At 38.1% G+C, this 72089-nt stretch overlaps 2 protein-coding genes across 2 annotated transcripts; both read left to right on the top strand.

The window, feature by feature from the left end:
- The first annotated feature begins 21650 nt into the window (after nucleotides 1-21650).
- On the top strand, nucleotides 21651-26769 carry LOC143547380 (uncharacterized). The gene is made up of 13 exons (XM_077038819.1): nucleotides 21651-21734; nucleotides 21880-22065; nucleotides 22156-22267; nucleotides 22337-22379; nucleotides 22462-22517; nucleotides 22597-22646; nucleotides 22770-22922; nucleotides 23012-23187; nucleotides 23321-24531; nucleotides 24640-25374; nucleotides 26054-26312; nucleotides 26379-26426; nucleotides 26537-26769. The coding sequence occupies exons 1-13, from the start codon at nucleotides 21676-21678 to the stop codon at nucleotides 26599-26601; spliced, it is 3153 nt and encodes a 1050-aa protein (XP_076894934.1). The 5' UTR covers nucleotides 21651-21675; the 3' UTR covers nucleotides 26602-26769.
- A 1420-nt stretch (nucleotides 26770-28189) lies between these two features.
- LOC143547375 (putative ubiquitin-conjugating enzyme E2 39) lies at nucleotides 28190-29713 on the top strand. The gene is made up of 6 exons (XM_077038818.1): nucleotides 28190-28228; nucleotides 28317-28658; nucleotides 28780-28870; nucleotides 28971-29110; nucleotides 29243-29550; nucleotides 29635-29713. The coding sequence occupies exons 2-5, from the start codon at nucleotides 28323-28325 to the stop codon at nucleotides 29501-29503; spliced, it is 828 nt and encodes a 275-aa protein (XP_076894933.1). The 5' UTR covers nucleotides 28190-28228; nucleotides 28317-28322; the 3' UTR covers nucleotides 29504-29550; nucleotides 29635-29713.
- Nucleotides 29714-72089: the final 42376 nt, after the last annotated feature.

Genomic DNA, 72089 nt, shown 5'->3' with positions numbered 1-72089 from the left:
GTAGACTTTAATCGAAGTATGATTCTTGTTTGCTCGGTCGATTGGGTGTTTATAGTTTCGGAGTTTCTATACTCTGGTTCACCTAATTCATTTTTTGGTCTTGATCCTCAATCTCAATATCATGTGTTTAATTATGTGTGTCCGAGTTCAATACATCTAAGGTTTCAGTTATTTGACGATAGTTATGGATTAGTTGAAGCTGGGTTTATGTGTTGACTGTTGGGGTTTCATATTAACTTTGACTTTGACTGTATGGGTCAAAGATCAAGTCTAAATTCTTGACCATTCGTTAACCTTAACGAACTGAAACTGCCACGTGCCCAATTCGTTAAGGAAATACACGAACTAGCTCAGCGAATCACTTTCTCAACGAATCAACATACGGATTCGCCAAATGTATAACGAACTAGACTTTAGTTCGCTAATATTTATAGTTAATTCGCTACAGCTAATTCCTTATTGTATTTACTTGATAGCGAATCACTTGATTCGATACTGGATAGTAACGGATCAGAGTGATAATCACACGAATGACATTTAATTTTAATTATTTAATTAAATTTAAATTACCTTTTAAATTCAATAAATTAGTTCAACCGTTTAAACGCGTAAATACATTAATTACACATGACATTTTATTTATTTATATTACTAATACCTGTTCTAAATTCTATTCAGTAATCATGGCTGATCAAGTACATCAAGATCCACCGGTTGCTAATCAAGGGCAACAAGAACTACCACCACAAGAGCAACCACCTCAAGAACAGCAAGAAGATGTTGTTTTATTACCTTATGATCCAAAACACAATATCTGTGCTTATATTGATCAAGATATTGCTGACATTGATGTGTTTGGAGATATGTTAGCATTCTTAAGACGCTCTGTGATACGTTATGCAATCACTGCTCGACCTAAAGTGTATCTGAGTATTATTAGGAAGTTTTGGGATACTGCTGAGTTTGTTGAGGTGGAGAATCACATTAGAGCCACGATTAATCAAACTGTTATTACCATTGATGTGGGAGTGGTTCGCCGTGTGCTTCAATTTGGAGACAATGATAGCAACCCGAGTGAATTTTACAAGCAGTTGATCAAGGGTTTGTTTACTCGTCTGAGATATGGTGGGAGTATTGATGACTCTATGCTGAACAAGAATGGCTTATGTCTACCATACAAATATCTTCTCCATGTATTAATTCATTGTATGAGTGTTCGTCGTGGTGGTTTTGATCAATGCAGAAGTAGTATACAGTCAGCTTTCGTTGCTCTTATTCTCAACAAGCAATTTAACTATTCCGAGCTAGTATTCGATCATCTGAAAGAACAGGTTCAGCAAACACTTCAAACGAAGAAATTTTTAATGTATCCTCGCTTCCTACAGCTGGTCATTCAAGACTTAATTCCCAATTTAGCTATTGATCAAACTCAGGTGAATGATGTGCTTCCTATGGAACACATGAAAGCTAATACCGTTCATAGAATGTTAATTTATAGAAAGGGGAAGCCAGCGGATAAACGACTGATTGGTCATATCATTAATCCTAATTATGTATGTCCTTCCTAGGATCGCTGGATTCATGATGATTCAGATTCCGAGCGTGAGGAAGGAGAAGGTGGGAACGATGGTGATGATGGTGATGATGGAGATGATGGTGGTAATGAAGGTGGCAATGGTGGTAATGGTGATGCAGCTCTTAGAGAGCAACATGCCGCGGTTGAAGCTGCATTCGTTGCCACTATTGCAGCTCAACGAGAAAGAAAAAGAAAAGGCAAGGAAGTGGCAACTGGTGAGCCATCAAAGAAGAGACGTGTATCTGTTGGGGTTGGAGTAATCATTGGTGTGCCTCAGCCTCGTCAAACAACACCTCAACGCCCGGTAGTGACAATTACAACTAGTACTCCGGAGATGACTTTGAAGACAACGATGGTTCCACATGAGTTGTTGGGTATGATTCACCAATCAGCGTTAACTGAATTACCTTTGCCGACTACTACAATGGCTACAGCTCCTCCAACAACATCTATGAGGCCTCCTCCTCTTAGTGATATCTCATTCATGAGAATTACAAGGCCTCAGGGACCAATCCAACCAGTTCATCCATCCTTGTATGCTTTGCCAACAAATCTTCAGACAGACATGCTTTTAAATCTTTTACATTTGTATGAGAACCAGATGTCTGCTGATCGGTTGAATCAAGAACGCTTAATGGAGAATCAGAAGAAACTAATCAGTTATGTTTCTTTCTGTCAAAAAGAAACTAAGGCCCTACATGAGATTGTTGAGTCTCAGGGGGTGAAACTTAAAGAACAAGAAGAAATGATCTTGTAATTGACTTGCAAAGATGATGCTTTAAAGAAGATCAAGAATGATGAGGAAGATCCTGATGATGATGAGTCTGGTGCTGGTGGTGAGCCTAAACAAACTCAAGACCCAGCTTCTGGTGCGGGTACGAGTTTTGTTGATGATTCTGACAAACAGATTGTTGTTTATCGTGATTATTCGGCTGCTAAACCAATTGAGATGATTGAAGCTGACACGGTAATATTTATGGATAGAAAGGGGGTGATTAGGAGCATGGTGAATGCTAATGAGATTGAAGTTGGTGAGTTCGTTGATAGGTCCCTAACACGAGAGCAGATTTCCATAGTGCTAGGGTTAAATGATGAACAATTAACCGTGTTAGAGACAGAGCCAGACGTTGAGGTGGTGAATGAGGAAGGTTTAACAGATGACCCGTCTATTCAAATTAATACGGAGTTTATTTATGAAGATGAGGATGTTGAGATGGAAGACGTCACTAGTGAGGAGTATACTGACTTGTATCAACACACAAACGTTGATCAAGGTGCTCCAGTATCTAATGAGCAGACTTTTAGAGCAGCAGAGGATGATCTGGAGAAGATAACTAAGGGAAAGAAGGTGGTCGATACTCGCTTTGACTCAATTGTGAACCCAACTGATGCTGATATTGCTAAATGGTTCAGACATAAAGTTGTGGGTAAGATTATCAAGGCGTATCGATATGTTGATCAAGAACGGAAAGACAAAGCAGCTGCATGGGTCAAAGAAAACCAAGTGACTTCCTTCAAGACTGTATCCAAGGTTCATGGTGATATCGTCTCATGGCTATATGATTCCGAGCTTAAGGTATGTATAGTTAAATGGGAAAAGGAAGTTCAGTACTACGAGAAGATAATGGACGTTCTTACACTACCGCGTTGGGATGTTTGTACCCTCGCGAGGCGTCCATTTATCAATCGTGGTGGCATCCGGACAGCTGAGTGGTTTCATCAACACTTGCTGTTCTAAGTCAATCATGGGTTCAATTTCTTCAAGCCCCAGGTCCCGAGACGTAAACGTATTGACGAGATTGATCCAAGGACTGGCTAGAAGAAACTTGTCCTTAAAGTAAAGCCGCTGAAGATGATGAAACGAGTGCCGGTGAAGACGATGCCCCAACACATGCATCACTCGTTCAACCGCTCGTACTATGACAATCGTACGGGCGAGGCCGTCATTGTACTTGGTAAAGGACTGAAGACTGAGCTTATCAAGATAATCGACCCGATGTGGTTGGTTAATTTATCTTAAACAGACAATGACGTGCTACACAGGAAACAGATTCTGATCGAGCACAATGAAGACTACGACCTGGCTATGCAATTCCAACGCGTTGTGCGTGTTTGTTATGAAAATGGAATTCATAGTTGCAGAGACTGGCAGTCCAAGCGCTTCAAGTAACTTAAAGACAAAGAGCTCAAGACGAGGGGGTGTCTGTTAGTGCACAGTTTTGCGTCTTGAGTCTTTGTAATTATCGTTAACGTATTTGTTTTATGTTTAATTTAATAAACAATTTAAGTTATTCACTAGTTCTCTAAATGTAATGTCTAGTTCGTTATTGTCATTTAGCGAACTATGACTTAAGATTATTCCCTCCTGATTCGTTAGGGGATGTTAATGAATCAGGAGGTGATTCGTCAGTTTATTTTGTTATTTATGTATGTAACGAAGTAGTGTCTGGTTCGCTAGGGAATGTTAGCGAACCAGGCCTATCTTCTATATATAGTGAACCCATGTTCACATAAGTTAAGTTTTGAGATAATTAACGAAGTGTTGTCCAATTACTCTCTCTCTCAATCTTCAACTTAATTTTATACTACTAATATATACTGATAATACATATATATACACATATAACACTTAATCATACGTAATTATGAGCTAGATCTATCTTAAAAGTATTAATCTATTATATACAGATATGAGATCTGTTATTGTTATTATTATTGGATTGATACACCTGGTTACAACAAAACTTACATTTTAAAGGACTATTGTTACAATTTATTAAATATTTACATTTTTAAACCTTGAACTTTAATTGTTTGCATTTCTCAACATTTATTTCATTTAAAGACCTTCAAGACAACCCTTTTAATTCAAGACTCTCTTTCACCTATGTTAAGGCACATAAATTTGACACTGTGGATACGTTATTCAGGCATATGTCTGGATCAGTTATCCTTAGCATGTATTCCAAATCATATCAGGATCAAGGACCCTCAGAATTTATTATTAATTAACGGTTGTTCTCATGTGTAGTCTTGTATTTAGCAGGTGTAACGGTTAGAAGACTCAGTCTATCCACAAACTCGCAGTCAAGAATATATGGCACGTGGTCAAATGGCTGTAACACGTTTAGTGGGGATAATGGCAGATTTATAGGACTTCTTGTTGAGTCACAAATAATTGAGTACTGAGGATATGTTATTCTTGATGACGTGTCTAGATCAATTATCCTTCTGAAGAGTTCCAGAGCTATGTTAGGATCAAGGATCCTCGGTAATTGGTATTGTTAACGATAGTTTCTTATGTGCAGATTAATATTTGATAGATATAACGGCTCAAGAACCTGGTCTACCATATATTTAGCTACAAGGCTCCTTTATGCACATGGTCAAAGTGATGGGAGCAGCTAGTGGGAGTAATGCCATGAAAATAGGAGTTAGTTAGTTGTTATTTTTATTTATAAACTGAGTTGATGATCAAAATTAGGGCAGACACAACACAATATACACGTTCATCATCAACCTCAGATCTCTCTCTGTACTCACACACACATATAGAATTATTGTATTCGTTGATCATAAACTCCATCCATTGTCACCCGATTTTTTACATTAATAAAGACGATTTTGTCATCACCCGGGGTTTTTTTTCCTTTGATCTAAAAAAGATTAAGGGGTTTTTCCTCGCAACAAATCATAGTGTTCTTCCTTATTTCGTTCATATAATCATTACTATTATCGTAGCACTAAACCTCACAATTACAGATTTGGATACATTATCCTTAGCAGATTTTTGTCCAAAACAATTTGGCGCCCACCGTGGGGAAATTGGTGCTATAATCCATATTATTCCTATCAATTTTCAATTTTTCATACCCATATCACTTTCAATAGCCTCTCAATCAACCTCTGCTTCATCAACCATGCCATCTTCGGTTCCTCTCTCATCAAGAACCTTGCCAACGATGCATCCGCCAATCACGGGGGCACCACGGGCTACTGCTGCTGGAAACAAGATACAACTACCAGCCTTCCAGAGCTCGAAAACCACCGCTGCCGCTCCGGTGGCTAATACTAACAATGATGTTTCCTCTATGTTTTCGCAGGTTAAGGCTTACATGGAGTAGCAGAATAAGACTAACCAGAGGATCATTCGGGAGATAGAAGATCTCAAGAGGACTAAGAGGCCGGCAGAGGATCAGACTCCTCTAGTGCCTAGGATGCTGGATTTCACTACTCAAGGATCCTTGGCTCAACATGTGCAAGGATCATCCATCCTTCAACCGAGGTCCATGGGTCAGCAAGCTCAAGGATCCTTAACTTTTCAGCAAGGATCATCCATCCTTCAACCGGGGTCCATGGGTCAATTAGCTCAAGGATCCTCAACTTTTCAACAAGGATCATCCATCCTTCAACCGGGGTCCATGGGTCAGTTAACTCAAGGATCATCCATCCTTAAACCGGGGTCCATGGGTTAGTTAACACAAAGATCCTCAACTTTCCAACAAGGATCATCCATCCTTCAAACGGGGTCCCACGGGTCATATCTTCAAGGATCCCTCAACTCTCAACCAGTTAGATCCTTTGTCCACAATCAAGGATCCTTCTTCCTGGATCAAGGATCCTCAGGGGTTCAACATCAACGATCCTCAAAGGTCCAAGAAGGAGATATAATCCCTATGCAGACCATAGCTTCGGGTGGACCAAATCCTGTAGCAGACGCTTCTTACCTCAGTCACTCTTCTAGAATGCCGACCTTTACACAACAAATATGTGACACGTATAATCCTATACCCTTAAATGCTAACCATGGTTCCATGTAGGACGCAGGTATCAACCAAGCTATGGCTAAGGAAATGCAGAAACTCAAGGATATGATATCCAACGTACCAGGGGTGATCCGTCCAATTCCTGAGATACCGGAGGGAAGCCACAAATTTTCTAGATTTGCTCCACCAATCTGTGACGCATAGATCCCAAAACCTTTCAAACCCCCAACATGAAAGTGTATGACGGGACCACTGATTCTGAAGAGCACGTAGCTCAATACAGGGAAAGGATGGAAATTAATCCAATCCCTGAGAGGCTCAAGGATGCTTGTCTATGCAAAGGTTTTGGAGCCACACTATCAGGATCTGCTTTGAAATGATTTCTAAGTCTTCCTCCCTTTTATGTTACTTTTTTCTCACACTTAGTTAACTTGTTCAACAGTCAATTTTCCGGTAGCAGGAAATTTGAGAGGTTAACTAGTGATTTATACCCCGTTATCCAACCCAGTGATGAATCCCTTAGGGATTTTGTTACAAGGTTTGGCAGGGAAGCTCTAGAAATCCCTAATCTTGGCATGGCTACTGCTGTTGAAGCATTCAAGATGGGAATTCAGACTGGCTCCCTCTTTTATGATGATCTTGTGATGACTCCTTGCAGTACTTTAGATGAAGTAAGGAATAGAGCATTGAGGTTCATACGACTGGAAGATGACAAAAGGATTCAGGAACAGTTAGGGGCTCAAACGAAGCAATAATCCCCTGACAAGAATAAAGGATCCTCATATAGAAACAACAATTAGAAGCCATACTCCAAATTTAACAATCAAAACGTTCGAGCTGTTAAAAAAGGAGATGATGATGAGGATTACCCCAGCATCTCAAAATATTGCTTCTCCATAGATACCCATGGCTTAATTTGTGCCATGAAAGATCTAGGGGTGATGGCAAGGTGGCCCCGAAAGAACCAGAAGTCAACCACCTTCAGAGACAAATCCAAATGGTGCGTTTTCCATGAGGATTTTGGCCACATGATGGACGATTGCATCGGTTTGAGGAGGGAAATCGGATACCTCCAAGGCAAGGGCCATTTTAAGGAACTGTTGGGAAGAAAGAAGTCCAGGATCCAGGATCCTAAAGAGGCTCCTCAAAAAGCAACTCTGCCCCCACCGGATGCTCAAGTGATCAACTTCATTTCAGGTGGCTCAGACATATGTGGAACTTCCTTCTCCGCAGCTAAGAGGCTAGCCAAGGAAACCAAGTTGGATAACGGGGAACGACCGGTTATATCCACCACCTTGACAACAGACAAAAGGATCTTCTTTGATGAAGAAGATAAATCAAGAATCCAGGATCCCCATCATGACGGTTTGATTGTTATTTTGTTTATTGCTAACCATTATGTACGTCGAATCCTTGTCGATGGTGGAAGCTCGGTCAACATCATTCAACATGATGTCCTTCAGAAGATGAACATCCCGGATTCAGAGATCATCCCGAGGACGTCGGTGTTAGTCGGCTTCAGTGGAGAGACAAGAAGACATTAGGGGACATCAAACTCCCAATATACATCGAAGGACTAAATTCTTACCAAAAATTTTGTGTTATAGATAACCTTTCTTGTTGCAATGTTATTTTAGGCAGGCCTTGGCTACATGGGATGAAGGCAGTGGCGTCTACTTACCATCAATGCATCAAACTACCAACTCCATGGGGAGTAGCAACGATAGATGGTGACCAAGTCGAAGCCAAGAATTACTATTCTTCATCAATGAAGCCAACAGCTAAACAGACGATAGCATAGAAACCACAACAACATCCTAGGGACGTGCTGGAAGCTCGGGAAAAGGACATAAAGGAAGCATCCTTTGATCCCGAGGATCCAGATGTGAAGGTGTTCCTATGATCCAGTATCCCTAGTGAGATTGAGGAGGATATAATATTCTTCCTAAAACGAAGAAAGTCCACGTTTGCCTTCAAACATTCAGACATGACAGGTATTTCTAAGGAGGTAATTACTGACAAGTTAGGCCTTGATTTATCTGCTAAACCCGTCCATCAGACGCGAAGGAAATTCGCTCCTAAGAGGAACACGATCATACAAGAAGAAGTTGAAAAACTTATTAAGGACGATATGATTAGAGATGTTAAGTATCCTCGATGGTTAACTAATGCGGTTGTTGTTTCTAAAAAGAATGGAAAGTGGAGGGTGTGTGTCGATTTTACTGATTTAAACAAGGCATGCACCAAGGATCATTTCCCGTTACCAAATATAGATTCCATGGTGGATGCAACGGTAGGACATGAGATGCTCACCTTTATGGATGTTTCCTCTGGATTTCAACGAATTCAGATGGAACCACCTGATCAAGAGGATACAGCATTCATGACTCCCACCGGCATATATTGTTATATTGCTATGCCATTCGGACTAAGAAATTCACGGGCAACATATCAAAGATTAGTCAACATGGTTTTCAAGGGTCAGTTAGGCAAGACTATGGAGGTCTACATAGACGACATGGTGGTGAAGTCAAAGAGGGCTGAGGATCATCTTAGAGATCTTGAAGAAGCATTCAATATCCTCGACCAGTATAACATAAACTGAACCCGTCAAAATGCCATTTTGGTGTTAAGGCTGGGAAGTTCCTAGGATACATGATGACCAAAAGAGAGATAGAGGCGAGCCCCGAGCTAATAGAAGCCATCATCAACTTGAAGTCTCCTATGAATGCTGAGGATGTTCAGAGGTTGACAGGAAGAATAGCTGCTCTCAACAGATTTATTTCCAGATCTTAGGAGAAGTGCAAAGACTTCTATGACATCCTCAGAAGAATAAGAAGTTCGAATGAACAGAGAAGCATGAAGTCTCCCTAAAAGCCTTAAAGGATTACTTATCCTTAGCACCAGCTTTGATGAAGCCTATGGATGGAGAATCCTTATATCTATACCTAGCTGTTTCGCGAAATGCAGTCCTCATTAAGGATCCTGAAGGTTAAAAGCATCCCGTTTATTATGTAAGTAAAAGCCTCTTAGACGCTAAGGTCAGATATTCTCACCTTGAAAAATTAATTATTGCTTTGATTATGGCTTCCACTAAATTGAGAAACTAATTTGAAACACATACTATTATTTTGAGAACTAATTATCCTGTTAAGAATGTGCTTAGAAAACCGGAATTGTTAGAAAGGATGGCCAAGTGGGTTGTGAATCTAAGTGCATATGACATTCATTATGAGCCCAGAACAGCTATCAAATCGCAAGCACTAGCAGACTTTATGGCTGATTTCAGTAGTGACATCCAAAAGGAAGCTGATTTAGAAGTCCAACAACTAGAAGAAACCAAGGATCCTTGGATCCTCTTCACAGATGGAGCATCCAATGTAAGAGAAACGAGATTGGACATACTACTGAAATCGCCACAGGGGGACATAATACCCCAGTCCATTGCATGTGCATTTCAAGCCACCAACAATGAGGCAGAATACGAAGCACTTATTGCAGGTTTACTTTTAGCTAAACAGATGAGGATCAGGTATCTTCAAGTTTATATAGATTTTTTACTTATAACTAACCACTTTAACGGCTCTTATACCGTGAAAGGTGATAATATGATCAAATATCTAGATGTTGTGAAGGAATCAACAAAATCGTTCTAATTGTTTAGTATTGTACAGGTGCCAAGGGAAGAAAATGCTGGGGCAGATGCTTTGGCAAATTTAGCATCATCTTTGAAGATCCCAGAAAATACAAAGATCCCAATCATCCATATTCTCTCGCCAGCAATAGGAGGACAAGAAATTGGGGAGATAACAACTGACAAACAAATTGTATTTTGGGATCCATCATCCTTAAATATTCAAGGATTCTGGATCCGCCCAATCAAAAAATACATTCAAGATGGAGAAATCCCAGCTACGGAGAATCCGAAATCCTTTAAACTCAAGGTATCACAATGCATTTTATTACATGATATTCTGTATAGGAAATCTCTTTCAGGTCCCTATTTGAGATGCAATACAAGAGGTACTCCAAGACTTCCACGAGGGCGATTGCGGCAACAACACAGGAGGAAGAGCATTATTCTCCAGGATAATTAGGACTGGGTACTTCTGGCCGACGATGATGAAGGATGCATTGGAGTATTCAAAAAAGTGTGATGCTTGTCAAAGGCATGCAAACATCCTTCATCAGCCAGCAGAACCAATATATCATATATCCACTTCATGGCCTTTCATGGAATGGGGAATGGATATTGTTGGCAAGCTACCAAATGCACCAGGGTGGAAAGGTCTTTATGCTTTCTATGACAGACTACTTCTCTAAATGGATTGAAGCAGAAGCATTCGTGCAAGTCCGACAAAGGGAAGTCATATCCTTCATAAACAGAAATATAATAACTAGATTTGGTATACCATCTGAAATTTTTTGTGATAATGGATCCCAGTTTAATAGGAAAAGAACTACTAACTTTTGTGACAGTTGGCATCAAGATGATTACCTCCACTCCAGTACATCCTCAAGCTAATGGTCAGGCGGAATCAAGTAATAAGATAATCATCAACAATTTGAAGAAGAAACTAGGATTCAAGATAGGCAAGTGGGCCGAAGAGCTACCTTATGTTCTCTGGGCTAACAGGACAACACCCAAGAATGCAAAAGGCCAAACACTCTTCTCATTGGTATTTGGATCAGAAGCAGTAATCCCCACACAGATGGTGGTTCCTACAGCCAGAACAAGTATCCGTGATCCTGAACCCAATAAAGAAATCCTTCTCGAAGACTTGGATACTGTTGAAGAACTCAGAGACCCATCCATGATCAGAAAGGTGGCATATCAACAAAGGGTATCTGGGGCACACAACAAAAGTATAAGGATCAGAATATTTCAAGAAGAAGATTTGTTCTTAAGGAAAGCATTCCAGAATACAACCAATCCGGCTGATGGAAAGCTAGCACCTACGTGGGAAGGCCCTTATCTTATCGAGTCAGAAGCAGGAAAGGGGACATATCATTTGCTTACTATGGAAGGCAAAAGGTTACCAAGAGCATATAATTCTATCCACCTCAAGAAGTACATTTTCAGACCAGGATCAAGTATCCTTTGAGGATCGAGTATCCTTATAGGATCAAGGATCTTAAAATTGGTAATATCTATCTGATCACTTATTCATTTAAGATTTTTATTTGTTTAAGGATAACATATTCTTAACATTTGTTTTTTCCAAGTACTAAGTAACTATGCAGGATTCTAGTTTGAGGATTAATGTCTAAGAGGTTGGCCACCTCTCTTTTACATTTAAGGTACTAAACTATTTCCCTAGGCCTAGCCCACGATTGAGTATTACCCCCGATGGTCATATCCTCCAAGGTTTTAAGGTTTTCACCTTTCTTACGAATTATAGTTTCTACACTCTCGCCTGTAGCGCACGCTATCCAACGTATAGTTCATGGCAGCGGGACCAGTACACGCTTAGTGGCTGACAATTTCGTTGTCTTCGGCTATATGGAGGATCCTACGATTTCTGGTAGATGTACCATACCGCCGATTTATAACATTTTCATGTTATCTCACGTTTGGGCTAAATCCCGGTTTGGGCGAGTCCCCAGTTAACATCCGTATATTGGGCCAGTCCCCAGTTTGGGCTTGTACCCAGTTTTTGGGCTTGTCCCCAGTTTGGGTTTGTCCCCAGTTTGGGCTTGTCCCCAATTTTGGGCTTATCCCCAGTTTGGGCTTGTCTCCAGTTCATGTGCTTGTCCCCAATTGCACGGCCTTGTCCCCAGTTTATTATTTGGGCTTGTCCCCAGCTTAACGGATTTAACCCCGATTAATATTATAAGTTCTTTGCAACAGATGTTCTTAGTTCAATAACAAGAATCGAGACTCATTGATTCAAAATCCTTAGCCTATTTCTACAATGATCATCGAAGGTTTTGTACTTATGGTAACTTAGGTCTACTTAGACCTTATGGTATGATTTTTATTTGGCCATTTACATTTGTTTAAGTAAGATCATTATAAATCTTTTTGTTTAAAGATTTAAAATCTTTGAATTATTTTTATAAGGAAAAATCCTAAAATTTTTATAATTACTTTTCTTAAGGATATTCTATCCTAAAATTTTTTACTCAAGATTATTTCTTAAAACTCTCAATAAAACTAAGACTATATCAAACAAATTTTCAAAATAATAAATAACAAGCAAATAGTCAAAAGTTTTAGATTATTATTAAACATAAGTCACCTGGACTTATCCAAAATCCTTAACCTGGATTTCACCATACAAAGGACAGACCATCCACCAGGGTTAAACAGGGGTTATTTGATGTTCTTGATTTGCAGGGAGACTAAGAGGAGTTAGATATATAGCCGGAAGGGAAGTTCCCAAGGAAACTCTATAGATATATGATAATTATATCTAGCTTGTCAAATCTCATATGTTTTTGCAGGAAGTTTGAATTCAAAGGCAAAATGACAGTTGTGATCTTATCACAACCGCCATTTTGGGGGCAGTTGTTAGGGCACAGAAATTTGACACTGTGGAGACGTTATCCTAGCATATGTCTGAATCAGTTATCCTTAGCATGTATTCCAGATCATATCAGGATCAAGGATCCTCAGTATTTATTATTAATTAACGGTTGTTCTCATGTGTAGTCTTGTATTTATCAGGTGTAACGGTTAGAAGACTCAGTCTATCTACTAACTCGTAGTCAAGAAGATATGGCACGTGGTCAAATGGCTGTAACACGTTTAGTGGTGATAATGGCGGATTTATAGGACTTCTTGTTGAGTCACAAATAATTGAGTATTGAGGATATGTTATTCTTGAAGACATGTCTGGATTAATTATCCTTGTGAAGAGTTCCAGAGCTATGTCAGGATCAAGGATCCTTATTAATTGGTATTGTTAACGATTGTTTCTTATGTGCAGATTAATATTTGATAGATATAACGGCTCAAGGACATGGTCTATATATTTCGCTACAAGGCTCCTATATGCACGTGGTCAAACTGATGGGAACAGCTAGTGGGAGTAGTGCCATGAAAATAGGAGTTAGGTAATTGTTATTTTTATTTATAAACTGAGTTTATGATCAAAATTAAGGCAGACACAACACAATATACACGTTCATCATCAACCTCAGATCTCTCTCTAAACTCACACACACACATAGCATTATTTTATTTGTTGATCATAAACTCCACCCATTGAAACCCGATTTTTGACATTAATAAAGTGGTGATAGATGATTTGTCATCACCCGGGGTTTTTTTCCTTTGATCTAAATAAGATCAAGGGGTTTTTCCTATCAACAAATCACAGTGTTCATCCTTATTTCGTTCATATAATCATTACTATTATCATAGCACTAAATGTTACAATTACAGTTTTGGATACATTATTCTTAGCAGATTTTTGTCCAAAACAACCTAGACTTCGCATGTTTAACCTCATCCTTCCGGTTACTCGCCATTTTTACCAAATCAAGTTTATAGTTTGAATGTGAGTACTTTCATACCCTGTTTTCTATCTTTTGTTTTGGAGGTGACATTTCATACTTATTCAAACTAAATGCTTTATTCTTGATTCTTAAACCACAAACATTATTGTATACTTTACTTAAATAATTGCTCGATTTGGTGTTCATAATTCTATGCCTATGTGTTTATCGCTTTTGGTTGGTTGATCTATAAATCCTAGACTACTTGGCATCCCCTTGTAGCAAGGTGTCGTAAACGTAATGCAATTAATGATAACTATAAAATCCTAGACTATTTGGTATCCCCTTATAGCTAGGTGTCGCTAACGTAATTCTATTAGCGATATCTATTTATCCAAGTTATTTCTTTTATTTATTGTTTCGTATACAAGTTTTGTGGCTTTTTATTACTATATACTTATATGCTCAAACTTATGAATTGCTCACCAACCTTTGTGTGGATAAACTTTATTTTATGAAATGTTATAGGTTTGACTTGTGTTGACTCGAGGACTTGACGAAAAATATTACCAAGACTATTAGGATATTAGTAAAAATGTTACCAAGACTATTAGATGTGTTGTTTATTGATTTATGAAATAAAATGAGTTGATTAAATATTGTAACTTTAAATAGTGTCTTGTGTATTTGTCCAATCACGTTGCACCACGGCATGTTCCGTCGCCTTTGGTTGGGGTGTGACAGATTGGTATCAGAGCCACAAGACTATAGGATAGGTGGTTAGACGTAACCACCTAGTATATTCTTTGCTTTAGGGTCCTTATACGTGTTGCCTATACGTGTTTACCCTACTTGATTGTTCATTGCACTTGTTTATTTATATACTTATTTCTTTTATCAAATCGTAAATATACACAAACACTCGAAACATACTAGGGTATCCTTACCTTACTTTTTTTAAAATTTTATTTACACATACATGCATTCTCATAATAATCTAAGGTATCCTTATTGCAAAAACATTAGTTTTTATTGTGTTTTACGGATCACGAGCTTAACTTGGATCCCGTTGTTTCAAATCTCCTTAAATATTGTCTCATATGTGATGACCACTTTAATTTGTCGAATGCGAACGTTCCGGTCGTCATCCAAATTTTCGGTGTTGAAACAATAGAACCACGGTGGTTCGTAGAATAGTGTTTTGACATGACGTTGTATTTCGATTTATTATTTTTTGTTACACTCATTATTTGAGTCGAAAACATGAACAAGACGTGGTGGTACGTGCACATATTTAGACTCAAACAAAGTACTTTTTGTAAAAAGGTTTTAGTGTCGGAAAATCAAGTTACGGTGGTTCATGCACGATTTTTCCGCCTTTAAATCTTAAGACATTTTTTACAAATTTTAAAGATTTAAATAAATATCCTTTTTACTTTGCCAAATAAATTCTCGTCACAAAATTCCCATTTATATAATTATATTTGACCGTTATGATTCATTTTAATATGTTTTGATTTCACACAATAAAGTTTTTATACAAAATTCCTCATTTTGATTTCACACCACGATTTTGTTACAAAAATTCATTTATTACGATCTCTTCAATGTAATTTAAAAAAAGTAGTAATAATAATATATATATATTTTGAACTATTTATAGTGATTTTCAATATGCCATCTTTGTTCATTAAGACTATTTATAAACCCAATTTTTATCATATGAATTTCATCATATTAAAAAAAAGTTTTATGATAAATTTTACCTTAAATTTTCTAGTAAATTCTCATTATATAGATTTTAAAATTGTCTTTAAAGTTTCCATACAAAATTTCATAAAATTTTGTTTCATAACAATTCCGTTTATTTTGAAACTATCATCTCACGAAAATCGATTATTTAAATTCTCACGACGTTTTAAGTTTCACTATATTATATAATACACATGGTAGAATTTTCATTACCCAAATCTATTTTCATAAGAATTTTCATTATGAAATTCTTGATTCATTATAAATTTTCACCAATAAAATTTTGCATCATACGATTTCCCTCGTTTTAAATTTCTTATGGTAGTTTTGCTTTGATTTTCCAAAAAAATCACAAACTTATAGCTTGTAATTTTCTTAAAATTCTCATGAAAAACTGTAAGGCCCCGTTCCCGGAGCCTCACTTTAACGTTGAATTTACTCATAAACACAGTTCTAAATATCAGAGTTGATTCAAAACTTTCGCGGAAACGTTAACTTTAATCATTCGGTATAAAACATTAATCTTTTCTTTTAAACCATAGCACAAAACATTATATTTAAAACATCATTTCTTTCATCTTCAGATGCCAGTCGTTCAATCCATACCACCTGTTATCCTCATGCTAACTCTTCAGCTTGATCACCTGCGTGCATACTAAAAGTCAGCTACGCTGAGTGAGTTCTAGTTAATCGGGCGACATACAACACATACGTATATCATACATACATATCCGAAGATACGTGCCCATAATTAATCAATTACCCTACTACCATACATAAATACATATCTACAATCACTAACCTCAGTCTACCGAGAGTACGTTCATAGTCCGCCGTCTATACTTGTACTCAAGGTCGTGAACACGTAAAAGGTCCGCAGTCCTTCCCTATACCATACTATATTAACAACACGTACAAGGTCCTCAGTCCTTCCCTATGTTGCAACCTAAACCATAGCACGTACGAAGTCCGCAATCCTCCCCTATGCTACCACAACACATATACAGCGCGTATAAGGTCCACAGTCCTTTCTATGCTGGGGCCTATCTACAATACGTATAAGGTCCACAGTCCTTATCTACGTTAACGTCTATTATCTATAATACGTATAAGGCCCACCATCCTTATCTACGTTCACATCTATCATCAATATCACGTATAGGCCCGCAGTCCTTAACTATATTCCCATCTAACACCTATAACACGTATAAGGCCCGCAGTCCTTAATTACGCCACCACATGGCAAGTCTATGTCTAACGAAAGTTAGAGGGATTTTTCGTCTTAACTTACTAAGTCGGACGTAGAACCTTCATACCATTCATGTACCTGTATACATGTACAATAAGTACACTGTAGCATAAGAGCACGCTAGGCGTTCTTCACATCCTTCGTTTAACAATCATACCCCTTGTTGGTACGTGCAATATCCGAAGATCGTTCACGCCCCGACAAGTGTTCATTTATAATGTTCATACATCATCCATATATAACATATGACATTTATATCTTCATTTATAAACTGACAGTAGGCGCAGTATCCTAAGATCGTTCACGTACGACAATCAATCATTCATATATCAAATTTATTTTTATAGTCATATATCTGACTATCACTTGGCAGTACATGCAATATCCGAAGATCGTTCATGTACTAACATCATCATACATAAATCGTACAACGCATACCTTACCACTTAAGGTAAGTGTATTAACTATCACATCGAGTATGCACACAGCCCCGAAAACATAACAAGGAAGTGGGGCTAGAACTCACCTAAACTCGGTTATTTCTTCCATTAATGGTTACTCCTTTCATTGGCTGTGCACGGCTAACTGTATAACAATTACACGCATTGAGTACTATCACTCTCCATATCACGTTCTAGTTTAATTACAACCCTCGACGAACAGGGGGTCGGGGGGCAGCGCCCCTGGCAGCGGGGTTCTAGGGGCGGCAGCTCCTAGCGGGGTCCAAGGGGCAGAGCCCCTGGCTGGGGTTAAGCTGTCTTAACACATTTTTCATTAGAGTTTTAAATTATTATTTTATTCACCATTACATTTTCTATAACGAATTAAGCCTAATTTGCTACCAGATCACAGTCTAATTCGTTCTAGCACCTGATTTGATTCGTTAGCTGATTCGTTATCTTTCCTTAGTTGATTCGTTATTCTAGTTCGTCATCTTTCATAACGAATTGGACATTTAACGAACTGAACCCTTAACGAACTGGGAGTTCATTCGTCAGTTCTTCCTTAACTAACTACTTAACGAATTGGGGTTAGTTCGTCATCTTTCTCCTTAAAAAATTGGATACGAACTAAGGCTAGTTCGTTAAGCTTTTGTTAGCGAATCACCTTGACGAATTACTTCTAACTCGTTAACTCTCCGTTAATGAATTAACTCTAGTTCGTCAACTTCCCGTTAGTGAACTAGGGTTAGGTCAGAATGTTAGACTATTCTGGCATCCTCGTACAAACATTCTCCGGCGCCGCCGTTGACGTTATAACGGGATCTCGCCGGAAAACGAGATCTCGCTTTTTTCACCACCGTTTTCACCGTTTTTCGTCCCGTTCAATCCAGATCTGAGCTAGGGTGATCCCTAAGCTCATGTTAGGTTCGGTTTACACCCGAGTCCACCCAGATTTGTTGACTTCAACGGTTTAACGGTGTCGGCTCGTCGTTTCGTGGCTAAATCAAACGAGTTTATGTGTAGATCTTCACACTTGCTTCTGAGAAAGCCTTCCTATAAATATAATCATGTTCATTCCTTTAGCTATATATCCACCTGTTCATGTTATATATAAAAGAACTATTAAATTCTTAATATAATAAATTATAAAAATAAATAGTAACCATATGTGGCAACAAACAACTGAACATACTTCCATAAACAAATTAAAATTGTCGGTTAAAAAGCAATTCTCATATCACATTGAAGCAAAAGGCAATAAACTTTTGGACCAAAGATTATTGTCACTTACAAGTATTTGTGCTTTTTAAAATTGAGAGACCTATGTCTCATCTCATTGAATGAATCACCGAGTTCGTTTATTAACTTTGGTAAGGTATATTTGGTGTCTTAAACTTTATGTGAGGCTTTTTATCTTGGAAGGAAAATTGATTATGTACATTTGAGGTGGATAGATTATGTTAGAACAAATGAAAAACATAATATTATTCTCAGTAATTGAAGGATAACGTATAACAAAATAGACATGCTTATTTCTGGTGCTAAATCATCAAATAATCAAATCAGAAACTTGCGATATACAAATCAAGTGGTTATTTACTTATTTCAGTTATATCAGATTATTCATTAGAGGTTCGTATTTAGGCTACAAACAATTCAAAATTATCTTAATTATACATTAGTTAAGAAACAATCAAAAACACAATCTCAAGGTATATTGTGAAATATCACAATGAGAATTCAAGAAAACAATGACACCTCTGCAAATCTAAACACACTCTAAGAACCAATAACCGGATAAAATAAACTTGTGCAAGAGCTTAATCTCGATAAAAATCGTCTTTCCGGAAAAACAATTGACAGTTTCCATGTTCATTTTTGACAAATTGATGGAACGAAGCAAAAAAATTAGGGTTAGAAAATAACCAGCCTAAATGGAGGAAAGAAACCAGAATAAGGGGCCTGTGCGGGAAAACCAACAACATCAAACAGCAGGAAGTTCATTAGCTTCCTCCATTCCATTTCGAAAAGAAAAATGGTAGGCGAGAGGATACTTGATGCCTGCCACGTCAGCATCATTACTCTTTCCAACGCTGTTATTTATTCGGTGAGAACACGGTGTTCTTCTTGCTAGAGAATAACTGTCGAAATTAAAATCAATTTGAATTGGACGAAACTAGACATGAAAAGTGAGATCTATTTGAATTGTGCGTGAGAGACAGAAGCTCAATTGTGATTTGAAACATGATTCATTGCTTACTTAGCCTTCTCAGTTTAGCATTCTACCAAAAAATCTTCTTTCTCAGGGTCAATCTAGTCCTCTTTGAATTTCTCTCGTACTCTAGATAAATGGAAGCCTTTTTATAGAAAAGAGGAAGACAGGGAATCGGAACTAAATCATTCTTTCTTCGTCGACTATGGACTTTGACGACTCTAGCTTCATCTTAGGGAAAGTAAAAAGAAAAACATCATTCACATCTTACAGTAATTTCTTAGGGACTCTAGATCATAGACTGGGATCACTCGAGATCGATGGCTATGCACTCGCCCGAATGGACGAAACTGGACATGAAAAGTGAGATCTATTTGAATTGTGCGTGAGAGACAGAAGCTCAATTGTGATTTGAAACATGGAAATAAAGGTATGGTTGGGTAAATTTACCTGTGTAACAGACGAAGAAAGTGTAAAGGCAGCCATGGATGCATGGGGGTGTAGTCGGAGCTCTGGTCACCGATCTGGAGATAAAAAGTGAGTATCCATTATGAAAAGGTCGAGCTTAGGGTTTATCTATGATTCAAATTTTGAATTACAAATTCGCTCCAGTTTTAGATTCTCTCAGGTTTCAATGTGTGCTCTATGACTTGTACTGTATGCTGTAACTGTTGTAAAACTCTTATTTTTAAGAGTTTTGGTGAAGTTACTTTCTTGTACCTCTTATATGTATTTTAATATAGTATATATATATATATATATATATATATATATAACAAAATTGACTTGACACTTATGCAACTCATATAAATTACAAAGGAGAAAATCTAACCAAAAAATTCCATTGCAAAGAAGAGTCGAACATACACAAGGGCTACCTATAAAGCTTTTAGAAAACCACCATTAACCATCACACCACATGAGAACATTGTATAATTTGTGAAACAGTTTACTAAATCCTTATAAAATCTTTCATGAAAAAACTTTGTGGCACCAAAATTTGATATTTATCCATAGTTATAATATCCAAATATTGGCGCAATGGGTAATTAGGTAATCGAATGGAATAATTGGGTCCTAAGCAAGGTTGGCATTCACGCTTGGAGAGTAGAGATGGAGCGTATTCCAGTTTGGGTTGAATTATTGAAAAGAGGTATTGCGGTGTCATCGATGGTGTGTCCAATTAGTGAAGAGGAGGTAGAGCCGGCTGAACATTTAATGATTTCATGTCGTTTCGCTCAACTTGTTTGGAGTGTTATTTCTACTTGGTGTAAGGTCCCATCTATATATGTCTTCGCAATTAGAGACCTGTTGGAGATGCATCAATATTATCTTTTGTCAAAGCGGAAAGTGAAGGCCTTTAATGCGGTTTGTTTGACCACGATATGGTGTGTTTGGCGTGCTCAGAATGCTCTTGTGTATGAGGGTAACCCGATAATTCTTAATAACGTGGTTGGCGAAATTAAGGCGCTTGGCTACTTGTGGATTAAACATCGGGGAAAAAACACGAGTCTTACTTGGGAAATGTGGCGGGGTTTTATTTAAGCTTTGATGTAGTAAGTGGTTTTGTTTTTGTCTCGTTGGTCTTTTGATTTGTATTGCTATGTGGCTTAGTGGTTGCTAGTATCTTGCTTGTAACACGGTCTTCTGTTTGTTTATATTTAAAGTTCTAGTTGGCCGTTTAAAGAAAAACAGTTAATAATAATTTTAGATGATGTTACTGTTGTTGTTTGCAAAATGATACCGTTAGAAATATAACCCCACTACATCGATCGATGTGGATAATTGCCTTTCCTATCTTCTATGATTGTTGTTATTATTTTGTTGTTGTTGTTGTTGTTGTTGTCAGATACATTGATTAAAACAAAATAATAAAATCTATTAGAAAAGAGACACTTAGTTTTATTAAATAAAAGAAGAAGTAACTTTCCCTTAAAAAAGTGACTTTGTTGGATACTAAATAATAATAACTAGTTTCTTTTCTTTCATTCATTTTGATTCTCTCTCTCTCTCCTCCTCAATGCCAATGGTTTGCTGCTGCAGCCATTAAAGCAAGCAAACATCTGCTGAGTCTTTGATATCTTCAATTAAGTTTTTGTTTCAACCGATCAAAAAGTAACAACAAGTTATTGATCTCACACTCATTCAGTTCTTGTATTATAACTAACCTGTGTTGTATTTGTATTTGTATTTGTATTTGTATTTGTATTTGTATTTGAGTGAAGGAAAGGAATATGAAATCAAAGACTCGTTTGGATTCCGCCGTATTCCAACTGACGCCTACGCGTACACGGTACTAGTAATTACTCAATTTCGAATGAATTCACTAGTTACTTACTTACTTAGGGGTTCCTTTTATTTATTGTTATTTGAAAACCTAGAAAACAAACAAACAAACAAACAGATGCCAAACTCTTCTGTTGTTAACTAATTACTAGGTGTGATTTATACATCATTGCAAATGGGGGGAATCAAAAAGAGAAAATAGCTTCTGGTTTGCTCAACCCATTTATTGCACACCTCAAGACCGCTCAAGACCAGATTGCAGCAGGTGGATATTCGGTATTCCTTAAGCCACAACCAGCAACTAACCCAACATGGTTTACAAAGTCTACTCTCCAAAGGTCTTTCTTTTCTTTGCTTCTCTAATATGAAAATTACTATTACTATTGTGTTTCTTTCTTACTTATAAAACCTTTATTTGTTGCATTTAGTTTTGTTCGCTTTGTCAGCACTCCCGATATTCTAGAACGTGTCTACACTATAGAATCTGAAATCCTACAGATACAAGAAGCAATTGCCATTCAAGGAAACCATAATATTTCGGTGAGCTTTATAAAATAATCTAATGTTAAGAGTAGACTTTTATCTTAATCCAAGTGTTGGTCATTGCAGATAAAACAAGACCAATACGTAAAGCCTGTGGCAAGCAATGAAGGTAGATGACTTTGTACCATGTGGCGTTTGACATTTCCAATAATCTTAGTTTTTAATATCTTGGTATTCAATTCATTCCACAGACAACAAACCTGCAGGTGATGTTGATGGGGAGGACAAGGCAATTGTTCTATACAAGGTAACCAAGTTGATATTCTCGTTGTCTAGTGTAATAATCCATTATTAATTTTAATTCTAGTTTTCTTTTCTTCTGTCAGCCTGGAGCCCATGAGCTTCCCAGCCCGAGTGCTAAAGAGAGAAATTCAAAGTATTGTTTCTTCCTTCTTACTTCCCATTGTTTCAGAATGTGGCCCTAATTTGATTTTCACTGCAAAATCCAAAATTCTAGTATTATTTTCATGTTTCTAACACGGCCGTTTTCACGTTTCAGAGTCCAGCTGATAAACGTTCTTGAGACACGTAAAACAGTTCTGAAAAAAGAACAAGGGATGGCGTTTGCACGCGCTGTGGCTGCTGGATTTGAAATTGAGCAGGTGGCAAATTTGTTATCATTTGCTGAATGCTTTGGTGCATCACGTCTAATGTAAGCAAAAACCTCTCTTGTCTTGCTGTTTATATCCATCTTATCTATCAACTTGTTTTTATTTATTATTTTGGTGCACGTACATTTAGGAATGGTTGCTTGAGGTTCATGTATTTGTGGAAGCAGAAACATGAGTCCGGACAATGGATTGAAATAGAAGCAGAAGAGACATTGTCAGATTGTTCTGCATCAGGAATTGTGCTTTCAAGCATGACCAGTGAACCTAGGGCTTCAGAAACAGCAGGCAGCAATACAATTACTGCTGGTAAAAAACTTACTTGACTGTGGATCCTTGTATTAGTTTCTCTACTGTTTACATCGCCACTTTCTAATGCATAACACATGTTATATACATATTCCATTAACAAACTGCTAACTGTTTTCATTTTATGTCGCAGGCGGTGAACAACTATATCATCCCGGTTTCCCGCCGTGGAGTGTGCATTCTTCACCCCAGGGTCAGGGTGGTGTACCTGTGTATCAAGCATATCCGATGCCCTACTATCCTGGATTTTATCCTCCACCACCACCTTATCCATCATCGTCGCCCAATGAAGATCCTTCTTATTTTCATAAGAGACAATCCATGGATAATTATAATATTAATAGATCTGAAGAAGAGAGCCCAGAACACCGTAAAAGTTCTGGTAAAAAGAAATCAGGCAGGGTGGTTATTCGTAACATCAACTTTATTAACTCGAAAAACGAGACTTCCTCAGAATCAGCTTCTTCTGACACCGACACGGGGGATCACACACAACAACGAAAGAGAAACTTAAGATCCCCAAAGAGAAAAGGTAACCGTAAAGACTCGGAATCTGAGACTCTTAATGGAAAGGAAGCAGACGGCGGCCACTGGGACGCATTTCAAACTTATTTACTCAAAAGCGCCGAAGAAGGTGACCATGAAGATATGTTTGCAATGGAAAGGGATTCTAAAGCAAAAAGACGGCAAAAGACCATGTCTGATGATGATCCATTATTAGCTCATGGTAAAGACAATGATGAAGGTGAAGGGCGATACATGCAATCCTATGATGCAAGTGGAAGAAAGATTGTCCACAGGAGTTCAACCGGTGATGATTTTATGATGGTAGGTAGGAGAGAAGAAATGAATATGAGGGACGCTAACGGGTTTGAGGAGGTCAATTTGGACAAAAGTAACGGGTTGCAGTACGATGAAGCGGCTATGGTTTCGTTGCGTTCAACTTCAGGTGTAAACGACTACAATATTAAAAAAGGGTTGAAAATGTTTGACCTTTCAGAAAACAAATCCAATAAGCCCGCACATGTTGTTAAATACGAGCCCGATCCGTTAAGCTTGATGCCTGAACGAGATGTTGAAAATAGTGGGTATGATCCTGCTATAGACTACGAAATGCAGTTGGCTGCAAATGCTTCAAATGAGAGAACGAGCAAGCAAGATAAGAAAGGATCTAAAAGTGCTGCAGAAAAACACCAACTCTCCAAACCTAACCAGAGTGTGGCGAGGAAAGGAAGACCATTGAAGGTGAACAATAATAATAAAAGTACCCTAGAGGATGCACGTGCACGCGCTGACAAACTAAGATCCTATAAAGCTGAACTCCAGAAAATGAAGAAAGAACAGGTACGCTGCTGTTGCTCATTTCTCTATAGATCATTTTTAGTTATTATTAGTTATCACTTATCAATCACGGTGTAAGTACTATAATATATATATATTTTTTTTTTGTAGCAAGATGCAGAGCAAAAAAGACTTGAAGCTTTAAAGATGGAGAGGCAAAAGAGAATATTAGCGAGGACCACTACTCCCAGCAGAAAACAGTTACCATCACCCACATCATCATCATCTAAACCTTTACCCATATCCCACATCCGTGGGTCCACCAAGTTTACGGATTCAGAGCCCGGATCGTCATCTCTTCTCCAAAGGTCCAAAATAAGACCTTCCATCAACGGATCAAAAAAACCGTCAACAAGCAGCAAGTTAACTGATAGGATGACTAGATCCTTGTCATCCATGTCGGATACAAAGAAAGATTTAAGTTCTGTTGCTGATTCACACAAGGCTTCTTCATCTATGACTCGCGTTAGAAGGCTATCCGAGCCTAAAAAGATCAACACCACTCATACTACTAAGACAAGGAGTGCAGAGTCTGTTTCAAAACCAAAATCGTCCACCGGGCCAACTGAGACCAAAAAGAATGAACCAAATACAATAAGTCAAAAGGTGAAGGTGATGGTGGATACTAGTTCTGAAGTTGGTAAAGTGAATTTAAACAGCAGATTGAGTGAGGGTAAAGACAGCCCTGTTATTGACATGACTGTTATGGTTGAAGATAATAAGCAGCCGACTACCAAGGAAGTCAACAGTAATCATAGAACAGAGGTGAATATTCAAGAAGCGCCAACTGTTGATAAGGGGACCATTTCAGTCCACCCACAGAAGCATCCTACTACATCTTCCGAGGTTAGTTTTTTCTTTTTTCTTCTTTTTTTAAATGGATTAATTTCTGATAAGATGAGATCAAGAATTCAGAGAAGAAGGGTTCCTAACAAATCAAGCGTATCCATTGCATTCGTTAATACGATTATAAGTATCCATACCGACTAACTAACAACCAAACTACCCCAATTACAAACAAACCCCCAACTTCCTAACTATTACAATATTAGTCCCCGCACTTATTACATCTATCACTATATTACCATTTCAGTCCCTGTAATCCAAACAACAATACAGAAAACCTAAAAAGAATAAAAGGACACCTTTCAAGGGCATGCGCATACTTAGGGAAAAGAAGTCTCCTGTTTACAAAATAAAGAAAGAATAAAAAGGGACTGCTGCTACATATGTTAGGCGCCAATATTCATAGTTTATTCTCTGTAATATTTTCCGTCTTGTAAATCCTTAAACACACAAAAGGGTGATCAACGAAATCAGAAACGATTCACTCATATATAAGCATGAATAATCCTATTTGTCTCTATGTACATACAACAAAATACACTCTACGCACGCTCGAAAAAATTCATTAACTTTTATTGTTTTAAGCGTCTGTCTTTTCACTTTGGAAGTAAAGTACCAAAAAAGCTGCAACACTATATGTGCATTATGTTTATCTGTTTGATTACTTTGAAACTCTCAGGATGAAGTTGGAAGGAAGTACGAAGCTCCGTATGCACGCATATCATCTTTTGAAGACCAATCTACTAGGAATTCAGAATATGCAAAAGCAGTACCTCATCATCAGGCGTTTAGTGGGAATGGAACAACTGCAGCATATGTTGTTAGCAACCTCAAGATGGAAAAGATCCCTGAAAAGCCACAATCGAAAGGAGGCTTTAGACGACTTATTAAACTTGGAAAGAAAACTCACACCGCTTCAGTTCAACCTCCTCCTCAAGGTATATCCATCATGTTTTATCACTTTTACTAATAAATATTAATAATATCATCTTATGTTCTTACAGTTGATACCTTAAAGTCCTTAATCTCTGAAGATGACCATGCTCAAAAGGGTGAGTCACTCTACACTTTCTACTTTTAATAAATAAACATTTGTTTTAAAATATTTTTGCATTACATTTATGTTTTATTAATTTGTTAACTTGTTGTACTTGATTGACAGCTTCAAAACGCTTATTCTCGTTCCCGTTTCGTGGTGAAAAGAAGCCAACTGGTTTTGGATCCTAAAGGCACAGGGGGATTCAAAATCTATCTACATGGGTTTGGGTTTGGGTTTGTAGCTACAATTCTGTTGTAAACTTTTGTTCTAAAACTTAATATTTTGGCTAATCATTTTCATCCTCAACTATATCACTATGATCTTTCATGCATAAGCCATGTTAAAAAACGCTCTATTTTACCCTTACTAATCAATCGTTACGTTTATGTAGGGGGGCAGTTGTTGACACGACCCGAAACACACCTCAAACCTGAGTAAAAAAAAAGAAGGTTTTGGGTCAACTAACACGACCCCTTTACGAAAACGGGCCGGGTTCGGGTTGACGAGTTTAAGTTTTTAAAAAAACTATAATTATATTTTATTTGTGTTTTTTCCATTTTTATGAAGATAAACTTGTAGTTTCAATACATTTTCAAGATTTTTTAATAATTGTTAAAAAATCACCTGTTACTAATTTACTCTATGAATAATAATATAATAATATGGGTTGGGTTTGGGTTGCACATTTCAAGATTTTAAAAATGGGTTAAACGGATTGTGTTCGAGTTGACCCGAACTTATGTGTGTCCAGGTTAGGGTATGGGTCAAAATCTTTGAAACGAATAATAATATGGGTTAGGTTTGAGTTGCAAATTTTAACCCGTAAATATGCCAAATTGCAACCCAATAGGATTGAGTTGACACCCCTACTTTTATGGTTCTAACAACACATCTCATTTTAATTCTCTTTTATCCAAAATCTTGAATTTCAAAATAATATCCAATTTTGAATGCTACTTGTACAAAACTTGTGTTTTAGTTGTATTTTTTTGAATTAAAGTCTTACGAACGACTAATTCAACTTGTATAACCAAAGAATTATTTTCATCTTTTGCTTGTACAAAAACAAAATTACCACAAGCTCATGCTTTACAATTGGTTAAAATATATTGATTATTAAACACCAATATTTTCATAAAAGGATGTCTACAAATTTTGCTTCATGTTTACAAATTTTAGAGTAAACTAGGCTTCTGCCGTGCGCGTTACGCCGGGGCTGTTATGTGTTTGGTAAAACACGGACGTTGTTGGCGTGAGTCAAAGTGCATTCACTCGGTATCGGCTATGTTCATTACGGTATCAAAACGAAACCCAAAAATTTGTTTAATCAAGTTAACAAATTAAAAACGAAACAAAAATACGTGTGTTACGACAGGGAATCAACATAGGTTCGTTTCGATAACAGCAAAAAAAAAAAAAAAACAACAAAATCAGTTGTAACATAAAAATTGATCTAGTTAGTAGTTATAAAATAATGTAGTCAAATTACAAAACAAGAGAACAAAGCAAAAATAATATAAATAAAAGAATACATATATAACCGATCGAGGACAATAAGAATTGAAAAAAAAAACCAAAAGTTGTATTACTTATAAACATACAAAGTTTTTCAACCAATAAAAGATAAGATAAACTAACAGGGATCCTGTTAGGGTTTTTGTGTTCAACGCACAGCGTGTATATATGGATGCGAAAGGAAAGGAGGTATGTAAATATATATCTATCTGCTGCGATGTGTAAGGTATTAAAATCACTGCGCGCATGCAGGTCCATGATCATGAAGACCTCAACGATGCAGTGGACAACGTGTGTAAGGTATTAATTAATTATTAGTATGTATATATCTATTCTTCTTCTTCTTCTTCTTCAGAAGGAATGATATATATATATATGTTTCTCGTAGGCTATCATGGCACACACTTTCCCTACTAGAGAGCAGGCTTACAGGTTTGAAGCATCTGTTAATGTTTTCTATATGAAGATATCCCATCTTCCTCAAGGCAGCCGCTCGAGCTCTTCGTTTCTCGAATTTTGCAAAAACTATAGATCAAAGTTTGACAAGTGTATGGAGAGCTATTCAAGAGTTGGTAGATACCCTATAGATGATGTCTTGTTGCGTCGTCCTGCTAAATCTTGCCCAACTCATCATTATGACCGTGTTCTCCAAAGGTATGAAAATTTCGACAGGTATGCTATCGTCGACGACTATTCAGATCATCTTTTTGCCACTGAACCTTTTGTGGAGGTACGTACCATTCGATTGTTAAGTTTAATAGCTAGGAATAATAATTAATAATAATATTATGTTCTTTTTTGTTGATTACTTTGATACATATATATGCGCGCGTGGTATATGTTTGCTTCAGAGTTCAAAAAATTGGGGTGCTACTAAGACTTCAAAATTATGGCTTGCTGCTATATCCAAGGATAGGGAGTCGTTTGAAAACGGCTTTCCTGGTATGTATGTATGTATGTATGTATGTATGTATGTATGTATGTCGAACTCATTATAAGGAGTACGTAGTAATAATCTTTAAACATTTTCTTTTTGATACAGAGACTATATATGTAAGGGCTTATAGTTCGAGGATGGATCTTTTAAGAGTTTTGATCGTTGGACCAAAAGGGACTCCATATCAGGATGGTCTATTCTTCTTTGATATGTATTTCTCTGAAACGTATCCTTGGGATGGACCTGTATGTTCTTGATCTTTCTATATTATTTTTATGGTCACTGGTGTGTTATATTATTATTATTATTATTATTATTATTATTATTATTATTATTATTATTATTATTATTATTATTATTATTTTCTTGTGTTTAAGCTTGTACGCGTTCACTGTGCTAGTTATGCTATCCATCCACATATGATGAAGTGTGGTCAATTTCACTTATGTATTTGCAGAAAACCTGTGTTTCGGAAGCAAGTATTATGGGTGCCTCTTCGGACCACTCTCCACGGCTTTCTAATCAAATTAAATGATTTCATTTTGAACGCCGAACCTTTGTTCCACGAACCTGGATTTCAAGGCTGTGCGCCTTGGTCACAGATTACTTTTCTTTGTTATACAACGAGAACATCCTGATAAAATCCCTCAAAATAATGATTCATATCATGAATAATCCACCCAATGTAAGATGATGTTGTTTCTTCTGCTATTAAGTATATACATATGTTGATCGATTAACTAACAAATTAATTAATGAGATGTTGTAGCACTTTGAGGCTTTTGTAGTTGGGCATTTTCGCAAGCGTGTGCTTGATATTCTTGGGAGGTGTAAAGATTATATCAAGGCAATGGCTGCTACTCAGAGGAGTTCCGGAATGATGTTGTTGCATACTTCCCAGACCTTGTAGATGCTTTTATCAATATTGGAGCAACTGAAGCTAACAATTTCAAGGCACCAAGCCCTGTGAGTCTATCTTTGCTGCCTGCAACTTGTGTTATTGAAATCTTTTTAGTTGATCCAAATAAACAACAATAAAAGTTAGGTTTATATTAATTTGGTATTGAATTCTGTTTCATATGCAGTCATCTTTTGAAACTCAGATTGTGGTCGTCGAACCAAAGCCTCTGAAGTTGTTTGTTAATTCAGCAACCCCAACAGCTATAATATATCACCTCTATCTATCTATCTATCTATCTATCTATCTATCTATCCTTATGCATGTGGCATTGATAATTCTATGTGTTTGTGCTAATTGTGTTTTGTGTGGACAAGGTTTAAGAGTACGAATCGTGCCTCAAGGCGTTTCCCCCTAGGTTAGATAGATAGATAGAGAGGTATTTTTTATATACCTTAAAAAAATATAAAATACTAAACATCAAACAAAAAAATTTTATAACTAAATATAACAAATAATAACATAAAACAAAACTTTACACTTCTATGTATAAATTTATAATGTTAATTTTGTAGTTTTTATGTATAAATTTATAAAATTGAGGAAAATGCATAATTTTTGTCTACTATTGAAAATTTAAAATTTTATTTATCTAATGCTTTTTAATTTATATCTTTAATATGTTGCTTATTAATGTTATACACATAAAGCTAATAAACTGTCAAAATTGTTGTACCCGTGCTGTGGTCACTTTAGCCATTTCCGTTCAAATTTTTTTTTTGATAATTTCCGTCATCATCATAGTTTCATTTTCTTGTCATTTCAGTCCAATTCACTAACTTCGTTAGTTGACTTATGTTGAGTGAGGGCCATTTCTTGTCTTTCTGTAATCACCTCTATTTATCTGTCTGCCTACATGCATGTGGCATATATCTAATGGTGTTTTGTGTGGTTAACTAGGATAGCAAACCGTATTCTTTTCAAAGAACAGAAAGAGTGTTGAACTCTCCGGTCATTTCTTCGAGACCTTGACTTTCAACAACCTCCCGTCCATGGTCCATCAGGTAGGGATCTCGAGTTTTTCAATAAATCTTATGCTATCTTCTAATCATTTTGTCTATTTTTTGCAGGGCCTTGAGCAAATAATAAAGATCCACAACTGCACTGTCCAGGTTCGTGAAGAACACAAGGTGAAGGTGGCCGATCTCAACAAGATAATTGAGGCCAAATCTCTATATTGAGAACAAGGCTAAGGAATTTGAGCGGCTAAATCGGGATCACGAAGACCTCAAGGCCACCCATGCTAAAGAGCTAAGTGACTTCAAGACTCATCTTCAGGTGTCTGCTGCTCACTCTGTCTGCCGTGCTAGGATCAAGTTGATGGAGGAGGCTAGGAAACCTAACTTTGACATTGATTCCTGGGATATTGAAGGTTTGAAGATCAGAGAAGCGGAGCTTAGGGTCGAGATAGGCTTGGATCCCAAAAAGGATCCCGCTGAGGCAACTAGGGTTGCTGAATATAAGGCCGGGTATGCTGAGGTCGAGACTGGTTATGGTGAGAAGGTGGTGCAGGCTGGGATGGATGCAGGATTTTAGAGGGGCAATGAAGGATATTGGAGATAAGGCTTGAACCCCTCCTTGTCTGATGTTTTTTTGGTTATTCGATATGGTTGAAAAACAATTTACTTTTCTATCATGTGGTGATCTTTTGAACAATTTGTCTTTATGTTTATAAGACAATGAATGGCTTAAGGTGGAGGGATTTTGAGTTTCAGGACGAAAGGAAAAACATTTTAATCTCTGATGGAATGGAGGGTTCCTGGGTTCTAGGAGGAAACCAGGAATATTACTTTTGATTAATATAATGATAACATTTCGGCTTTACACATGTCTATTTTGATTTAATATTAAAAGACTTTGATGAAAACCCATGTTGAAATCGAATTAGTGAAATTGGCTAAAAATGTAAGTTTGAAAATAACTTTTCACCAGATACTTAAACAAATAATCAAACCTGCTTAGTTAGTATTGGGTTTATATTGATGGGCACTAGGAGTCTTTGAAATTTGAAGAAGATCCATAATAACTTTTTGAGTTCATCTTAGAAGTCCTGCAACATATCTATCTACTTGTATATTAAAAGAGTGGATTTTTTTAACATCTCATATTACTTTTCACTCGGATTCTTTAATTTTTCTCAACATTTTATTTGACCATTTCCTAATTTTCCTTTTCAGAATCGTAACTTCGCTCTCTGCACAATCATAATCATAATCATAATCATAATCATCTTCAGCCCCTTCAACATTCCCTTGACAATCCATTCGATTTGAAATCGATCCCTATCTATCCTTCAGCCTCAAATGGTTTTTCTATTAGAATGGTTACTTTCATAGACATCCATTACTTGGTAGTGCATTGAAGTTGAGAAAACCTTACCGATCATACAATTAGGCTACCTTCTTTGTTTTTCATTTTTTGTGATAGGGATGTTTTTAAAGCAATCCGGAACCCTACTTCTATTTATCATTTAGGTCATGATTTTTCCATTAGTGCGTTTACCAAGTAGATGATGTCTTCTTCAAAGCGTATTATTACTTCGTCTCAAGATACAACTGCCAAGCCTTATATAGATTCTTCAATCAACATTGGTTGTTCATTTCAAATACTGGGTTATATAGATTTTAAATAACCTTATTATTAATCATTTATTTTAACTAGAACATTTATTTTTGTTCATGTTAACCTAACATTTTTATAATCTTATTTTTTTTTTGTTTTTTTATCATTCTTTAATAGTTTCACGAATAAAAATGTTTGGATATGCAATGTTAACGAGGATTTAACGGATATGATACCCTCTAACTTCGTAGCAGAGATAGAAGACAATTAGGTTTCTTTTCTTTTTTTTTTTTGGATTTATTTTCGAAGATTCATGTTTAATTTCTACTATATACGCATATGTCAGTACCTTTGTATTAACTTTTTATTTTTTTAAGGATATGACGTCCTTCAACTGCAAGAATATGATGACATCTACATTTATCAAATCTACGTTGCGAATACAACTATCTAATGTTATTAATGGTATATTTCTGTAAACTATTTTACTTTTGACCAACCTTTTTATTGCTTACAATATTATTCCATTTATTCAGTTAAAATATTATGTCTTTTATGTAGGTAAGATGTTGCTTCACATCTGAATCTTGGTTATGTGTCGTATTGAATTTATACATGGAATAGATTTTAGTTAATGTATAATACGAGCCCTAAATCTTATTTTATTTATTCAGAATTGTATAATCTATTTGAATTTTATATGAACTGAATAGTAATATTATTATTTGCAGGTCATTATATAAATGTATATCCTTTTGCAAGCGGTGATCTTTGGGATTTTATGTATATGCATATGTATGGGTCTTGCAATTAAGGTTATGATCTTCCTCCAATTTACGAACCATAAATCTTATTTTATTTATTCATAATTGTATAATCTATTTGAATTTTATGTTAATTGAATAGTAATATTATTATTTGCAGGCTGTAACATCATGAAAATTTCGGACCAAAATTGCCAAGTTTCAAAGTAAGAGGACTAAAAGAAAAATTCTGATTTCTTAGCCGATTGCGATACATGACGGTTTTAGAACCAACTCCATAGCGTATCGCGATACCGCTGTCTGACGACAAGACACGTGTCTCGTCACGTGGCGCCACGTGGTAAGCCTACTGCTTACTCATGCTACCTATGTAGCGAAACGCGATGGCTGTCCTAGGAACCATCGCGTATCGCGATGGGTCCCTGGGATCAGCCTATAAATATGGGCTCCAGCACTTTCGTTCATCACATCATTCACAGCTCTCTCTCTCTAAAAACATCCCTCTAGAAATCACCTCGTAAAACGTGCCCCGACTCATCGTAATTCGTGTCAATAAACCGACGATACCCCGAAGTACCGACGACATTATCTTGAAGTTTGTGCCACCAAGGAGACGAACCGACACCCTGCCTCGAAGTACGTGCCGACGATTCGTAAAGAACGACGTGCCTTGATTCGCGTGCCAAGGGTGTGTTGATCAAGAAGCTCAAGAAACAAAGAGTCGTTGAAGTGCTGCCAAGTAACTAGGGTTTGATAAGCAAAACAAAGGTAGGCATAATGCTCGAATAAAATAATAATAAAATTGTTTCGGTCAAAAATTAACAAAGTAATTTTGTGATCAAATTCGTATATGAGGTAGAGTGCTTGATCAAAAATATGGTGAACACAATGATTTGATTTCGAGGGAAAAATCCCTTGATCTTGAGGATCGCCGGCACAAAAAACCTCGGACGGTGAAAACTATCACCGTCTATTTAATAATAACAAAAAAGGTTGATTACAAGTGTTGGAGCTGATAATCGATCAATTGCTAAGTGTTACAATAAGTTTCAGTAGCTATGAGTGCGAGGTGTGTGTTCTAAATGACCAATTCAGCTCGTTTAAATAAATAAAAGATTACAACTGAGATTTCGAGAAATCCGGGATAAACCCTAGACTAAGTCTTCCACTATTCGTTGCTTCACATGTTCGAATTGACGGAGCCTCATAAGTAACCATTGCAAACCCACGTCTCTTAGTAACACATTAAACACGTGGTTATATCTGCAAAACAAACAGAACAATAAAGGACAGTTGGATTAGCGAAATATAATCCTCTGAATACTTGCATCGGCATGATAAGTTGAAATCCTTAAAACATGATCAATCCTGAGGATAAAAATCTGCTCCCAACAATTGCCCCCAATTTTTACAGTTATTGCGAGACAGTTGTAAAAAGTTTAAATTTTAAACTCGAAAATATCTCTGCGATTTGAAAGGACAGGCTCGCGAATTGAGGAAACCGTATAACCATTCACTTGTAGATTATAATCAGCCCATTTCGAAATCTCAAAACCACAATAATCTCTTCGTCGCTTCATAACCAGGCCAGTCTCTCTCTCTCTTCCTCTCCCATCTTTTAATTTTTTGATCCTTCACGTTTAATTCAAAATAAAAATGAGGAAGAAAACCCCTCGATCGCTCAACCCTTATACCTTTACAACCTCCGAGGATTTCATCGATCAGGGTCATATCCTTGCTACTGATGAGGATCAGTGTCTCTTTAACGATGACGACATCAAATCTCTAAAAAATTCTGGTTTGTTACCCGCTAAGGCCGTTATCAGGCCGTTATCTCGTCCAAAACCTGGCTTTGTTTTTTTTTACTATCCTTTTTCAATCGGTCTCTCCTACCCATTTTCCCCGCCCATTAAGGAATTTTTTGATATTACCGGCTTCTCCTACTCTCAGGTTATGCTAGTGGTGTAGAGAATCTTATCTACAATAGATCGTTTGAATAAAACCCACGAACCGACCATAGGTATCCCTGAGATAGCCGCAACCTATAACCTTCGCACACACGGATCTTACCGTTATTGCCTCCAATCCAAAACCAGTCGCCTCTACATTGTCCCCAAAGTGTCTGCTAATGACTACGATTGGAAGAAGAAATTCTACTTTGTACGCCGCGACTCAATTCCTGATGGAGAAAACTTGCCTGTTGAATGGGTTCATAAGGGTAGGAAATCCTTAGGATAGAATTTCTTTCTGTAAACAGTTTGTATTAACACATCTTCTCTTTTGCAGTTGTTTTGACGATTTGGTAAGGTATAGAAGTAATACGAATCAAAGACTTAAACTTCTGTTCAAAATTCCAGCAAAAGAAAGAGAATTCTTATTTGAAGGAGAAACAAGCGACACCAGCACAACTGCAGCGAGGTCTTCTGAAACTATGTCTTCTGGTAAGTATCCTAGGTATTTCATAAAACCCTTAGGATTCCGCTATCCTGAAAATAACTTGACAAATTGTTGCACATAAATGCCGTAATCAAAATCTTCCTTCAGCTTGATCGACTTGGATGACCTCATCGAGGACAAAGCCGTGGTGAAACAGGAACACTCCAAAACTCTCTCCCCAAAGCCGAGGATTCCAACCACTCGCCAGAAGAGTGCTGCCCAGAAGAAAAGGAAGGCTACTAACTCAGCCAAGACTGAATCTTTTGCTGATATGAGCAATGCCAAAGCCGGAGAGAAATTACAAGCTCTTGCCAGTCTTCTTTGAATAGTAAGTATCCTTATTTATCTTGAGAATAATAATCTGCAGAAAATTTATGTTAACCTGAGGATAACAGGGATTTGAAAATTACCAACAAAGGCTCCAAGATACTGAATTGGCTCTGAGAGAAGCTCAAAGCAAGATTGTAGATCTCCAACACGCAGCAGACACAAGGATCAAGCTTTACAGAAAGAAGGAGAAAGAAATTGTGGAGCTTAGAGCCACATTTGAGTTGGAGAAAGCTGAACTTATTGAGGATACCAAGAGGTCTGCAGCTACAAGTATTCTAGAGTCAATGCTCAAGATGTCAGGGGAGGTGCAGACAAATGGCTATGTGATGGATACCTAGAATTCTGAAGCTTGGGCAAAGAAGCTGAAGAAGTTGAAGGGTGAAGAGGCCGAAGAGGTCGAGGCTGCAGGTACTTCTGAGGTGATAAAGGAGACAGGTTTTGATGAGGTGGCGGAAGTGGAAACGAAGGCGGGTGACGAGGGTGACGATGACAAGGCTTGATCCCGGTTTTTAGGTTGTTTGATGTGTTTATGTTGGTTATTTGTTTGAACAATTTCTATTTTGGTTGTGTATGAACAATTTATTATGCTTAGGATACCGGTTTGGGTGAAGGGATCCTTGTTCAGGACGAAGCCCAAACTATCTTTTATTTCATGTTTTGAACAATAAGATGGTTTAGGTGGATGGGCTCTGTTTTGAGTGAAACCTGAATCATCTTATCCTGCACTTTAATATTAGTATAACAACTTTTTATGATTTATCTTGGTATTTTATCCCTGTTTTTGTTATTAAATCCTTAGAATGAAATTGATTTTATTAGGATTTAAAAATTTAAATGAAGTTCCTTAATAAAAGTTTAAGTTTCAATTCAATAAACCAACACCAAGTCATAAACTTCATCTTATAAATAAGACAAATAATATGAAATATAGAATATTCACAAATAGGAAATCATATCAGAATCATATAGCAACTAACTCTGAAAATGCCTAGACCATTTTATCCTTGTAATAAGATCATTTTTCATAATGTTCCTTCGAGTCTGGGGATATACTGACAGATCTGCAATGTTAAAATTATCCTAAACCAAATAAACTGGCAACAAGGCCTAAATAAACTGGCGACAAGGCCTAAATAAACTGGGGACAAGACCCTTAGAAGAGGTGAAAACCCCTTAAACCTTAGGAATCGCCTACCATTAACTTGGGATTCAAACCAATAGCCGAGGATAACGAGGTAACAAGTCACTATATTTCATGTGTTGGCCCCGCCTCTCGAACTACGGCTGAATAAACGTGCGCTACAGGCGATCTTAAGAAGAGGTGAAAACTCCTTAAACCTTAGAAGGCATTAAATAATACCTTAACTGGCGACAAGGCCCAAATAAACTGGCGACAAGGCACAAATAAACTTCATTCCATGTGGGAATACTACATATCTTCAGGCTACAAAAAAGTCAAATCTAGGTGAGGGATGGGTGTTAGCCTTGCTAACACCACTCCGATGCCTAAGTCAGTATCATGATAATAGAATAACAATATTTAATATGAATAAAAATATAAATTCGAATACATACCTTAGTTGTTTAATATCACTGTTAAATTTCTCAGGATATCAATTATCCTCGGTATAGCAGTCTTACATAAAATATTTTTTGAGATGGATAGCATTCCAAGCTCTTGGTAACAAGTCACCATCCAAAGTAGACAATCTGTATGCCCCCTTTCCTGCTTCTGACTCAATCAAGTAAGGACCTTCCCACTTTGGTGCAAGCTTTCCATCCGCAGGATTTGTAGTATTCTAAAAAGCTTTTCGGAGAACTAAATATCCTTCTTGAAATCTAGGAATCCTGATATTCTTGTTGTAGTACTTTGCTATCTTCTGCTGATAAGATGCCATTCTGATCTATGCTAAATCCCCGAGTTCTTCTACTGCATCCAGATCTTCAAGTAGACTTTGAATATTATCCTCGGGATTCTGATGACTGACTCTAGCTGTAGGGATAACCATCTCTGTAGGGATAACTGCTTCAGCTCCAAATACCAATGAGAAAGGAGTCTGACCAGTAGCATTCTTTGAAGTGGTCCTATCTGCCCAAAGAACAAAAGGTAGTTCCTCGGCCCACTTTCCTTTCTTAGATCCCAACTTTTTCTTCAGGTTATTGATAATGATTTTGTTGCTTTATTCGGCCTAACCATTAGCCTGAGGATGGACATGTGTTGAAGTGATCATCTTGATTCCCCAACTAACATAGAAGTTAGTTGTTCTCTTGCCAATGATCTGTGAGCCATTGTCACACACTATCTCTGCTAGAATTCCAAATCTTGTCAGGATATTGTGCTTGATGAATGAGATAACCTCTTTCTCTCTGACTTGAACAAAAGCTTCTTCTTTAATCCACTTAGAGAAATAATCAGTCATAGCCAGCATAAAGACTTTTCCTCCTGGAGCTCTGGGTAGCTTTCCAACAATATCCATTCCCCACTTCGTGAAAGGCCAAGAGGATATAATTTGATACAAAGGTTCTGCTGGCTGGTGCAAAATGTTGCTATGTCTTTGGCATGCATCACATTTATGAGAATAATTCATAGCATCCCTCTTCATCGTTGGCCAAAAGTATCCTGTCCTCAGGATTTTGGAGAATAGTGCTCTACCCCAAGTGTGATTTCCACAATCTCTTCATGGATATCCTGAAGAACTTCTTGAGCTTCTAACTTCTCCAAGCACCTAAGATATGGTCTTGCAAGAGATTTCCTGTATAATATATCATTCATTATAGTATATGGGACTACCTTTGTGCGAAAAGCTCTTGGGTTTTCATCCTTGGGGATAACTCCATCCTGAATATTTCCTGATCGGGATAATCCAAGAATTTTCATTATCCTCAGGATTCTTGACTCCCATATCTTCATCATCGTCTGATATTTCATTGACACCTTGCTCTCCTATTGCTGGGCTCAGGATATGTATGATAGGAATCTTGACACCTTCCGGTATCCTGAAGGATGAAGCTAAATATGCTAGGGCATCTGCTTCAACATTCTCTTCTCTAGGTACCTGTCAAATATCAAACATTTCGAAACACTTTGCTAGTTTTTTGACTAGCTCTAAATATTTCATTAGTTTTTCTCCTCTAACAGCATATGAACCATTAAAATGATTAGTTAATAATAATGAATCAACATGTACTTGAATAAACCTGATTTTCATGTCGATTGCTAATTGTTATCCTGCTATCAAAGCTTCATATTCCGCCTCATTATTTGTGGCTTGAAATCCGTAGGATATGGATTGAGGTATAATGTCCCCCTATGGCGATTTCAGCAGGATCCCGAGACCTGTTCCTCTAACATTTGAAGCACCATCAGTGTATAGAGTCCACTTATCTTTGGTTTCCTCAAGTTGTTGGACTTCCAAGTCTGCCTCTTCTTTAAGTTCACTGGTGAAATCAGCCACAAAGACTGCTAATGCTTGGGATTTGATGGCAATACCTAGGTTCATATGCTATATCATATGCACTCAGCTTCACAGCCCATTTGCCATCCTACCTGATATTTCTGGTTTTCTCAAAACAGACTTAATAGGGTAATTAGTTTTAACACATATAGGGTGAGTTTCAAAATAGTGTCTAAGTTTAGTAGATGCCATAATAAGTGCTAAAATTAATTTCTCAAGATAAGAATACCTGGTTTCAGCATCCAAAAGACTTTTACATAATAGATGGGATGCTGTTGACCTTCGTGATCTTTGGCTAAAACTGCACTTACAACATTATTTGATACAACTAGATATAGGGATAGAGGTTCACCTTCCTCGGGTTTTAATAGCAGAGGAGCAGAAGAAAGATAAGCTTTCAAGGATATTAAATCTTCCTCATGCTTACTGGTCCACTCGAACTTCTTATTTTTCCTCAGGATATCATAAAATTCTTTGCACTTTTCTGAGGATCTGGATATGAATCTGTTGAGCGCTGCTATCCTGCCAGTTAGCCTTTGAACATCCTTGACTAATGCTGGGATTTCAGATTCAGGATAGCTTGTATCTGCTCTAGACTCGCCTCAATCCCCCTTTTGGTGACCATGTATCCCAAGAATTTCCAGCCTTCACTCCAAAATGGCACTTTGATGGATTCAGCTTCATGTTATATTTGTCGAGGATATCAAATGCAGTCTTGAGATCCTGGAGGTGATCCTCAGCTTTCTTGGACTTCACCACCATATCATCAATATAAACTTCCATCGTGTCCCCAATTGTTCTTTGAACATCATGTTAACTAACCTCTGATAGGTTGCACCTGCATTTCTAAGTCCAAAGGGCATAGCAATATAACAATAAATACATGTGGGAGTCATGAAGGCTGTATCTTCTTGATCTGAAGGTTCCATTTGGATTTGCTGGAATCCTGAGGATGCGTCCATAAATGTCAGCATTTCGTGGCCAGATGTAGCGTCTACCATTGAATCTATGTGAGGTGGAGGGAATTGATCCTTAGGGCAGGCTTTATTCAAGTATGTGAAATCTACACAAACTCTCCATTTGCCATTCTTTTTCAGTACAACCATCACATTTGCTAACCATCGGGGATATTGAACTTCCCTAATCATATTTGCTTTCAAGAGTCTTTCAACTTCTTCTTGGATGATTATGTTTCTCTCAGGTGCAAATTTTCTTCTTTTTTGATGGATTGGTCTGAAAGAATTAACAATTCCAAGTTTATGTGTTATAATATCTTTGGAAATATCTGTCATATCTTCATGTTTCCATGCAAATGTTGACAGTCTTGTCTTGAGGAAATCGAGCAACTCTGACTCAATATCGTCAGGAATGCTCGTTCCTATCAGTACTTTGACTTCAGGATCCTCGAAATAAGGGAGTATTTCTCTAATTTCTTGTTCCCTGGCCTCCAGTACGTCACATGCTGGCTTCTGTAATTGCTACGCTTGCTGGGATTTGGCAGTACACTTCATAGAAGAGGTGTAGCAATTCTTTGCATCTTGTTGATCACTGATGATTTTGATAACTCCCCACGGACTTGGGAGCTTCACACATTGGTGATAAGTTGAGGGGACTACTTCCATGTCGTGTATCTAGGGTCTGCCTAATATGATATTGCAACAAGACAAACAGTCAATAACACAAATTTTTGCATTTTGTTTACCCCTTCAACATATACTAGGAGCTTTATATCCACAATAGTGTTCTTAGTCTCTCCACTGTATCCAACCAATACTGAGGACCTGGGGATAATCTCATCCTCAGGAATATTCATCTTTTTCAGCACATCTAGTTGGATAATGTTGACAGAGCTTCCACCATCAATGAGGATGTAGGTTCCGAGCCGGGTCACACAGGAATATCTCGTAACACGAGGGTGCAGAATCCCCACGTAATACGATACGAGCGTAAGATAGATAATACGTTGAACCAATAAAACAAACACACGGCACAATGCTAATAAACTCGATTGTATTGCAACATTTCAACACGTGATATCGATAATCACTAACACACGTTCGGAAAAAAAACTTGTTTCAATAAGCTGAAGTAGAGGTATAAATAGACCTCGACAACTTCGCCTAACATACTAGGCGAAGTTGTCATAACTTCGCTTATCCTCCAAGTTCGCCTACATCACAGGCGAACTTATGCAAAACAATATTCAAAACCAAAACAAACAATCTAAAACGATTACAGACACATACAAAACACAAGATACTGAACTACTGACATTATGCACCAACAGACTCCCCCTTGGCAGTAGCTTCATATCTCTATCTTCATTCTTGTGTCTAGTAATCCCAAAAATCTCGTGTCACCCGTCTTCAAGCATGAACGCCCTGTCTTACACAGACAGAGACCACCCTCTGGTACTTCTTGGATTCATCCTTCCACGCAGGAATGTAGAATATCTTCTTATCGTTTAGTACCTGCAAATCAGCTTGAGACAAATTTACCAAGTGCATGGGATCATACACTCTCAGAATCTCCTGTTCGTCCTCATCTTCCATAATAGCTTCAGCTGATTGACTATCAATGTACCACCACTTGAGACTCTTTAAAACATCCTTGGGCATTATCTTCATCGGCACTTCTTTCAAACACCGAATCGGCTTATATTTCATCACAATCCAAGGTTTGCCATCAGCTCGCATGCCCCTTCCCTTATCTTCAACTAACTTCCCTTTCTGAGGCTTTAACAACTCAAACTTCTTCTCTTTCACGCTTTCTTTCCACACGATCTTCCCAATTATTCTAGCCATATTGTCATCACTCCTATTAATCAATCCCAATTTAGCCAAATCCTTCACCTCACACTCAGGCAAGGTATTGAGTGATCTCAAAGTCCTCTTAAAATACTGAATCCCATCAAAGCGTTTAATAACGAATAACTTTAACTGCTCATCATACAACCAGCAAGTAATACCTTTCTTCGACTCAGCATACCCCTTGATATTGTAACTCTTTTTGAACATTGTTGGAACCGCTGGCTTCTTTTTCTTAACAAACCACTAATCATAGCCTTCTTTCCATCTCGGCTGTTCTTCCCACTCAGACTCATCTGACACATCCATATCTAGACTCACATTCACCTTGTCAATATCTGGAATATCATGTTCTACACTATCATCCACAATCTCACCTTCTTCTATCTCACTATCAATCACAATCTGTTCTTCTATCTTTTCAATCTCATCAACAGTTAACACATCATCTGTTAAATCATCATCATCAACCAACATTTCCTCATCATCAACAACGACATTCTCACCACCTGATCCACCTGATGTACCAGTTAACTCCCCCTGAGATGTGGAAGTCCCAAGAGTTTGTTCAGTTCTTGGAAACTCACCACCTGCACCTTTCGATGCATTGGGATCATCGTCTCTATCTTGTCTCTTCTTGGTTCTCAACTCGTCGCCCTTGCAGCTCGTCTCCCCCTGAGATGCTAAGAACTCTTTAAGGGCATCAAATAATTTATCGTGTTCAACAAGGAGGGATGACTATAACTGGTTCTCTGCCACAAGTCTCTGGATGGCATGAGTTTGGATGAGATTAATTCTTGATTGTTCAGCAACCACCCGTTCAAGAGCTGTTATCCTCTCGGTATCTAATAAAGTAGCATCAAAATCAAACCTTATGTGAGAAATGTCTTGAGCATACGGTGGAGGAATGCCCAAGCTAGCTGGAATATCAGAAGTAGTCTGAAAAGTAACTGCGGGTGGTATTGAAACAGGCATCCCCGCAGTAGCAACCAACATTGACTCAACAAATCTTGCAACAACCTCCGATGAAGTGACAGTAGAAGGTGGCAAGGAGACTATCTCCGGTGCTGTAAATTGAAACGTGGTCGGAGGAACACCAAAGGATGACGATGTGGTCACCACGGGAACACTTGAGGTAATCGGTACTGTCATAGTCATAGAAGCAGGATCCATAGTCATACCAAATAACGAGGGTGGAGAGAAACGAACCACCCTTGAGCTTTCACCAACTCCTGAACTTTCACCAGCTCTGACCTTCTTCGATATTCGTACCAACTTGTCTAACTCCTCCTCATAGTCAGATTCACTGTCATCTGAGTCTTTCTTTCTCTTGCCATGTATTCTTTCTTGTCTGACCAGAATCTGTTGTGCTTCAGCAATATCATCAGTGGAGGAGTCAGAGTCGGTTCTCTCAGAATCCGCCACAGACGTAGCGACCATAGAAATATTCACACCAGATGCCTCAGCTACTGGGGCTCGAACCTCAGCAGCTGGATCAATTTGTTCCATGTCAAAGAACCCTTGTCCTCCAAAGGCGACTTCAAGATCGACCTGTTCTACCGGAGCTGCAACAGGATCAGCAGGGAGTGCTTGCTGTACCACAGGTGGTGGTTGAACCACAGGAGGTGGTTGAGGAACATTAGCCTGTTGCGGTGCTGGGTCACGAAATTCATCTCCTGGAGGAGCAATATAAGCAGGATTCACCAAATAACCAAACAAAGCAGTGTGCCGCGGACGAAGTTCTGGTTTGCTACGAGCACTTGATGACCTATATTGCGCAAAAATTCTCTTACTTACAATTTCAACATAACCGATAGGACGTCGTTGAGGCAGCGTAGGGGCTACGTGATTCAGAATCATCTGTAGGAATCTCGGGTACATCAAAAATCTTTCCCTGGCGACCGCGCGTCTCTGACGATCAATTTCATAAAACATCATCTGACAAAAGCTATAGGGCTTGTTGTAAGTCAGGGCAGTCATTGCAGATTGCATCGTTGCCCGCATACCATCTGTACCAACTTTACGACCCGACATGCACACTATCATCACGTGCATCAGAAACCGCCACTGATCTAATAAAAATCCCTTTCTCCGTTGAGTGTCACCTAACGGACCCGAATAACCCATACGCATAAACGCACCATCTCTGAATGGAGCCGGAAAATCTGTTGGATCATCTATAGTTTCAGCCCCGAACTGTAAAGTGACCCTTATTTGATCTGCCGAGAACTGTACCATCTGATTGTTCACTGTAGCGCGCATAACCGGAGGATCAACTCTACAGTCATATTCTACCGTTCGCCAAAAGTCTTCGATATTTGGTAGTGAAATGGGGAGAGTAGTCGTGATGGCGTGAAAAATACGTGAGCGAACGAGGAATGAAATGATCTCACGATAATCGTCTATACCACTAGCATCCGGATCCAAAGTGATATACATGTTGTGACCCAGAAAGAACCGTCGGTTGTTGTCACCACCTTCGTCACCACCAGCACCACCAGCCCCTGCCACAGCAGCCATATCTGCACAACAAACGGTCTAAGCTTGAACATTGACGTAGCAGATAATAACTTCGCCAGTTACTATGAGCGAAATTATGATATCTTTTACGTTTAACTTCGCAGAACCCAATTTCGCTTGAGTAAACAGATGAGAACACTTAAATATTATAATCTTGAGCAGGCGAAGTTAAACATATGGCGAAGTTGAGTACAACTTCGCCTAAACTCTAACTTCGCCTGAGAACAAACCAGAACACTTAAGTAAAATAAGCCTGAGCAGGCGAAGATAAACATATGGCGAAGTTGAGTACAACTTCGCCTAAACCCTAACTTCGCCTGAATCTGAAACGGCGTAGCACTTGATCCTTTCATGGTTTTGTTTGGTAGTTTTTTTCAGAATGAAAACATGAAAAGATTGTTCAATTGAGATCTCGAAGACCAAATGAGTTACAAACACAGTAAAAACAGATAGTTTATCGAGTGTTTAAAGGGTTGCACAAACTATGTCACAAATCGGATCAGCAAGGCTTCTGATTATCACCATTAATATAAATTACATGTTAAACCGATCCTACACACCTTTATCACGGACAAGAAACAGATAATAATGAGGTTCGATTCAAGGTATAAGTTTGTCGAGGGTTAGAAGTGTGTGGGTTTAAGTTCGCCGAGGAATAAGAGTTTGGAAAATATATGACCAAGACCAGCCTTTTCACCTTATATAGTTTTGAAAATCCATGGGTGAAGTTAAGGTTAACTTCACCCCTTTGACAACTTCGCCCCTAAGTCAAACAGCTGGTCAACTTCGCTGTAGTTATAACCGCCTGATCCAACTTCGCTTTAAGTGAGATTAAAGAAAAAGGAATCAAAACTAGTAACCAAGAGTTTATTAAAACGTACCAAGGTATAAAACATAAATCAAAGTAAAGATAATTAATTAAACGGGATCAAATTTCAGTCTTGACGAGAACCCGCATGTTTTAGAAAAGATCCGAACAGGAATCATACTAATTAAGTGGCTGTCACATAGATCCATGTTCAGCGGTATTATGACATAAAGAAACAGGTTGTAAGCAGGTATAAAACTTAGTATGGTTTTCATCGCTTCAGTGATACGGATAAGGTTCAATTAAGCTCAAACTTTAGATGGACATCACATGAGAGATTGTGATGCCTCCTATCTATTCTCAAAGCGTATTTGGCTTTCCCCATGTCACCCCGAGTTGACTTCGACCCGTAGTGTCTGATTAGTCAATGTGCATACACCTATCTTTGGAGTCTTCTTCCCGTTCACTCTCATGCTTGAAATATTCTTTCTTGCCTCTTTCTTGATATTTGACACAACATAAGCTTCAGAAAGCTTAACAATATACACGTTTTTTTTTTTTTTAATAAAGACATTAATACAGCTTCAAATTGTAGACAACCGCAAGTCCCGAATCTGGATCACTGCAGGTACTTGACGCTATCTTCTCGGGAATCAGAACACTCACGGGCTCGTGTATGACTGGGTAATCACTTTTCTGCCTATCATTCGGAAAGATGTAAATGGAAACATGCACAACTCAGAATGATTCTCCACATTAAATCGAGGAGATTTAATTTGTATCACTTCTACTTTTACGCACCATAGAAAGCTACCATAACATACAATGACTGTTCTTGAGTCTTTTAGGCCTAATAACTTCACCAGTTAAGCACACAAAAACAGTTTTCTATCACTTTCCAAGGTTGGATCAATTTTCTTTTAAACATTGTATTGAAACTTCTTTCGAAGTTATAGACTTGAAAATTATATCATCTCCAAAAAAAAAATTTAAATTCTATCGCCCCGATCAAGTCAAAGTCTTTAGGTAAACGGCTATCCTGAAGATCCAATGGATCAGGTGGACCGACCACATACGAGTATGTGTCCTTCTAACTAAGTATGAACGACTATTTTTCAGCGAAAGAATAGAAACCCATCATAAACCGCCCCGGTCACTTTCAGTCATCTGGTTAATGGCTATCCTCATAATCTACTAGTAGAAGTAAGGACCAAACATATCCGAAGATGTGTCCTTCAAACTTAAGCAACCGACATAATTTTAAGCGATAGTGATGTTTTTTTTAATAAAACGGAAAACAAGGTTACTCGGGATTGATCATCCCATTAAGCTCAACAAGATTTTGAAAACGGGATCGATCAAACGCTTTAGTAAAAAGGTCGGCAAAATTATCCAAAGAATCAACCTTTTCAAGCACAATTAATTTCTTCTCAGCACAATCCCGTATAAAGTGATGACGAATGTCAATATATTTAGTTTTGCTGTGTTTGACGGGATTGTTAGTTACTGAGATTGCAGCAGTGTTATCAATGCAAATAGGAGTTTGAGTGAAATTCAGACCATAATCAAGCAATTGCTGTTGTATCCATAGAACCTGGGAGCATCAGTTTGATGCTGCCATGTACTCTTCTTCGCAGGTTGAAATGGCTACTGAGGTCTGCTTCTTGCACTGCCACGAAACCAATCTTCCTCCGAGAAACTGACACCCACCCGTTGTTGACTTCCTGTTCTGATTGCAACCTCCATAGTCAGAATCTGTGTAAGCTACCAAATCTAGTTCTCCCCATTTCGTGTACCACAATCCCAACTTAGGCTTGCCTTTGAGATACCGCAAGATTCTCTTCACTCCCTTCATGTGAGATTCCTTCGGGCTTGCCTGAAAACGAGCACAAAGACAAACTGCAAACATAATGTCATGTCTAGATGCAGTTAGATACATTAAAGAACCTATGATTGCTCGATATTGGGTGGGATCAACGTCTCCATCACTGTCAGAATCAGCACCCAGTTTGTGGTTGACGCAAACTGGAGTGTCAAATGGGGTGCTATCGTCCATCTTGAAGCGTTTGAGCACATCATAGACATATTTTGTTTGATGAATAAACATCCCATCTTTCTTCTGATCTACCTGCAATCCCAAAAAGAAAGTTAATTCGCCCATGGTGCTCATTTCAAACCTCTTCTTCATGACTGCTTCAAATTCCTGACACATGGTGACTTTTGATGCAGCAAAAATGATGTCGTCCACATAAACTTGAACGAGTAGAAAATCTCCCCCTTTTCTCTTGATAAACAACGTGCTATCGATCTTTCCTCTTTCGAACCCATTCTCAAGCAAGTAATCGGACAAGGTTGCGTACCAGGCACGAGGGGCCTGATGTAGCCCATATAAGGCTTTACTCAGTTTGTACACATGATCAGGAAAATCTGGGTCAGGGAAACCCGGAGGTTGTTCAACATACACCACCTCATCGACTTTACCATTAAGAAAGGCATTTTTCACATCTAATTGGAACACTTTTATCTCTTTGTGTGCAGCAAATGCCAAAAATAGTCGAATTGCCTCCAATCTTGCCACAGGAGCAAACACTTCGTTGTAATCGATTCCTTCTTGCTGATTAAACCCTTTTACTACCAGTCTTGCCTTGTTCCGTATGATTATCCCTTTCTCATCTTTTACATTTAAAAACCCACTTTGTACCGATGGCATTTACGTTCTATGGTTTTTCAAGTAATTTCCATACTTCCATCTTCTCAAACTGTGCTAATTCTTCTTGCATGGCTTCAACCCACGAGCTATCCTTTAGAGCCAGTTGATAATTCTTCGGTTCAATCTGGCTGATGAAGCAGGTGTACAAGCATTCATTTATGATACCCGTGTCTTTAATGCTTGCGTAAACACATGTGTGTTCATCCAAACTTCTTCTTGTTTGAACACTGTCAGACAGATTACCTATCACGTTCTCCAAAGGGTGATTTTTGTGAATTCCAGTAGTCTGAACCGGACCGACTTCCAGATTGTTTTCTAAATTTGAAGAGAGTTCATCAGTGTGTGATTGATGTTGAGAGTGAAATGGATTGTAGAATTCTTCTTCAGTGGAGGAAGCAGGAGTATCAACGGCACTTGACGAGGTTGTTTGACATTCATCGTATTGCGGACGTTGCACAATATTTTCCTCCTCGTCATACAGAATCTGTGAAGCAATTTTCTCCTCAACTTCTGCAAGATCCAAGTAGGGCACATTAAAATATTTGAATAGTTTATCATAGTCGAAAGCTTCAGCAGGTCCCGTGCTAGGCCCTGGTGATTTGTAACTCGTTATGTCAGTGTTACAGACCACCTCAACCTTGCTGTTCGATAAATTAAAGACTCTTCTGTTGGGAGTCCCAACAACATATCCGACTAAAATACCTTCGTCGGCTTTCTCACCAAATTTCGAGTTTGTCTTTAATATTGAACATGGGGACTCGAAAGGTTCGAGACCATTCAGGTTTGGCTTTCTACCATGCATAAGCTCATAACAAGTTTTATTTAATCTTTTAACAGTTAAAACACGATTAAGGATATAACAGGTTGTGGCAACAGCCTCAGCCCAGAACACCACAGGAAGTTTAGCATCTGCCAGCATGGTTCTGGCTCCTTCGATTAGCGTTCTATTCTTCCTCTCAGCTACTCCATTTTGTTGCGGAGTATATGGGGCGCTGTACTGATGTTCTATCCCTTTCTGTAAGCAGAACATCTCCATCTGATAGTTCTTGAACTCTGTACCATTATCACTCCTGATGTACTTAACCTTTCTCCCAACAATATTTTCAACCTTGGTAATCAAGTTAATTACCAACTGGACAGTCTCATCTTTTGCCTTCAGAAAGTATACCCAAGAGTATCGAGAGTAATCATTGGTTACAACCAAGCAGTATGATGTTCCACCTAGACTCTTTACATTCACAGGACCAAAGAGATCCATGTGTAGTAGGTCTAGGGTACTGACAATTGAGTTAATCTTCTTGGAGTGATAAGGCTTTTTGTGTTGCTCTCCTTTCTTACACGACAAGCATTGATCTTCAAAGTTAAAATTCTTCAAGGGAACTCCAAGTACCAGCCCATTCTTGACAATGTAATTCATTTTGCGAAGATGTATATGTCCCATTCTTCAATGCCATAACTCTGACTCAGACTCAGTTGCCTTTGACAGAAGACATGACTCTTCTGTTGTCATCTTAGTTGACCTCATATCCATTACATACGTGTTCTTTTCTCGTGGAGCTTTCATCACTACCCAGGCCTCTGGTATCTTGAAACCAGGATAACGAATGATTGCCTTATTTTTAGTAAAATGCACCATGTATTCTTTGTCACAAATCTGAGAAACACTCAACAAGTTATGCTTCAACTCTTCCACAAAATTCACCCTCTCTAACTTCATTATTCCATTCGTCACAGTTCCCATACCACTGATTCTACCTCCACTCTCTCCGGCAAAACTAACCCTTCTTCCTTGAACAGATTTCCATTCACGTAACAATTTCTTGTTACCAGTCATGTGCCGGGAACAACCACTGTCAACAACCCACATATTGTTTACAGCCCTTTTTGACTGTTCCTGCACAATTAAAGAAATAGATTAAAATCTGGGGACCCAAGACCTACTGGTCTTGGGTCGATTAAATCTGTTGGCCGGCATCCAGTACTTTGGTTGCCCAAAAGTCAGTTTGAGGATGGTTTCTGTAAGTTCTGAAAGGAAACCTTCTAGAGGACTGGCTATGAGGCCATCCAAACCTTAGTGAATTTACTAAATTATAATTGTTGGTTTGGTAGTTGACTGGGAAAAATTGAGACTGATTTCTTTGAAATCTTGGATTAGTCCAATGACTGAAATTTGGTGTTTTCACATTCTTACCAGTATCATAATTAGTATTCGTTTTATTCTCAATTTTCGGAGGCCTCATACCTCTAAATTTTCTCTGTTTTAAACGACAATCCGCAATAAGGTGTCCTACCTTTATTACATCTGAAACAACTTCTGTTATGAACTTTCGTCTCAACAGTTGTTGCAGATGTCGAGGTTGCATTACTACCTGTTTGTCTAACATATGGTGGGACAAACGGATTTAGGGAAGAATTCTTTTCATTGCACTTATATTCCTCCCCACGTTTTAGCAACACTACCTCTTCTTTTATCTCACCAGATTCAGATGACTTGTCCGAATTTGATGAGACAGAGCTAGGGACAGAAATCTCAATATTAGAACTTGACTTACTTGTTTCGCTCTTATTAATTTCAGGTTCTTTAGTCGAAATTTTGATTGGAACTGTCTGACTAATCTCAACATTAGCGGATTGCTGATTACTAGGATCATAAGTATAGTTATTGTTATACGGTGGTGGAACTTCAGAAAATCCAATTCCTCCTTTGTTAACCGGGGAACGTTGAACACTTATGATGTGATCTAGCATTGCTGAAGAATTTCTAAATTGTTCAATTTTTCTGTTTAGTTCCACCACTTTTACCTGGTAATCAGCTATCTGTTTATCTTTTTCAGCAATTAGTTTGGTCTTTTCTTCTAACACTTCATAACTAAGATCAATTACTTGTATTTTTTCAGCTAGACTGGCTTTAAGACTTCTGATATCCTTTTCACTAGCTTTTATTTTTACCGAGTAACTGTTTTCTCTAGTTTTAGTATAGTGATGATCTTCTTTTAAGGTTTTAAATTGTGTGTCCAGACTAACAAACTGATCAGTTAATCTTTTCAATTGTTCAGACAGATTTTCACATTGTTCACAATGAAGTTCAGAACTTACCTCAGAGAACTGATCGTTCACTTCTGCCATATATGCTTGATTTTCTCCCGTTTCCCTCTCACTTCCTCCAGTTTCGATGTTTACCAAATTAGCCTGTTCGAACACTTCCTCAACTTGTATATTCTAGTTGTATCCACCATTCTGTCTAGATACCATAGCCCTATTTTCATTCATGGGGATTCCGCACCCTATTCTGTTGTGCAGGCCTGTTCTGACTTCGTTCGACTCTCTCATTTGTACATTCCTTAGCAAAGTGACCATTTTGTTGACAGTTGTAACATCGAACCTTTGATTTATCAAACCCTGGTCTTTCTCCAACGAACTTTCTACCCGTTTTCATCATGAATCTCTTTACCCTTCTTACTATCATAGCCATCTGCCACTACAGGTCCATCTCTTCCAAATCATCAGCATCGATCTGATCATAGTCTTCATCCAAAGTTGCAGGGTCGACTATTTTACCTTTGATGTAGTTCTCATAAGATGCAATGAAGGATGCATAGAGAGCAAACTGCTGTTCAGCTGATTTAACACTCATGGGCATCTGTGAGTAGTTGTAGCTTGGAACATTTGACGAGAAATTTCCAGTTGTGGCTTGAGGTTTTGAAGGATTACTACCTCCAGCTACGAAACATACGTCACCATCCATATTGAGAATCACATGACCATCTCGAGTTGAGTTTGAGTTTGATTCTCCCTTTGAGTAGTAGGCAGAAGATTCTGATTTTGAACTTGAGCTTGGAGAGACTTTCGCACCATACATTCCTGGATCTTGAACTTGATCAGTTGGTGTCTCCTTCCGAATCATGTTAAGTTCAAAAATTCATAACTTATTGACCACTGTTTCCAAATCAATATTGGCAAAGTCTTTATCTTCTCTCCTCAGAACAGTGCACATTTCCCATTTCGGTGGAAGAGCATCAAGAAGTTTCTCTACTATCTCTTCTTCCTTGTATTCAATGGAGTAATTACTTAGTTCGGTCATCAAGTGATAATATCTTGTGATGATATCGTCAAGTGATTCATTTTTCAAATACTTGAATACAGAGAATTGAGTTTTTAGCAGCTTTATCTTGGAAGCACGTATCCCCACATTACCTTCATATCTATTTCTAGTGCTTCCCATAGCTCTCTAGCAGTTTTGTATTTCTTGAAGGTATGAAGAATCTCTTGTGGAAGAGCCATTGTTATAGCTGTATGAGCTTTACTCTCTGCCTCATACATTTTCTTTTCCTCCTCTTCCAACTTACTGTACTTCTTAATCTGTTCACGACCTTCAAACAAGGATGTTGGTGGAATGTATCCGTCTTGAATGCAAACCCACATCTTAGCATCTTGATACTTCACATATTGTTCAAAACGATCTTTCCATGCAACGAAATCGGTACCCTTAAGCATTTTTGGAGCTTTAGTTGCTGAACCGGCTTCAACCTCCATCTTTACCAGTTCTGTAATGTTTATTGAAGTCATAGTTGAAAGAAACACGACTCGAAATAAAAAAAAAGTACTTTTTGTAAATAGTGATCAGATAGCGAAGTTATTATAACTTCGCTTGAAGCTTAACTTCGCTTGAAGCTTAACTTAACTTCGCTTGAACTTAACTTCGCTGAACACTCAACCTCGCTGCTTCCTAACTTCGCCTCTTATTAACTTCGCTTAAACCTTATAAGTTCGCTTAAACCCTACGTAAGTTGACGGCAACTTCGCTTGATGAACACAAGGTTTTCCAGGTTTTAATTGGATGTATTGCGAGGTATGTGGAGGTGTTTTGGGGTTTATTTGATGGTGGAAGATGGGCAAGACACAAAAACTAGGTATTTCAACGTAAACTCGTTCCGCGAATAGTCGAACGGAACGATCTTAACACCCGTGTGATAATCCCGAACCACACAATCACGAGCAAATTGCTCTGATACCAATTGTAGGTTCCGAGCCGGATCACACAGGAATATCTCGTAACACGAGGGTGTGGAATCCCCACGTAATACGATACGAGCGTAAGATAGATAATACGTTGAACCAATAAAACAAACACACGTCACAATACTAATAAACTCGATTGTATTGCAACACTTCAACACGTGATATCGATAATCACTAACACACGTTCGGAAAAAAAACTTGTTTCAATAAGCTGAAGTAGAGGTATAAATAGACCTCAACAACTTCGCCTAACATACTAGGCGAAGTTGTCATAAATTCGCTTATCCTCCATGTTCGCCTACATCCCAGGCGAACTTATGCAAAACAATATTCAAAACCAAAACAAACAATCTAAAACGATTACAGACACATACAAAACACAAGATACTGAACTACTGACATTATGCACCAACAGAGGATCCTGCGCACATAATGGTTAGCCACATATAACGTTATTACCAAACTATCATGGTGAGGATCCTGAAAATTGACTCTATCGCTTTCATCAAAGGATATGGTCTTTGCTTGAGTGAGAATGGATGTCTTTGTTGGCCTATCAACTACTTCTAACTTCCTTTGATCAACATTTCTTTTCGCAGCTGAATAAGAGGTTTCACAGATGTCAGATCCTACAGATATGAACTTAATTGTTTTTGCATTTGCTGGTGGAGGAGTCGCCTTCTCAGGAACTTTCTTAGGATTTCGTTCTATTCCCTTCTTCCGGCCAAGTAGCTCTTTCAAGTGGCCCTGGCTGAGAAGATAGCTAATCTTCCTTCTGAGTGCAATGCAATCATCAGTCAAGTACCCAAAATCCTCGTGGAAGGCACACCATTTTGACTTGTCTTTCCAGGCTCCTTGTTTCTCCATCTTCTTTGGCCACATGGCTTTTTCACCTAAGTCCTGCATGGCACACATTAATCCACCAACATCAATAGAAACAACAATATTCAGAGATCTTAGGATATTCTTCATCATCCTCATCATCTCCATCATCTACTTTATTAATCCTGGGGTTATCAGGCTTATAGTAAGGTCTTGATCGATATGATTTTCCCAGGGATTCTGCTTTCCTGTTCGTCTGATTATATTTCGGGATATCGATCTTCATATAGCTTTTCTTATCATCCTCTAGCCTGATAAACCTCAGAGCTCTGCTTCTTGCTTCATTTAACGACCTGCACGGAGTCATAACAAGGTCATCATAGAAAGAGAAGTCTTTCTGTAACCCCAGCTTAAGAGCTTCCACTGCCGAAGTAGGATTTAGATTTGGGATCTCCAGCGACTCCTTGCTAAACCTGGTAATAAAATCTCTCATGGATTCCCTAGGATTCTGGGTAACCCTATAAAGATCACCTGTCATCTTCTCAAATGTTCTACTGCAAGAAAACTGGTTATTGAACAAGTTAACTAAATGAGAAAAGGAGGTGATGGTGTTAGGAGGAATACTCAGTAGCCATTTCATGGCTGCTCCAGTCAAGGTAGACCCAATCCCTTGAAAAGACATGCTTACTTTATTTCTATAGGGATTGGGTTGATCTCCATACGCTCCCTATATTGTGCAACATGTTCCTCAGGATCCGTTGAGCCATCATATAGTTTCATATTTTGGGTTTAAAACCGTTTTGGGATCTGTACGTCACTAATTGACAACACAAATCGGGATATTATGTGACTATCAGTGGGAACTTCAGCTATGGGACGGATTGCACCAGGAACATTTGAGATCATGTCCTTAAGCTTCTGTAATTCCCGGGCTAAACTTGAACTTATGCCTGCGTCCTGCAAAAATCCTTGATTAGCATTAAAGGGAATTGTATTGAAATTGTTACCCTGATTAATATTCTGTGGAATAGTCTGGGTGTTGTAGCTTGCATTCCCAAACATAGTATTTCCTGGAGTAGCAAATGGAGTGGTCGAAGTGTTAGCATGCATCGGGATAAAGTCTCTCTGGCGCACCTAAGAGGATCCTACAAACTGCTGAGTCTGAGCAAATGGTTGCTGAGGATTAGAGAATCCTGGTGAAGGCACTCCTAAGGATCCTGCCTGTTGCTGAAATCCTAAGGATACTACCTGCTGATAAGGACCTGAGGATCCCGTCTGATGGAACAATCCTGAGGACCCAGACTGTTGAAACAATCCTGAGGATCCTCCCTGCTGCGACAATCCTGAGGATCCTGTATGTTGAAAAGGCCCAGCAGAAGATGCATGCAAGTATCCTTGGGATCCAGATGAGTGCAATCTTGCAGACCCTGAGCGCTGGAAAGATGAGGATCCAGAGTTGTATGCCATGGTCGACTCCGGACGCACCAATCCTGAGGATCCTGAAGGAGTGAAATCCAGAGATCTCGGGACTAGTGGTGTGAATTCTTCCACCGGCCTCTTGGCTTTCGTGATATCTTCCAGTTCCTTCAAGAGCATCTGGTTGGTCTTGTTCTGGCGATCCATCTGCTCCTGTAACTGTCTATACATAGACAGAAGGTCGTTGTTAGATACCCTGATGGGATATTGAGGAGATGGCCTCGATCCTGAGAACACGAGAGTAGTAGGTTTCTTCTGAGTGTTGTCAGGTTTCTTCGGGATACCAGCAGGAGGAGGAGGCATAGGAGGCCTCATAGAGGAATCTGAAGCTGTGGCAGAAGAGGAAACATTCTTCGGTTGGGAAGACATGTTGTGGATGTTGAAAGTAAGGTTTAATTTGAGGGTTAATAATGATCAAAGCATCGTTTGCCTCACGGTGGGCGCCAAATTGTTTCGGTCAAAAATTAACAAAGTAATTTTGTGATCAAATTCGTATGTGAGGTAGAGTGCTTGATCAAAAGTATGGTGAACACAATGATTTGATTTTGAGGGAAAAAACCCTTGATCTTGAGGATCGCCAACACAAAAAACCCCCGGACGGTGAAAACTATCACTGTTTATTTATTAATAACAAAAAAGGTTGATTACAAGTGTTGGAGCTGATAATCGATCAATTGCTAAGTGTTACAATAAGTTTCAGTAGCTATGAGTGTGAGGTGTGTGTTCTAAATCACCAATTCAGCTCGTTTAAATAAATAAAAGATTACAATTGAAATTCCGAGAAACCCGGATAAACCCTAGACTAAGTCTTCCACTATCCGTTGCTTCACACGTTCGAATTGACGGAGCCTCATAAGTGACCATTGCAAACCCACGTCTCTTAGTAGCACATTAAATACGTGGTTATATCTGCAAAACAAACAGAATAATAAAGGACAGTTGGATTAGCGAAATAAATCCTCATAATACTTGCATCGGTAGGATAGGTTGAAATCCTTAAAACATGATTAATCCTGAGGATAAAAATCTGCTCCCAACAAAAATATTAAGGCTTGAAACTCTATGTCGAGGATATACTCGATACCTCGAGCTAATGATTAAAGAAATTACAACAAAGAAAATATAAGAAATATGATAAAAATGATATATTTGTTCTTGAAATTATTATTATCATTTGAGTTTCTTAAATAATAAGTAAATGATTAAAGTTTACGTTTCTACTAGAAGAAGAAACGTAGTATTAGAAAAGTAAATAAGTTAAATTAAAGATTTGTAACTTTTAAAAGAAAGAAAGAATATTTAAACTAAAGGTTTAAAAGAAAATATAATCTAGGTAAAGATTATACAAAAGAGACTAAATGTCTTAGGCTAGATTAAAGATCTGGTATTAATAAAAGGTTATACTCGTACTATAGGTCCGAGATAACAAGGAAGAACCGATCAGTGTATTGAAGTTGATCTTTTCAAAGAAAGGTGAATACGCCCAACTTTATAAACTTGTTTAATCGAGTCAAATAAATGAAATGAATTACATGAGATACGTATCTTTAAAACATTATAAACAAAGGTAACTGCTGGCCCTCAGGCTGTCATGTACGTTTGTTTGAATCCTTACATATGTGGTAAGTCGGTGGGCACACCGCGCCACACCTGGTTATTAGCCTCCGCCATGGGCCGGACCTAAGTTACGTCCGAGTGAGGGTAATCATGTGTATACTTATGGTATCTTAAGTTATATTGAACGCTGCGGTGTTTGCTGAGCGATTTCGAGTAGAGCTAAGTTTATAATTGTGTTTTGTTTTAACCTGATTATTCCTAAGCCACGATGGGCCGGACCTAAGTTAGTCTCGAGGGGTAATCAAGTAAAGAAAATATTTTATGTGTCAGTTTATTCACCAACATGTGTTGCTGAAGTATTTTTAAACATTCTATAGGTAATGAAGGATAGCTGCTTGAAGCATCGAAGTTGGAGCAGACGATCTGATGGCTCAGATCATTTTTGATATACTCTTAAAAATATGTAAATGGTGGTTTATATAAACAAGTAATCTTTTGTAAACACTAACATGTGTTTTATAATCCCGTCTTTTGATTTTTAAATAATAATATTTTAATCCATGAAAGTATAACTTGCGCTTAAAACACGTAACTCTGATTTATCTACAAAAACGGTACCAACTGTTGGTCATACGCTAGGCCTAAGATGGGGGTGTGACACAGGTCATTATATAAATGTATTTACTTTTGCAAAAGGTAATCTTTGGGATGTTATGCTTATGCATATGTATGGGTGTTGCTATTAAGGTTATGATCTTCCTCCGATTTATGTTTGTATGTTGATTTCCTCTATGATATAAACACTATAATAACTCAAGTTAGTATCTAAATGCTTAATTCAATATTTCCGTTTAATACTCAAATATCATTTCGTGTTCAAGCATTTACATATTCGTTTTATTCTATCAAACCAGTTTTATCAATAATGAGTGTTAGACTGAAATACTAAATAAGCCATAAAGGGTAAAAAGCTAATCTTAAAAAAATATGGATTCTGACATGTTTCAGTTTAAGGTAATCATGAAAAAGTATAGCGGATTATTAACGGAATTTTTATTCTAAAAAACTAAAAAAACTTTTAAGGCTGATAAAATAAGCTATAGCAGGTTAAAAATTTGAATTTTTTTTACACATTTGCAAATAAGTTCATAAAAGATGTAACAGGGAGAGGACGCGTGTGTTTAAGCTGAATTTGTGGCATCATGTAAATCTGAAGAGAATTTGCGTGAGCAGATGATTCTACAAAGGTAAATTGAGTTGTTATTGTAGTATATAGATCTTTCGGTGTTGTATAATTAATAATCTGGAATTTGAATGTTATTTTGAAACTCTGAATCCTGAATAGATTCTCTTTGACGTACCTAACAAATAACAGATTCTTGGATTTTATAATACAGAAAAGGAAAAGGCTAATTGATTATGTGATGCACATAAACTAACTCTTTGACTAAAACATCAAAAGATTTCATCTTTTCACATTTTCAAATAATTGTTTATAGAAAAATTAGGAAAAGGGTAATTGATTATACGATGTAGATCAAGTAATGATTTCATCTTTCCACATTTTCAAATAATTGTTTAAAAAACTGAATGAAAGATTATGCATTTAGTGTTATTGGTAGAGTTATGCAAGCTTTTAGTTTTTCACATGTATTAAAATTACTTATGCAAATAAAGCCTATTATCGATGGTAGTATATAAGCCTTTCAATTGTTAACGTTCATTAGGAAAAAAAAATATGACTACTCAGAAGTCATAATTTAGAATCGCGCAAGTTGTCATAATTTTGAATCGGTTAAACCAATGGTCAAAATATGCCCAATAATTCAATTGTAAGGAAACACTTTTAAGTGACTTGTTAATTCAATTGTAAGGAAACACTTTTAAGTGACTTGTAAATTGCCTTTTTTTTCATCATGTTTTACCTTGTGCAATTATTTATGTTAGTATATTATTTGTTTTGTTTTTTATATTTTATTACCAGCCCGTATATCACACGGGTTTTAACCTTTTGTTTTTTATATTTTATTACCAGCCCGTGTATCACACGGGTTCTAACCTAGTATTAAAATAATATCCTCTGAGAATTTTTTAGATAGATAAGTAATCCTAAGGTAATCCTAAGGATTTAGGGGAAAATCCCCAAATAGGTTTGATTATTCATAAAGATCCCGGGAAAGATCCCGAAAATAAACTTAATTGATCATAAAGATTTTTGGGGAAATCCCGAATAGTAACTTTGATTGATCATAAAGATCCCGAGGAAAATCCCAAAAATATTTTTAATCTTGAGTGAACACCTAAGTGTTAAATACTTTGGACAAACCAATCGTAAGTGACATGAAAATGCCAAAACCTTATATAAATACTTCTGACAAGCCACAATTTTATAACATGTCCATGTTATTCTATTGATAATATATTTGAGGATCCAACTTGTAGCCAATAACAATGAAATTGTCAGCCATCGTTAAATGAACCGGCTCGCCATCTTGAACTACATGTGGATAATATACACCTAGGCGGAGTATTTAAACTCAATTCATAGAAAGATGAAAACCTTTACACCTTAGAAGAGATTAAAACCTTGAACATAGAGAGGTGGCTAGGAGTGCATTCACTTGTTAGTCGGGATGCCACTTCTGCAAAACACTTGAACACCTTTGTGAGGGTGGGTGTTAGCTTGGCTAACACCCCTCCAATGCTTAAGTCAGTAATGAAATTCAAAAATAATATAAAAATAAATAAATAATTGAAATACAAAAGTTAGGATATATACCATAATGTTGTGGGTGGTTGAAGATCATCAGAAGAAAAATTAGGCCAAAAATTAGGATACATTATGGGAATATCAAACTTCCATCAAAGAGAAGCAAATGAAAGGCTTTCATAAAAATTCTCGTAGAATCGAGAATGAAGTTTTCATTATATACATGCCAGATCATGAATTAGTAACTGCGTCCAATTACTAAAAAAATCCCAATTGTTTCCATTTTTGGAGATTTCTCTACTGAAATCCTGACTAGTATCCTGGACGATATCCTGACACCCGGGATCCTTAATAGGTTTGGAACCCCGAGCCTAGTTTTATTTGTACTAACTAATATGCTTGCAGGTTACTCTTCGGAACGGCTAGTAAACTAAGTCTTGCTGATCTTCCAGAGTCCTAGTTTAAGAGCACGTGGCAAGAAGAACGCGCCTACCTAACGGTCAATTGAGCCAGGGTTTCCGGATTTATAGCTCAACTTCTTATTTCTCTTTCTATATAATCAGGCTGTTGGGAACAACTTAGAACACAACTTTCTGCACTCACTACACTCACTATTGTACTTAGCATTTGTTCTCAATCAGTTCTTGAGTTGTAGCCCATTTTTCGGTATTAATAAATTAAGACCAGGGATAATTGTCCCCTCCCAAGGTTTTTTTCCAAAGATCCTTACTGGGATCCTAGGTTTTTCCTAGCTATATCTTTGTTTTGACTGTAATTTTACCGCATTTGTTTACCTAATTTTTGAATAAAAGTATACCCGACTTAACAAATTTGTTCAATTATTGCTTCGGTAATTTTTGACCAAAACAGTTTGGCGCCCATAGTGGGTAAGTGGTGTTTTTCATACTCAAATCCCTATTCACATTCACCCTAAACCGTTACCTTTCAAAACTATACTAAAAAATGGCCTCTCAATCAAGAGCTGCATCTTCCTCCGTGCCAACCATAGTTTTCGGGGTTGCTCAACCACTTCCTCCTCCACCTGTCGTCTAGAGAAAAACTACCACCGATGGTCTTAAAATCTCAGGAGCCGGAGGATCAAGCGACATGCTTCCCCCCTACAACAAAGCCTTATACTAGCGTGCCAATCCAAAGATCTGGGTCTCCCAACACGAGGCCCATCCTTATGTATAATTATGATATTTTTGATGAATTAATGCAGATGAAGGAACACATGGACACTCAGAAGCAAACCAACAACTCTGTCATGAGGGAGCTCCAGGATATCCAGGCACAAGGGAAGAAGTTGACAGTGGAATCTTTCACGCCATTCATGCATAGGAACCTGGACTTTGATGTGTTAGGATTCTAGGAAAATTGTTATGATGACTCCCTTCCCATGCAATTAGCAAACATAACAAGTGATCCTTTCAGGCTACGAGGGTAACTCCCATTCGGGGATTCGGTGTTATTTCGGGATCCCCAGCTAGGATTCCCGATGCCATTAATTTTAATAATGTTATTATATTTGTGACTAACCATGATGCTGCGTAGGATTCCGGTGTTAGCTCAATGGTATAAAAGGAATTGCAAAAACTCAAATAATTAATCTCCAGCGTACATGGGATAGTCCACCCGATTCCAGAGTTAGCTCCAAGCAGTCACAGGATCTCAAGATTCACACCTCCATTTGTGATGCTGAGATCCCAAAGCGATTCCAAACTCCAAGAATTAAGCTGTACGATGGAACCATGGCACCTGAGGAGCATGTCGCCCAATATTGAGAAAGATTGGAGATCAACCCTTTACCTCAGAATCTCAAGAAAGCCTGTGTCTGTGCAAAGGCTTTGGCTCAACCATAGCTCCTAAGTGTCCCTCCTTTCTCTATTATGCCCTTTGCTCATTTAGTTAATTTGTTTAATAACCAATTTTCTTAAAGTAGAAGTTTTAAAAGGTTAACTAGTGACTTGTATAGAGTAACACAGGGCAATGATGAATCCCTTAGGGATTTTGTCAGCAAATTCAACAAGGAAGCTCTAGAGATCCCTAACCTAGATGTTGCAACAGCTGCGCAAGCTTTCAAAATGGGCCACAATAAGGACACACCTTTCTAAGAGGATCTCGCCATGAATACTTGTAGGAATCTGGACTAAGAAAGAAACAGAGCATTGAGGCTTATCAGACTGGAAGAAGACAGGATGATTCAACAAAGGGTTGATGGCTCCAATAGCTACAACCACCCAAGCAGGAAGTTGGAATCCCCGTCATCTAAGCTGTATCGATCCAAACCGTATTCCATATATGATAGAGTAAATGTGGTGGATGATGAAGAGGATGGCAGATCATATCCTAACTTAAGTGATTACTGTTTTTTAGTTGATATTCCTAAATTAATATTTACTATGCGGGAACTAGGCGAAAAGGTAAGGTGGACACGAAGGAACGAGAAAAATAATGCTTTGAAGGACAAGTCCAAATGGTGTGATTTCCATGAAGATTCTGGTCACGTGACAGAGGATTGCATTGCTCTATGGAGGAAGATCAACTACTTACTTAGCAAAGGTCACTAACAAGAGTTGCAGGGAAAGAAGAATCGAAACCGGGATCCTGAGCAGGGTCCAAAAAGGGCAGAATCCTAATTACCAGGTGCTCTGATTATGAATTTCATATTCGAAGGATCAGGTATACGCGGCACATTCTAGTCAGCAACTAGACGAAAATGCCAAAGTAGCCAAATCAGAAAAGTCCGAGGGACCAACCAAGACGATGACACTGCCTAAAGAATATAGGGTCACATTCGACGATGAGGACATGAACAATGTTCAGGATCCTCACCATTACGGTTTGGTCATATCCCTTTATATTTCTAATTATTTTGTGCGCAGGATCTTGGTTAAAAGAACGTTTAGGACCAAAGATAGATGTGAAAGAACGTTCACGAAGATATCTACTCTAAAATGTTATGAGCGAAAATCATAACTAGGTGAAAAACACAATAATGCCTCTTTAACTCTTATATTATTCATAAATAGCAGTGAAGTATATCATAATATAACAATATAAGAACATGTACAAACTAGACCAAAAAGGTATGAATACATATGTCAAGACCCCTCGCGTATATGTTTTACACGGGGTATATAGTCAAACTATTGTCTTCAATCTTGAATAATATCAACTACTTGTACCTGAAACATGTATGAAAATAGAGTTTGTCAACATGAATGTTGGTGAGAATACATAAGTTTTAGTTATATATATATAGATAAATCATAATTCATATGCAAATGATGAGTATTACAATTCTTATGAAAATGTAAACAACTAAATAGATGTGGACCCGTTCTTATTGATACGAAATTAAAGTACTTGCGTAAATGTATGATCATACTAGATGAGGATAGATGAGGATGAGATACCAACCACCAAACATAAAATAAACAATTAAGCACAAAGAGCATTATCATAGAGCATACAATAATTACACATAAACATATATTGAATTGTGTTTTGAATAGACATGGAAAAAACGAGTAGTTTAAATAGGGTATACATGCAACTCCAAAATTTAAAAGATGAAAATGGGGGGGGGGGGATATGTAAACTCACCTTAACAAGTGGATTAGGTGATGATGAGATAATAAAAAGAATTAAGATGAAAATGGTCAAGCTCCTCGAGGTTCACCGACAAATATTCCTAGTTGTTAATGATTACAAGAATTAAATATAATCATAGCGAAATACAAAGATTATGACGGGTTTTGAGATTCGATATGGTTGTGTGAAACATTAGAATATTATTAGATACACTTTCGTTAATTATAAGGGTTATTATTATGTTTATATTTGTTGTTGTCCATGTTATTATTATCATTATTAGTATTAATATTGATTTTAATAAATAAAATAAATATTATATACAATAATATATTAACGGAAAGATACGAGATAAAATAGTTTGAACGTTGGTAAGATAACAATATGTCTCATTTAAGCGATTGGTAAAAAAAGGGATTTATTGTTATTTTATTAATTATATGTATACACACACACACATATATATATATATACATGAATATGTATATTACAAGATTAATACAAGTCCAAAGACACGAAAACATTAAATTTCGCAGTTCATTTTATGAAGAAAATGCATATTTAAGAATATATACATGTATTGTTATCATAATATTTGATTAAAAGTAAATAAAATAAACAATAAAAATACATAAAAACCGGGCCTGGGGGATTCGAACCCGCACCCCTGGCCGGTTCTCAACCTTTGTGTAACATGCAGTGGCTATCAGGCCAGTGCCTTGACTTGTTCAATACACAGAAACATAAATTTATAAGCATAATATCTGGTTCTTGTTCTTCCCCAATTTAAAACCCTAGAACTTAAATTCGTTTAATTGTTTATCCTTGAATCAAATTGGGTTAAGGTTATCAATTATTGACTAAAAACGACCTAACTACATAAATTAATTACCGGAATTGATTATGGATTAAAGGTGATTGACGAACTAGGGTTTACGGCTCAAGTTTGAATGCGAAATCAACTGTAACAATAGCGTAGGGGTAATTGACTTTGGGGTTTAGGTCACGATGTTGTAAGGATGGTGTGGACGAGTTTAATTGCAAAATGATCGAGTTTATATAGTGTTTCATGGACCATTTAGGCCGAGGTTTGCCATTAACGAATTCGCTATCAATTGATTGACGATTCCTATGATTAGGGTGTCGGTAGGATTGGATTATGATAAAGAATGATATGGTATGATCAATTACATCAATTAGTTCGAAAATTGATGTCCAATCAAAAGTGGGGGAGAGGTATGGCGATGGTAGAGAGGGAGAAGAGAAAGAGAGATTTTATGTTATTATATTATTTGCTAGATGGTCTTGTAGTTTGGTGTTGGGTACCAAAATGAATTAAGGTTGGTTGGGGATTGTTTTTGTACAATCTTATAATTATAATCAAATAAATAAATAAATGAAATACTAAAAAATTACAGGATTTATTGATAAAATACTCGAACCCGGGTCGGGTAAAGATTACGAGTACGATAGATTTGAAAACCCGAAATGTTACAAATGTCTGGTTAATACTAATAAAAAATTTTAAAACGGGTCGTGTTTTCGGGTCCAAAAATTGACGAATGTTACAGTATTCACAACTTTTTGAAAATTTCGCCCCGAAATTATAGAAAACCATAACATAGAGAAAGAAACTAAATGTCAAGAGATTTTTTTTATATAAAAATACCACAGATCTTTAAGTGACCCAAATAACGCCACAAAAGGAAAATATGATAAAGACACTTATATATAGGATGTACCAACGGCGTATCCACCATACACTTATCACATTCATATTTGTATCGTTACCCAAAATCACTCTAGGTTCTGAGTTATGACACACAACTGTATTCACTATGAGTTCCATGCGAGGAGTTCGATAATTATGCGTGCACACATAATCATTTAGGTCGTCGCATGATGCACATAGTTCATCCCGTTGTGCAGGTTTGAAAACAATGTAAAAGTTTTTTTTTTTGTTTTTTATAACTAAGTGGAAATTGTTTGATCAAGAGTAATAAAACTAAGTAAATGCGTGAAATTTTATGTTCATAAATAACTCATAAGTGAACTTAGAAAAATATAAACGAAGTTGTTGAAGTTAACCATCGAATGTAATAACAATAAAGTGAAATAAATAGATGGAGGAAATTTAGAAATTATATAAGTATCATACACATTCGGTGTATTTGAAATACTTGAGGTGACAACAAAATTCATGAATAAATAAACGCATAAATGGGTCAACAAAACACATGATTAAAGAATATAATACTAGATGAGGCTTTGAATCAAGATTATAAAATCATATAAGATGAGGAAAGAGTACCGTGAGAATGTGGTGAGTTTGGAGGGTTTGGGTAGCCATGTATTAAAATAACAAAATAAAATTTGTACATGTGACTCCTATTAGATAACTATGTACAACACATGTTCATAGTCCCAATTTCCAAAACATTTGTAGGAAATCGGTCATAGGTAGTTTATGATACAAATACAGTACTATTAGATATCTATGCACATCACCATGCACATTGTCCCAGTAAATAACCGTTCATAGACCACTTAAATCACGTCATCATGATAACAAATTGTGTAACAATAAATAGTGCAATCAACGACATAATATGAATAAGTGAGAGATTGACTACCATTATAAATAACCATAATTCCCATTCATAACAAAACATGAAGATTTAATGACGTCAATACATTAGTTTTAAGAGAGAGGAACTAAATAAAATAAACGTCTTTTTCGTAGCATGTCTTCATAAAGGGTTAGGCTTAAACTTGGGAACCGTTGATGTAACACACTTGTCCTTAAGTAGCTTGGTTACTTGTGGTTGGTTGGTTGATTGGGATTTGGTTGACTTGAATTGGTTGAATGGGTTGGGTTTGAATTGCTTGGATGGGTTGAGCTTGGATTGGTTGAAGTTGATTTACTTGGGCTTGGTAAGCTTGATATTGAGTGGTTCGGGTTGGGTAGGATTGAATTTGGTTCATGTGTGCGAGTCTTGGGCATGCATTGCGATAGCGACTAGGGTCTCCACAATTGTAACAAGCTCTAAAAGTTGAGGGTACTTGAGTAAACGATTGAGCATAAGGTGAAGTTTAGGGTTGGGTAAAAGGTGAGGTAAATGGTTGCATCATGAGTTGGTTGCTTTCACGGCATGTGGTAAAGATGTGACCAAATCGATCGCAATGGGTGCATTGACGACACTTGAGGTTAGGCGAATGGTAAAATTTACACGTATCACATAACGGGTGGGGTTATGTGTAGGGATTCTTAGTGGGTTGGTTTTGCGATTGGGTCAAGACATAGTTTGGGAATTGACTTTCTTTTATTGTTGCGGTAGTGGGGAGAGTTTTTGTTGTTATGCTTGAAGGATTCGGGCTTAGAAGACTCGGATTTGGAAGATTCGAGCTTGGGTTCTTTGGTGGGCTCAGATGCAGGCTTATCATTGGGCTTCTTGGAATTTTTCCCCGTCAAGGTCCCATCCTTAACGTTGCTTTCGGTGAGGGTACCAGCTAAGGTGATGGCATCATGGTGGGTTTGAGACAACTTAGGACGGAATCTCGGATTTGCATAGCAAACCCGAGATGTACTTGTCGATTAAACGTTCAAGGGGAGTGACCATGTGGGGGATGAGAAGGCTCAGTTCATGGAAACGATCGTTGTAGATGGTGTCATTACCACTTTCTCGTTTCAAATTCCAAAACTCCTCTTTCAACTTCCGAAGCTCATGTTTCGGGCAAAACTTCTTGAGAATGAGTTTCTTTAGCTCATCCCATGGCAAGGCCATGGCAACCTCAGCGCCAAGCGTGCGCTTCTCACCGTTCCACCAATTGAGGGCATTCTTCTTGAGTACTCTAGAGGCGTAAGTGATTTTCTTGTCCTCGGGACATCCACAGTGGAGGAACACGCTCTCCATTTCTTCGAACCATTGGAGGAGAATAGTAGCACCGTCGATACCGAAGTATTCGGGCGGGTTGGCACTCTTCAATTGCTTGAGGGAGCAAGCAATTGAGTTTGGAGTTGTGATGACGAAGAAGCATTCACAGTTTGCAATTGAGATATGATCGTTGGGAGGGCTTCTACGATGCCCTTAGAAATGCGGGTTGACATGCTGCGGCCAGAGTTGCCGGCGCGACGGTTACGGTTGATAAGGCGGGAAAAAGACATGCTACAACGACGACACGTGAAAAAATTATTATGTTTTGGAAAAACAATTGTATAACTATGTGAAATTTCGAGTTTTGTGAAAATTTGTGAGAATACAAAATAAAATTTTAATAACCTTAACTTAGAGTATTGATGAAATTTGTATAACTATGTGAAATTTCGAGTTTTATGAAAATTCATGAGAATGCAAAATAAAATTTTAATAACCTTAACTTAGAGTATTGATGAAATTGATAAAAAGAGAAAATATTCATTCATAACAAAATAAAAACATTTAGGCAAAAATCTCATCATTGATTTAAGAGTTTGATCGTCACATGACCACGTTTGATACAATGAGGGTAGCAGATTTGGGTACGTTTGGTGTGACATGCTTTGGCTTAATAAGTTTCAAACCCTCACCGAACACTCCAGGAAGGTAACCGGGTCTAGCGGTTGATTGAGATTTATGCACATTGCACTTCTTTAGGCTTGCAAGCCTTGGTGTCAAGGGTTCAGTGAACAAGTGTGTCCCTCTTACAATTTACTACATATCCATCATCAGAATCATCCTCAAGGAGGGGGGAGTAGAAAAGTGGGATTTCTTAAGAAATTTCCCGATTAAAAATCGTCCTTGAGTTTTAAAAATAATTTTGATAGTGAGGCATAACATCGGAATGAGTGTGCGCTTTTGTGTACAAGAATAATATTAAATAATTAAATAATATTTAAGCTACTGCAATCAATAAAATAATTCAGGGTGCAAACACGTAAAGGTATATCACGTATAAGGACCCTAAGCATGCTACTAGGTCGTTGAATCTAACCACCTATCTTATAGCCTTCGGCTCTGATACCAATCTGTCATACCCCGACCAAAGGCGGCGGAACATGCCGGGGCGTAACGTATTGATTGGACAGTTTCTCAAAGATACTAATTAGCGTGACAATTATTATTTAATTTCATTAAAATTAAATCAAGTACACAATTACAATAATTAAATCAAATAAATCATTCTTTTGTGTAATATGAATAGATATCCTAAGGTCAAACTTGCACACTTGTTATATTTGTTTATATAGTGTTAGTTCTATAACGAACGAATTTCAAGCGGCTATGAATTAGTTCCAAGAAAGCAGCCGTTCACGTCAGGAATCAAGGTTGTTGATGTAGTTGCTATTCTTTCTTTTTTTTTTTCCGTTTAGTTTGGAAAGAGTTTGGTGTTTGTAGGTTCCTGGACGGATCGTACACGGGATGTCGCTAACAACGCAGGTGCGGAATCCCTGCGTAGGTAGATACGAGTGTAGAGTATGTAGAGATCGAACACGCAAGCAATAAACCAACCACGTTATATTGATAACAAACACGTGACCCGAGGTCACTGTTACAGACTATGACACGTAACTCGGTTACTGAATAACTGAAACAAAACCCTAAACGATCAACACAAACTGTTTCGCTGAAACAGTTTATATACACGACAACTTCGCCATAGGCGAAGTTGTCAATAACTTCGCTGGTTCAACAAGTTCGCCATAGCGAACTTGTTGACAACTTCGCGTATTACACAAATAAACATAATCAAAACATAATTGCATTACAGACTCGATTACAAATGCTAGACTATGAACTACTGACACACATGTACCAACAGACTCCCCCTTGGCAGTAGCTTCATATCTTGATCTTCAAATCTTGAGTCTTGTAACCTTGCATCTCTACGCGTGCGCTCCATCTCTAACACATACCGACACCACCCGTTGATATTTCCTAGCTTGATCCTTCCAAGCAGGAATGTAGAAGATCTTCTTCTCGTTGAGCACTTTCAGATCAGCCTGCGATAGATTAACAAGATGCATCGGGTCGTAAACCCGAAGTACTTCTTGTTCATCCTCATCTTCCATTACCGCCTCAGCTGTCTCGCAATCCACGTACCACCATTTTAGATCTTTGAGCACGTCCTTGGGCATGAACTTCATCGGTACTTCTTTAAGGCACCGGATCGGTTTGTATTTCATGACCATCCAAGGTTTTCCATCAACTCTCAGACCTCTATCCTTGTCTTCGACAAGTTTCCCTTTTTGTGGTTTCAGTAGCTCAAACTTTTTCTCTTTAACTCACTCTTTCCACACGATCTTCGCAATGATTCTAGCCATGTTGTCTTCACTTCTGTTTACCAATCCCAATCTGGCTAAATCTTTTACTTCACATTCTGGTAGTGTGTTTAGAGATCTCAACTTTCTCTGGAAGTACTGATTGCCATCGTATCTCTTGATCACAAAGAGCCGCAGCTGCTCGTCGTATAACCAGCAGATAATACCTTTCATGGCTTCCGCGTATCCCTTAATATTGTAACTTTTTCTGAACATCTTAGGGACCGCCGGCTTCTTCGTCTTTATGAACCAGTGGGCACAACCCTCCTTCCATTTCGGTTGTTCCTCCCACTCAGCATCTTCCTCCACGTTCTCATCACCCAAACCTGGTCTCTCAACCTCCGGAATCTCATGTTCCACGGAGTCATCAACAATCTCCCCTTCCTCCAACACGTTTTCAACCGTAATCTGCTCTCCAATCCTCTCGATCTCATCAACTGGCAACACATCATCTTCAATCATAAACTCATCATCCTCCTCATCCAACTCTTTCAATGCGTCGATAACATCTTCAACATCAGCATCATCATTACCATCTACAACATCGTCACCAGCTGCATTTGTAGACTCCCCCTCAGCTGTGGAAGCCCCAAGAGCCTGAGAGGTTCTTGGCAGCTCACCACCTGCACCTTCCGGTGCATTGGGATCATCGTCATGATCTTCTCTCCGTTTCGTCCTCAACTCATCTCCCCTACACGTCTTCTCCCCCTGAGATGCCAAGAATGCCTTGAAGGCATCTATCACTTTTCCGTGTTCAACCAGGAGGGCTGCTTGTAGTCGATTGGATTCCATTAGGCTCTGAATGGTCTTTGTCTGATCAGCAACAATCTGCTCTAGTGATGTAATCCTCTCGGAATCTGAAGTAGGCGTTGGAGTTGGCGGGACATCAGCAGCAGAAGTGACCGCAGGTGGTACACTTGGTAACCCTGCAGTAGTAGTGATGGTCGACTCCACAAATCGTGCAACTACCACCGGTGGATTAAGCGGTTGGGGTGGTAGGGACACAATTGCTGGGGCCGACGTCTCGACAGCCGTAACCTGTGCTGTCGTAGGAATAAGAGACATACCAGACAAGGCAGGTGGAGCAAAACGTACCAGCCTCGAAGATTCTCCAGCTCCGGAACCCATACATGTCCGTTCTCTTCGTGAACGTCTGAGCACAATCTGCACTGCCTCCTCTTCATCAACTTCGTCCTCATACTCGTCTACCGTTCTCGGCCTCTTTCCCGTAATTCTCTCCCGAGACACCATAAGTCGTCTCGCTTCAGCAAATGTTTCGTCTAGATCGGAGTCAGCTACCGAAGTAACTGCTCTAGTAACATCCACAAACTGAGGACCCGAGACATCCATATCAAACACACCATGTACGCCAAAGGCAGCATTAAGATCAACATCTTCAGCAGTAGACACAGCAGTAGATACCGCAGCTGGCACAGCAGCAGAGGCAACAGTAGATACAACAGGCGCAGCTGATACAGCATGTGGTGCTGCCGCCTGATATGGCTGTGGGTCTCTGAACTCGTCCCCTCCTGCAGGAACATACCCCGGGTTGATAAGATACCCGAACAGTGGAGTATGCCTGGGACGCAGCTCAGGCTTGCTACGAGTGCTCGAAGTGCGGCACTGAGCAAAGATACGTTTCGTCACGCATTCGACGTATCTAATCGGGCGTCTCTGCGGTAGCGACGGAGCGACATGATTCAAAAACATTTGAAAGAAACGAGGATACATAGTGAATCGCTCGCGCGCCATAGCCCTTCTCTGACGATCGATCTCGTAGAATATCAGCTGACTAAAAGAATAACGACGGTTGTAAGTCAGCGCTATCATGGCTGACTGCATCGTCGCGCCCATCCCATCTGTTCCTGCCTTCCTGCCGGACATGCATACAATCAATACATGCATCAGGAAGCGCCATTGATCCAGCAGAAACCCTTTCCTCCTCTGCGAGTCCCCCAGCGGACCCGAATAACCCATCCTCAAATAAGCTCCATCACGGAAAGGAGCTACGAACTCCGTTGGGTCATCTCTTGTTTCTTCACCGAACTGCAGAGCCAACCGTATGTCTTCCGAGGAAAACTGTATGTTATGACCATTTACGGTTGCTCGCATCACCGGAGGCTCAGGCCTGCAATCATAATACACTGTCTGCCAAAAGTCTTCAATGTTAGGCAGAGAAATGGGCAGTGTATTTGTGAGCGCGTGAAAGACTCTTGATCGCAGGAGAAACGTGATAATCTCCCTGTAGTCTTCTACGCCTCGTGCGTCTGGATCTAAAGTGATGTACTGGTTATGTGCTGGAAAGAATTGTCTTTGATCATCACCGTCGTCACCACCAGCACCTCCAACAGCAGCCATATCTGCACAAAACAAAACAAGTTAGAGAACAGTTAAG

This window comes from Bidens hawaiensis, unplaced genomic scaffold (assembly GCF_021521415.1).
Source record: "Bidens hawaiensis isolate Kalapana, Puna unplaced genomic scaffold, B.hawaiensis_p1.1 tig00014715_1, whole genome shotgun sequence".
In the NCBI taxonomy this organism is placed as follows: domain Eukaryota; kingdom Viridiplantae; phylum Streptophyta; class Magnoliopsida; order Asterales; family Asteraceae; genus Bidens; species Bidens hawaiensis.
Note: the sequence above shows the minus strand (reverse complement) of the source record. Positions and strands in the feature narration are given on the sequence as shown.

Bases quoted from the DNA above. Each gene is read 5' to 3' on its own strand.
- LOC143547380 (XM_077038819.1), top strand. From the start codon at position 21,676: ATGAAATCAAAGACTCGTTTGGATTCCGCCGTATTCCAACTGACGCCT. The intron at 22,380-22,461 runs GTAGATGACTTT...TTCATTCCACAG, and splicing joins GCCTGTGGCAAGCAATGAAG to ACAACAAACCTGCAGGTGAT. The intron at 25,375-26,053 runs GTTAGTTTTTTC...TGAAACTCTCAG, and splicing joins ATCCTACTACATCTTCCGAG to GATGAAGTTGGAAGGAAGTA.
- LOC143547375 (XM_077038818.1), top strand. From the start codon at position 28,323: ATGGCACACACTTTCCCTACTAGAGAGCAGGCTTACAGGTTTGAAGCA. The intron at 28,871-28,970 runs GTATGTATGTAT...TTTTTGATACAG, and splicing joins GTTTGAAAACGGCTTTCCTG to AGACTATATATGTAAGGGCT. The intron at 29,111-29,242 runs GTATGTTCTTGA...CTTGTGTTTAAG, and splicing joins CGTATCCTTGGGATGGACCT to CTTGTACGCGTTCACTGTGC.